At 34.8% G+C, this 64,324-nt stretch overlaps 11 protein-coding genes, 1 non-coding gene and 1 pseudogene across 15 annotated transcripts; 6 read left to right on the forward strand and 7 right to left on the reverse strand.

The window, feature by feature from the left end:
• The first annotated feature begins 3,315 nt into the window (after positions 1 to 3,315).
• On the forward strand, positions 3,316 to 4,632 carry LOC104790100 (uncharacterized). The gene has a single exon (XM_010515796.3). The coding sequence runs from the start codon at positions 3,418 to 3,420 to the stop codon at positions 4,429 to 4,431; it is 1,014 nt and encodes a 337-aa protein (XP_010514098.1). The 5' UTR covers positions 3,316 to 3,417; the 3' UTR covers positions 4,432 to 4,632.
• Positions 4,633 to 4,755: 123 nt separating this feature from the next.
• On the reverse strand, positions 4,756 to 7,640 carry LOC104790101 (putative WRKY transcription factor 3). Its single transcript, XM_087455714.1, has 4 exons — positions 6,813 to 7,640; positions 5,663 to 6,348; positions 5,396 to 5,557; positions 4,756 to 5,306 (listed from the first exon to the last, which is right to left on the reverse strand). Exons 1-4 carry the CDS (start codon positions 7,269 to 7,271, stop codon positions 5,075 to 5,077), a joined length of 1,539 nt encoding a protein of 512 aa, XP_087311840.1. The 5' UTR covers positions 7,272 to 7,640; the 3' UTR covers positions 4,756 to 5,074.
• A 3,206-nt stretch (positions 7,641 to 10,846) lies between these two features.
• Positions 10,847 to 12,470, reverse strand: LOC104790102 (uncharacterized protein At5g01610). Its single transcript, XM_010515800.3, has 3 exons — positions 12,198 to 12,470; positions 11,492 to 11,546; positions 10,847 to 11,388 (listed from the first exon to the last, which is right to left on the reverse strand). Exons 1-3 carry the CDS (start codon positions 12,405 to 12,407, stop codon positions 11,006 to 11,008), a joined length of 648 nt encoding a protein of 215 aa, XP_010514102.1. The 5' UTR covers positions 12,408 to 12,470; the 3' UTR covers positions 10,847 to 11,005.
• Positions 12,471 to 17,182: 4,712 nt separating this feature from the next.
• LOC104790103 (xylan glycosyltransferase MUCI21-like) lies at positions 17,183 to 20,231 on the reverse strand. Of its 2 annotated transcripts, none has more exons than XM_010515803.3 (2): positions 19,941 to 20,231; positions 17,183 to 18,472 (listed from the first exon to the last, which is right to left on the reverse strand). In XM_010515803.3, exons 1-2 carry the CDS (start codon positions 20,068 to 20,070, stop codon positions 17,229 to 17,231), a joined length of 1,374 nt encoding a protein of 457 aa, XP_010514105.1. In that variant the 5' UTR covers positions 20,071 to 20,231; the 3' UTR covers positions 17,183 to 17,228. The 2 variants fall into 2 exon arrangements, with proteins under 2 accessions (XP_010514105.1, XP_010514103.1); XM_010515801.3 differs by having other exon boundaries at positions 17,183 to 18,484; positions 19,941 to 20,179.
• Positions 20,232 to 22,357: 2,126 nt separating this feature from the next.
• Positions 22,358 to 25,394, forward strand: LOC104790104 (pentatricopeptide repeat-containing protein At2g03380, mitochondrial). The gene has a single exon (XM_010515805.3). It carries the CDS (start codon positions 22,441 to 22,443, stop codon positions 24,547 to 24,549), a length of 2,109 nt encoding a protein of 702 aa, XP_010514107.2. The 5' UTR covers positions 22,358 to 22,440; the 3' UTR covers positions 24,550 to 25,394.
• Positions 24,597 to 28,171, reverse strand: LOC104790105 (clp protease adapter protein ClpF, chloroplastic). Of its 2 annotated transcripts, none has more exons than XM_010515806.3 (9): positions 26,735 to 28,171; positions 26,213 to 26,588; positions 26,067 to 26,126; positions 25,856 to 25,950; positions 25,579 to 25,751; positions 25,370 to 25,482; positions 25,182 to 25,227; positions 25,030 to 25,070; positions 24,597 to 24,953 (listed from the first exon to the last, which is right to left on the reverse strand). In XM_010515806.3, exons 2-9 carry the CDS (start codon positions 26,534 to 26,536, stop codon positions 24,816 to 24,818), a joined length of 990 nt encoding a protein of 329 aa, XP_010514108.1. In that variant the 5' UTR covers positions 26,537 to 26,588; positions 26,735 to 28,171; the 3' UTR covers positions 24,597 to 24,815. The 2 variants fall into 2 exon arrangements, with proteins under 2 accessions (XP_010514108.1, XP_087311841.1); XM_087455715.1 differs by having other exon boundaries at positions 26,213 to 26,630; positions 26,735 to 26,868.
• Positions 28,172 to 30,228: 2,057 nt separating this feature from the next.
• On the forward strand, positions 30,229 to 31,296 carry LOC104793864 (MO25-like protein At2g03410). Its single transcript, XM_010520288.3, has one exon. The coding sequence runs from the start codon at positions 30,229 to 30,231 to the stop codon at positions 31,054 to 31,056; it is 828 nt and encodes a 275-aa protein (XP_010518590.3). The 3' UTR covers positions 31,057 to 31,296.
• On the reverse strand, positions 31,127 to 32,231 carry LOC104790107 (uncharacterized). The gene is made up of 4 exons (XM_010515808.3): positions 31,926 to 32,231; positions 31,739 to 31,828; positions 31,560 to 31,656; positions 31,127 to 31,380 (listed from the first exon to the last, which is right to left on the reverse strand). The coding sequence occupies exons 1-4, from the start codon at positions 32,122 to 32,124 to the stop codon at positions 31,242 to 31,244; spliced, it is 525 nt and encodes a 174-aa protein (XP_010514110.1). The 5' UTR covers positions 32,125 to 32,231; the 3' UTR covers positions 31,127 to 31,241.
• On the reverse strand, positions 32,181 to 34,165 carry LOC104790108 (uncharacterized). The gene is made up of 5 exons (XM_010515809.3): positions 33,833 to 34,165; positions 33,265 to 33,397; positions 32,858 to 32,982; positions 32,632 to 32,778; positions 32,181 to 32,538 (listed from the first exon to the last, which is right to left on the reverse strand). Exons 1-5 carry the CDS (start codon positions 34,025 to 34,027, stop codon positions 32,398 to 32,400), a joined length of 741 nt encoding a protein of 246 aa, XP_010514111.1. The 5' UTR covers positions 34,028 to 34,165; the 3' UTR covers positions 32,181 to 32,397.
• Positions 34,166 to 38,133: 3,968 nt separating this feature from the next.
• On the forward strand, positions 38,134 to 39,441 carry LOC147942135 (uncharacterized). Its single transcript, XM_087455933.1, has 4 exons — positions 38,134 to 38,386; positions 38,429 to 38,576; positions 38,634 to 38,774; positions 38,889 to 39,441. The coding sequence occupies exons 1-4, from the start codon at positions 38,134 to 38,136 to the stop codon at positions 39,439 to 39,441; spliced, it is 1,095 nt and encodes a 364-aa protein (XP_087312059.1).
• Positions 39,442 to 51,062: 11,621 nt separating this feature from the next.
• LOC104790109 (uncharacterized) lies at positions 51,063 to 53,300 on the forward strand. Its single transcript, XR_002038556.2, has 6 exons — positions 51,063 to 51,191; positions 51,319 to 51,596; positions 51,687 to 51,836; positions 51,991 to 52,523; positions 52,656 to 52,908; positions 53,003 to 53,300. It is a non-coding gene; the product is annotated as an uncharacterized LOC104790109 (transcript).
• A 221-nt stretch (positions 53,301 to 53,521) lies between these two features.
• LOC104790110 (nodulin-related protein 1 pseudogene) lies at positions 53,522 to 54,514 on the reverse strand (annotated as a pseudogene). Its single transcript, XR_015560270.1, has one exon. The product of XR_015560270.1 is annotated as a nodulin-related protein 1 pseudogene (transcript).
• A 776-nt stretch (positions 54,515 to 55,290) lies between these two features.
• Positions 55,291 to 58,136, forward strand: LOC104790111 (putative inactive purple acid phosphatase 9). Its single transcript, XM_010515814.3, has 2 exons — positions 55,291 to 56,636; positions 56,715 to 58,136. The coding sequence occupies exons 1-2, from the start codon at positions 55,950 to 55,952 to the stop codon at positions 57,978 to 57,980; spliced, it is 1,953 nt and encodes a 650-aa protein (XP_010514116.2). The 5' UTR covers positions 55,291 to 55,949; the 3' UTR covers positions 57,981 to 58,136.
• The last annotated feature ends 6,188 nt before the right edge of the window (positions 58,137 to 64,324 follow it).

Consider the following 64,324-nt stretch of genomic DNA (forward strand, 5'->3'; position numbering starts at 1 on the left):
TCGGTTGAAGAATATATACATCTTGCTGAATCGACTGCTCGTAAATGTTTGGGACATTTCGTCGTCGGAATAGTTGACTTGTTTGGCACTGAATACCTACGCCGACCCACACCAGAGGATCTTCAAAGGGTACTTTTTTATGAAGAACAGCGGGTTTTTCAGGGGATGGTTGGAAGCATCAACTGTATGCATTGGAAGTGGAAAAATTGTCCAACCGCTTGGAAAGGAATGTATTCACGAGGCACCAGTAAACCAACAATTGTTTTGGAGGCGGTAGCTTCACAAGATCTCTGTATATGGCACGCATTTTTTGGAGCTCCAGGTACTTGTATCGATTTAAATGTTCTTGATCAATCACCAGTATTTAATGACATTATTTATTGTCGGGCTCCCGAAGTTACGTACTATGTCAACGGAAGGGAGTATAATTTGGCTTACTATCTAACAGATGGTATTTACCCCGAATGGGCGACATTTGTTAAATCCATCTCACAACCACAACACCCGAAACATTGTTTGTTTGCAGAACGTCAAGAAGGTGCATGAAAAGATGTTGAACGGCATTTGGAGTCCTACAATCTAGATTCACCCTGATTAAAATTCCATCTCTTTTATGGGCGAAGGGTAAAATTGCATATATTATGAGAGCATGTCTCATACTCCATAATATGATTGTCGAAGATGAACGAGATTCATACACACTCTATGACGAACAAGAATTCCAACAAGAAGATGGAACCGGATCTACTCCGGATCTTACGTTTTCAGTAAATATTGCTTCAAATCTTGAGGGTTTAGGTGATGGTCATACAAGAATTCGTAATAGAAAAGCACATCACAAATTAAAAGAGGATTTGATTGAGAATATATGTAATAAATTTGGACATTAATCTATGTATTAATTAAATAAAATGTTTGTGTGTTTTAATTAAGTAATATGTTTGTTTGTTTTTATTTATTTGATCTTTAATATTTTGTTTGTTTCATGAAAATTTGGTATTGTATTTCGAATTTAAGCATAAGTTTTTTAAGTTTGGAATTTAAATGTTATTTTTTAAAGTTTTTAAAACTTTAATATGTTTTAGATTATTATATTATTAAATTTTATGATCTTAAACATGTTCTCCCAATAACCAACTTCTTAAACAAATGATCTAAACTAACGATCTTACAATATCTTAATAATAATTTTACTCTAAGAACACCTAAAACAGTTCTCCCAATGCAGATGCCCTAAACACTTATCATGTATTTTTTCACTCTTTGTATATATCTATTATCGTATCTTATTATATAAACCTTGATGACAAAATTACTAATTAACAAGATTGTGACACGTGTCAATTGTATCATTCAGATGTTGACATGTGTCAAAAATTAACAAAAAAATAAACGTGCGTGAATATTAGACCAAATATTATCAACGTACTGAATATGTCAATTATTTAATTTTAACTGTTCTATGTGAGACTGAATATTTGTTGTAAGATTGATTTTTACTATTCTACGTGATATTGGCCACATTTTCTAGAAACAAAATATTTGTTGTAAGATTGATTTTTACTATTCTACGTGATATTGGCCACGTTTTCTAGAAACAAAAACAGTTTTAAAAATATTTACCATTTATCAAAAACAAAGAGGAATAATTTACCTATCACTACAAAAAAATTAAGCATATGTCTTATTATATAAAGATATATACTAAGTGGTATCCCATATCAAATCAAAACCTTGAATACGATAGAAAATCATGAACATCAAAGAGACAATGTGTGGATGTTAGAATTTGGATTTCCTAATTTTTTGTGGATGTTAACTGATTGTTTATTGTTAAATTTAAAATACTAACCAATATACATATTATCTCATATGATGCTCATATTAGTTTTTTTTTAATGAAAATTTGAACTCTAATACATGAAGAAGTGAATTATGGTTTTACGATTAAATAGATAGTTAAATGTGATTACTAAACTGAGAGTCTAACGATGAAATTTATTTTTGATTAAAAAAGTTTCAAATATTAATATGTATCATTTTTAAAAAATTGATTCAAGAATATTATTCATATTTTTTATGTTTGATTTTATAATTTGAACACATGTATTTTTGTAATGCATATATTAAAACATAAGATAATACGAAATATAGTCTAATTTGTAGGAATGAATCTTCACTAATTTGATGCTAATGTCTATATATCTTTATATATGTTTTTATTTTATAACTTTCACTTATTTAAAATTGATTATGAAATGAGTTAAAATTAGTACTTATGAGATAACAACATAACAAATATATCTTAAATATGTTGATTCAGTTTTATTGCGAATTATATTTTGTTAATTTTTATTTGTATTTTCAATTCTTACTAAGATATAGACTTGATATGATTTATTAATTATGTTTGATATAAAATATTTAGTTTTATACATTAAGATGAAACGTATAATTAAACTTAAAATATTGTTTATTACGATATTATAGATATTTAAATGGTACTCCATGTCTTATAAGAGTTTTTGGATAAAAACACAAAGATTAATAAACAATAAATACTGTGGAAAAAATAATAACAATAAATATTATGTCATTTATAAAACTTCAACCAATAAGAAAATATACGGAAAACGATATATTTCTCCAAGAAAATATCATATCAAGCCAGATAGAGCTCAATCTATTACTGTGTGCTATATATCTCCGAGAAAAATATTTTCTCAATCTATATCTCTCAGACTCCATAGTTAAAGATCTAGATCTCCTTTAAAACATAGTTTCCACCTAATTACCCACAAACATCGGTTTTGCTCGGTTCACTATTTACTGTACCAACTAAATAAAATAATAAAACAAATATAACCTAATTTCCGGAATTAAATTATTAAAACAAATTAAAAGAAAACTATACATACAAAATTTGAGAAAATATTATAAAATAATGTAAAAAGCCTTCAAACTCTTATATAATAGAACTGAGAGAGAATTAAAAAAAAATATGAAAAGTTCATATTCAATATTAAAATGTTACAAAATAAAATCTAAAAACATGTCTATTGCTACTTAATTATTCTCAATAATTTTTTAAAAATTTTACCCGCATTATTACGCGGACCATATCTAATATTATATAATTAGAAACGATGTAAATTAGAAACGAGTTTTTTTTTTACGGTATCAAATTTAATAACAGCACATTGAAAAGGCTAATTTTGATTGGTTAGTTAAGAGGTGTGAATAAGATGGATTCATCCCTGTTTAATTGACCTTACCCGACCCGAGTTGACCCAATTCGACCCTATCCGACCCGATTTGACCCAAGTCTACCCTACCCGTCCAACAATTATCTTGAAGCAAAGTCTTCGTCATGAACCTCTCGATTGATTCTTCTACTAACTAAACTTTGCGTCTTCAATGGCGACTCCATCTCCATCTCTATCCCCATCTCCGGTGAATCTATGGGTAGTCTTATCAGAATCAAAACGAATCATCAACGCTCACTCACGCCACTTCTTAGCTCTCTCCGTCCTCTTCCTCCTTCCTCTCTGCTTCTCCGTCACAGTTTACCCTTCCGTCTTCCGCCTCATCACCGATCAATCCTCCGCTTCTCACAACAGCGTCTCTCTCCTCCGCGGACTCCATGATTCTGATGTCGTCGTCGTCGATACCAAAACGACGGTCTTGCTTCTAATCGCTTACATCGTTGTTGTCACCGTCTTCAATCTCTTAGCTATTGGATCAATCGCTTACAGTGTTTTCCAAGGATTCTACGGTAGACCTGTGAGATTTATCTCCGCCGTTAAATCGAGCTTCGCCTCGTTTTTACCACTCCTCGCTACTTTGATTTCATCCAATTTCATCGTTTTGGGGCTTTTTCTAATTCTAGGGTTTCCAGCTTTCTTGTTGAATAAGGAATTCGATTACGCTTCTCCGTATTTCCAAGCTGTCACTATGGTAGTAACGGTTATCTCGATTCTAGCTGTGGTTAAGCTCTATGTGGATTGGATTCTTGCTTGGGTTGTTGTTGTTGTTGAGTCAGCTTGGGGGTTAGCTCCATTGAAGAGAAGTAAAAGCTTGGTTAAAGGAATGAAAAGTGTTTCTTTGTCTATTATCTTCTTCTTTGCTACAACGGAGTCGGTTCTAGTCTGGATCAGTACCGTAGCTGCCTCGGCTCAGCTCGACGATGATGGTGGGAAGTTGTGGCCGAATGCTTTCTTTGTGCTGCAGATTGTGATCACGTCTGCTGTTTTGACGCTGTTGATGCTGTATAATCTTGCTGCGACTACTGTGATGTATATGTATTGTAAAGCTGTTCATGGTGAGCTTGCTTGGGAGATAGCTGAAGAGTTTGCGCGAGAGTATGTGAGTTTGCCTTTTGATGAGGGTAAAGTTCCTCACTTGGTCTCTGTAGCTTACAACAACATCTGATGATGTATGATGATGAAGTAAAGGTTTCTGTTTGTTTTTGCGTGTTTAAGGTAGTGTTTGAAAAATCTAGTCTTTTTGTATGATAAAAGCATGTTGTGTAACTTTTTGCATATACATTTACTGTTCTTGTGACTTCAAAACTTTTGTAATGTCTCTGAATGATCCAAACTGGTTAATCCGAATCAAGATTTTTATTCTGAATTGTCAGATTTTTAGGTAAGGGTTAACTTAGATCACTCAGAATCTCTCTAGAAGCATTAATCTTCAGTGTGAGATTTCATTTGTATAGAGACATTGTTATTATAAGTACTAAGAAAACAAACATTTAATCCACAAATTTAATCTATTACAACAAGAACAAAAAAAGGATCTCTGTAATTTTTGTTTTCCCCATGTACAAAAGAATTCACATAAGACCAGAATCCTGAATCTGGTTTTTACATTACCTCCTAAAAGCTTCTACGATTACACAAAAGATTCCAACATGAAATAAAAGAACAAACCTTTAGACCTGTAATATCAGAGTTTCTGTCCATGGAGACCTGTGGTAATTTGAGTAAACATGTAACACAACAGGTTCATTATCCAAAAAAAAGATGATTCATTAAACTCACAGAAGCTCAAGCGCCTTCTTATGCTTCTTCTATATCTCTTCTTTAAGCCTTAAACGCGCAACAGGCTGTTGTTGATTATAGTTACCCGTTGAGTTGTTGTGTTGATTGTTTGGTCTTAACTGATGGCTGCTGGTTCTAGCAGCAGGAACGTCGTGGTTATGTTTCCCTTCATAGGTTGTTACAACAGCTTTCGGGTCATTTGCTGCTCTCTCTACATGTTTCCTTACTCCACAAGCCGGTGTTGTACACTTATAGTAGCTCCTGTGAATTAGATCAAAGAGCATTCATTAAGGAAAAAAGACCGATGAATATATATAACTTTAAACTAGATGACCGGTTTTTGTTGTAACCTTGGATAAGGATTTCCTTTGACTACTTTCTGACCATACTTGCGCCACCTATATCCATCATCTAAGAGATCAACTTCACTCGTTGTTTGGACAATAATCCTAGGCTCTGTCACAGTTTTGTGCGATGAAGCAACTGGTTCTGAAACCCGAACTTCTGTATTTCTGCAACATTTAAAGATTGTCTTAATCTCATCAGAAACACCAATACACTCATAAGAGATGAACGAAAGAGGAACAGTCAAATCTCTTCAAAGTTTCTTTCTTTACCTTCTCTTGGGATCAGGCTCATCCACGTGTTTTTCTCCCACACTAGTCTCTGCATTACCAACCTCCTCACCATCACTTGCTTCAGACATCTGTTCTGTTGTCGTAACTTGGCTTGTTTCTTGGTCCCTCTTAGTCTTGTTGAGACTGCTGTTACTGGTTTGAAACTGAGTTGCAACATCAGAATTTTTAGAACTCCCGTTATTGTTGCCGCGCTTTTGAGGAGGTTCATGACTGTGCTGACCCTTGTAGATGATCTCTGTCACTTGTCCATCGAGAGACCTCTCCACTTTCTTCTTGACAGGACACGCTTGATGCGTACATTTGTAGTAACTCCGAGGAAAATCACTCCCTTTCACTTGCTTCTGCCCGTATTTCCTCCAGTTGTATCCATCATCAGCTGGTTTGTCAGCATTTTGAGGCTGTGACCGATGCTCAGAGACTGATATATCCGAAGTTTCTCTCTGACCCTGCTGCGATGAATCTTGAACCGGCGGCGAGGGAATCTGGGATCGATGCTCAGTAGAAAATGTTGGAATCTCAATCAGTGAAGCTTGTTGTTGTAGTTGTTGTGTAGAGGAAGGATACTCAGATTGTTGTGATTGCTGCATATGAACATAATTATTGCCTTGAACAGCTTGTGCAGTGACTTGTGCTAAAGCTTGTTGGTGTGTCATACCAAATGCTCCCTACAATACCCCAAAGATACAAAACAAGTCAAAACAAATTTCAAGTACATACTTAAATGATTTAAAGATTCAAGATTTGGAATAGAGAAGGTCAGAGAGAATAGTTACTAATGATGTTCTTTGTCTGAAAGTTTCCTGCTTTCTAAAATATATACATATCTTTTTTTTGGTCAAACAAATATATACATATCTATTCTAAAGTTCCTTCATTCAAAGATTCAGATACCCAAAAAAAGCATCCCTAATTTCTCATAGTCAAATTTTCCCAATTTTGGCCTAAAATGAAGAACATTATCCAGTAAAATAATTTGGATTTACATCTATAAACCGAATGAAAACAAAAAACTTGAAAATAGCAACAAAAAATCCAAAAATCACATAAAGTTCTTCACTTTTATTTACCAAAAACAGAACTTTAAAAAAAAAAAAAACTTTGATTTTTGTTATTAACGAATCTCACACACCTGAAGAGGTGAAAAAAGACCAAAGAAGCTCGGAGAATCCAAAAGAGTCGCCGGACTTAATCCCGGCGGTACAGTAAACATCCCCGGCGGTTGTGTAATCATCAATCCCGTTGGTCTTTTCTGTTTAAACCTCGGGTCAACATCATCCCCACCGCCGCCTTCACCGACAGAGCTCACAGGTGTCTGATGATGAGCAGTAGCAACAACAGCAGCGGCGGCAACAGCAGCAGCAGCCGGAGAAGCCATAGCTCCAGCTAAAAGCTGAGAGAAAGACTTCAACTCATCAGGATCAGAGAACAAATTAGAGACGAGAGTCATGGGACCAGGACTAAACCCAACGCCCCCGCTAAAAAACATTTCACCAAAGGGTCGAGGAGGGAGTGAAATCGTTGGCCGTCCGGTGGATGGTTTTAGTAGCTTCGACGGTTGTTGTTCTTGGTCTTCCTTCTTCTCCGCCATCGATTCCGATTTTGAGAAACTGAACAAAAAAAACCCAACTCACAAAAAAAGATATTTCTTTTCTCTCTTTTTTTTATAACTTTTTTTAAATCTTAAATTATACAAAATTCGTGTCGTGTTTCTTCTCTCTTTCGCTTTGTTTTTTTTTTTTTATAATAATTATTTCTCTTCTGCAGTCTTTTTAATGGGAGAGATTTTTGTGATTTTCTTGTGTCTCCTCCTCAAGCAGATCTCGAAAAATATTAGTTTAAAAAAAAAAATTGGTTGCAGGATAAAGTCTGCGGTGCAGATACAAAAGAGAGTAAACTCTCTGTCTTTCTCATTTTTTTTTATCTATTACTTATTTTTTGTAATGATTTATTTATTATTGTTTCAATAATTCGAGAACAATTATAATTCAAATGTTTCGTTTATGAAAGAAGTGAAATATTATAACTTACTCGAATTTTTCCCAAAAAAAAAAAATTACTACAACAAGCAAGAGTCAAATTAAGATTTTTGATATATAAATTACAATTTACATTACACGAAATTGATTTTTTTTGGTTGACTAATACATTTGGTTAATCAGCTAGATTGATAAAATATGGAGATCTATTTATAAAATAACACGGTGACACAATCTGAAATAAATGATCTATTGAATTTTTGTACATTTTTAACAAATAACACAGTATAATTTTTTACGTGATTATCACATTATTTGTAAAAATTTCTACCAAAAAAAAATTATTTGTAAAAATAAAAGATGAATTTTTTTTTGATTTTTTAATATAGAAAGTCTTTACCACTTCATTTTACAAAACTTCTTTAACCAATATATATATGCACAAGCTGTTTAATACTGTGGATGTATATAAACAAAAACAAAAAACAAAAGTTACAGATTTGTTTATTGAAGACAAGGATCTAAACAGATTTTCCCTTTTTATAATTTACGTATTTATCTATTCATTATGTGTGAAATTATTATATTCTTTTGTTTATTTTTGTAGTAATCGTTGAGATATGATTGGCTAATAAGAGAAAAGGGAGTTTATTTAGAAAAAGGGTGTCGGTCCATGTATAAAAAATAAAACAACTGTTCTGTCCCTTTAAAGACAACGAGTGTGTATGTGTCTCGCAAGTCAACCAGCAGCTCTTAAGCACGACTCGACGGGTTTTATTAACCAGCTTTGAATTAATTGTCTTCACCACGTTCTACTAATCCGATTACGCCACGTGTACACACTTTATGAGCCCGGAAGTTATGGTGGAATCGATTAAGCCGCCTAATCCTAGCTGCTACCGAACAAGCGTATGTTCATAATTTAAGTTAAGCTTATATCATAAACAGATACATTAATGATTTATGAGTTTTGTCGTTATGGTTTTATGCAGCTCATTGTTTGATGAAATCGATTTGGTAAATAATAATTATTCTTCTTGGGTAAAATGGTGAAAGAAGAGGAAACGTGAGGGTTAAGAGATAAAGTGAAAAGCGGATTTGTAAAAAACAAAAAAAGGAAAACCGGTGAAGGTTTTGGTTTCTAAAAGGACTGAAAATTAAAAACGTTTAAAATAGAGAGAGAGAGTCGTCGCCGGTTTGCTAGCTCTGCTTCTCCGGTTGCCCTTCTGGCGCCGGAGAGGGCTCCGTCCTTTGGTTTTCATTCTTGTAGTCTCTTAGTTGTCTTCTCCCGTTCCTTGTCTTCCTTTCGCCAGCGGTTTGGTGACTCTCGATGGTGGTGGTTCCGGTGATATCTCGGCGCGTGAAGCGAAGTCTCCGTCAGGTAGTGGTTGCTGGTGAAGGCTCTGGTGCGACATTGAAGGACAGAGTCGATTCTATGGCCAGATCTGGCGAATCTGGGTTGGCGACTACGATTGTTTCCGGCGGATTTGTCTCCGGCGGTTTGTTGGCTTCGGTGAGCAATGAGAGATGAAGCTTCTCTTCGGCAAGCTTCTGCGGTCGGGTTTGGGTTCTTATTCAGATCTTACCTCTCATTCCAGCCACGGCGGTGTCTTGTAGCAAGGAGCGGTTTGTTTGGTTTCAGTCCGACCAAGGTGTGTGCCTCCGACGGAAGTGATTTAGCTCTTCAATCTTGCACTGCGAGGTGATGATCTGCTATTATGTGTTCCAATTTTTAATCTTGAGAAAATTTGGTTATTATATGGTTAGATCGGAGATGCATCTAGTTCGTCGGTTTTGTCTCACGATTCTTGGTCGGGTCAGTCGGATGTATTGTCCGTTTTTAGGTTTAGGACCGGAACAGTGAAAGCCAGAACGACGAAGCTCTTATGATGATGCGCCTTCAGGTGTTGAAGCTATTGGGAAAAGTTCTACATGTCGATCCAGAGGTTCTTATGGCTGGGATTTGTTTTTTTCAGTATTAGTTTTGGTATTCTCTGTGTTAGTATTTGTTTTCGTGTCATTAGGTTAATTTAGGTGGTTTAAGAGATGACTTCACTCTGAGTCGTGGTGTGTTGTCTATCTCGTCATGGTTAAAAAATGTAATGGTTTTTGATTATGTAGCGTTAGATCCGCTAGTGTTCCAGGATTGTACTTGATCAACCATTGCATTTGGTCCAAATCTTTAGTGGTGAATGTATTTGCCTTGATTTGGTTGTATGATCTTAGTTAATGAAAAGTTGACTGTTTAAGCCAAAAAAAAAAAAATAAATAAATAAAGTGAGAGATGGGAGTTAAATTTTAGGTGGCAGCAAACAAAAAAAAAAACAGAACAACTTGACTATTTGGAGGGCCCAAGTAGCTTTGAAAACGGGCCAAAGAGACAACACATCCTTAATATCTGTAGGACCCGACCGTGGAGCCCTTTTCATTCATTGCCCCAACGAGTCGCGTCTTCCACTTATCACATCGACTTGGAGATGTAACATTTCTAATTACAACAAACATGGAAACGGAAACAAATAAGAATCGAATATAAACGAAGAGACTGATGATATACGTAAGAAGTAAATCGTGTAAAAGTGCCAAAACATATTGTTGGTACAAAACATATTTTGAGACTGATTTTAAGTTTCAATAGCTTATCACATTTCTACTATTGAAGGAGATATGATTTTGTGTGAGTTTTTTATATTGAGCCGACCATAAATGCTAAAAAAAGGCAATTGTAAAGTTTGAGTTTGGTAAGTAAGATCACTTAAAGGACATTTTTTGTTTTTAAGACTCGGATCCAAACTTTTCTTTAAAACATCATTGGTGTAAATCATATGATCCAATTTTTTTTTTTTTTTTCGGCTAATTAACAGAATTCTTGAGTAAATGAGCAACAAATTTTGTTTAGGTTTCGGTCCTCTCAATCTATCTAGGTAGGTGGCCAAAAAGAAGAAGAGGAAGACCATCACATAAATTTACTTGAAAGGTTCATAAAATAGTGACCTCCACGTATTTACTTAGGCCATGGACCATGGTGATGATATCTTGAGACCCATTGTTGTTGATACAAGCAAAATCTTTCAACAGGATCAAGCAAGAACACAAACAAATCCATCTTCAGAAATGTCAATCAGCTCATAGTCTTTACAGTTGACATGTAGAGCCTTCTTACCAATTCAAGAAACCAGAATTAGTATTCTGTGGTACTATATTTGTGATTGCTTGAATAAAGGAGGACAACGAGAGTTATATAAACACATTGCCTTTGAATATACCTCTTCCCACAATGCAAATATAATCCCAAATAAAATTCATGAATCAAATATGATAATAATAACCATTCAAGAAAATATCCTTAGAACTCTCCAACGACTTTGATAGCATCTTGAGGCGTGTCGTAGACGTTCTTGGATCGAGATTTCTTAACACCAGCAGTAAACCAGAGCTTGTCAGACTTGGAGCTCTCAACTGAGATTGTTGTGACTTTAACCCAAACCAACACTTTTGTCTTCATTCCTTCCACACCCATCAGTTTCCCTCTAAGCAGAATACCTTTCACGCGTGTTGCGTACCTTATCGCTGATCCGTCTTTGAATGTGACTTCACACGGTGAAGAGAAAAAGACAGTGAGCTTGTTCTTGGTCTCATCGAATTCGTAGCAGATTATGTTTTCTGGGAATAGTCCTGGTGGTAAGTTGTATTCTTTGAGAAGATCTGGTAAGCTTTTCAGTGGTTTTCCTGTTTTAAAGAGAGAAACACAGAAAACAGATTAGCAAGTTAGGAACTTTAGCATCTTTGATTTTGAAACTATGGTAGCTAAATTGGTGTATGCTAATAATACCTTTAAGCTTGTTGAAAACCCATTTTGCCTTCTCTTCAACAGTAGTGGAGAAAGTCTGGAAAAGAAAATGAACATTATATTACCATTTGAAGCAAAGCAATGTAAATCCTATCAAGTATCAACACAATGATTGAACAAATAGCAAAAGCCTATGAAAACAATCATTGTACTGAATCAATGAGACAAAAGGAAAGACAAAGTGTTTGAAGAATGGTCCTAGAATTCATATCTTAGCACAACTAAAACAAACTCAATAGATAACACAAAATCGAGTAGAATTTGGGTTTCTTGCCTTGTCGGTGTAGAGCTCTTAGCTCAAAAGGCAAGCACATGTAACACATTATTACCAAAACAAGAATCCTCTTTCTAGTCAACAATGACTTAAAAAGTCAGAATTACAAAACCCATCTAAGATCTTCCTAGATGGGTTTCAACAATTCTAATGATCTTGAGTAATTTCCATCTTCAATTGGCAAAACCCATCTAAGATCTTCCTAGATCTATGATTCTTCTTGTACAATTTTAGAAACATCAACGACACCAGATTTAACTAAAAGAATCGCCTTTTTAATCAAACAACATTACACTAAAACAATCTAAATTCAAACAAGAATCGCATGCAAGAACCCAGAAAGGAAACGAAAAGAAACAAAATCAACATCACGCACAAAGAAAGAAGAAGATTCCCTATTGAAGGAGCACTCACAGTGAGGTCACTGGTGATGTTTGCGAGCTCTTCTTTAGCTTTCTTGGAGATCCATGAACCTCCCACTTTAAAGCTCGTCACTTTCGTTAACGCCTTCTCCATTTCCTTACTCTCTCTCTCTCTCTCTCTCTCTGAGTATCTCTGAGAGGTAAAAAGACAAAGTGACAGAGCAGAGTGATAGCTGCGGCGACTCTCAAATTCTTTCTCCATTGGCCAAAAATAGCTCAAAGAAAATACATATTGAACCGAGGGTGTTTCAGTAATTTAACACATCTACTTTTTGTATTTTCCGCATTGATGGCTAAAGTTCAAATTAATAAAATTGTTTAAACAATGATGAAGACTCTCTAACCGTCTAATTAATTTTGAAATTACTAAAATAAAATTATTTTATGGTTTTTTCTTTGAAATCTTCATTATTTGAAAAAAATGGAATGTATTATAAATGGAATGTATTATAAGATCCTAATTTTGATTAATGATATTATGGTTCAAACTTCGAAGGTACAAAAAAAAAAAAGTGCAAAAGCTTAGTTTCAACGCGACTAATCCGATTGAATAATGAAATAGAGATGCCTTGGGGGTCCAATAGAAGATGACACTGATGTTACTGAGAAAAATAAATGTGTTAGATAATTAAGATTAGTTTACTATTATTCTTCCTTATTTTTTTTTTTCATTTTTCTCTCTTTATTCAATTTGATGACTATTTTTTATTTTTGTAATTATAATTATAAATCATTTTTCTATTTTTTAAGATCCATTTTCTATCTTTTAAGATCTATTTTCTAATTTGTTTTTTACATTGAATTATAATTTATGTTCTAACTTGTTTTTTAATATTATTCAAAATTAATATTTATCATTTACTCATGTGTATGTATACGGTAATAATTTTTGTGTTTGCGTGTACGTAAATAGTTAAGTAATTTGTATATTTACCTTTTAAAATATGTTTGCACCAATGTATCTTTATAAAAATACAATCCAAAAATCCAAAAAATTTAGGTACAATTTAGAAGCGAATTTATTTTTTATCCTAGTTTACCTAGGGATGGGCATTCAAGATTTGAGTCGGATTTGATTCGAATTTTTTCTTAGATTCATGTAATTTAGATAGGATAATTTATTATATGTTTTGTTTTTATGACTATCCTGTATTGTTTTGTTCAGGTAATGTTTATAGAAAAATACTTAGGTACGCTTGTATTCACCTCCTCCCCTATCAACCAATCAAAATCTTCTATCTAATATTTCATTAAAAATAAATCAAAATTAAATTAAAAAACAAAACAAATTAAGGAAACAAATTATGTCACTACCATAGAACAGGCCATTTGCGACTCCTATAATAGTCGCTCATTAGTAGCAAATAAGGGTTATGCGACTACTTCGCGACTATTTCCGATGGTCACAAAAAAAAAACGGTCGCAAAATATGTAGGTCGCAACAAGGTTGCTGATTTGCGACGGATTGCAGACTCCATGATATAGTCGTATATTAGGGGGGTGTATTGAACTTGACATTTTAAGTGATTTGTGTAAAAGTTACAAATCATATGTTATTCAATCATGAATTTTAAAAAGTCTCATGAAATCCAATGTTATTCAACTGATGATTTAAAAAACTACTTTGAAATCCACTGTTATTCAAAACAGTTTGTGGATTTGGATTTTAATAAGTTTTAGGGATTCTGGAGGATTTTGGAGGATTTATTTAGTTAAAAATACAGAAATACAAATCTCATGGTTTTAGGTGGGATTTGAAAGAATTTTACCATAAATCATATCAACTCCCCTAAAATCTATCAAAATTCAAAATTTTCAAAATCCCATCAAATCCTCCAAAATCATTGTTTCAATACACCCCCCCCCCCCCCCCCCTTAGAGTTAAATATGTGACAAGAATTGGTAGTTGTACATTTTTGACTAAACCGCAACGAAATCTACATAAGGACAATTTTGTGACTATATATAACAGTTGTATCCTTGCGACGGTTTTGGGAGTGTATGGGTTTAGCGACTGATTACGGACAACTTATTAGTCCCAAAAGGGTTGTGAAGTCTGTTTTATTGTAGTGGTAGTTGAGTCGCAAATTACTCTTTTATTATTGCGACTAAGTTAAGACTCGTTATGTCGTCGCTAAGGAGTTCGTTTTTAGTAACTATTGTGCCACTAGGATTAAAGCTTTTGTAATTTGGATTAGTCGCAAAGTGGTTACATTTTACGTTTAGGGTTCACATATTAGCTACTTGCCAATTTTTGGATAATTATATCCTTTAAACAAAGAAACAAACCTTATCTAGTTACATTTCTTCCCCTTGAGTAACCGATGTACTTACATCACGTACATCAATTATCACTTAGTATTTAATAAATACTTTAAGTTTCTGATGTACGTACATCACGTATATCAAAAAAAATAAAATATACGTACACACCAATAATAAAATAAATAGATGTACATAACATCAAATTTACTTATAGTGTACGTCCACAACAACAATGACACAAATAATTCGGTGTACCAAATTTCTCTTTTCCAATATATGTACACAACACCAGTGAAACAAATAAATGTACGTTTGATTACCGCCATGAGCAGTTCCACTTTGAGGAATACTCAGAACCACAAATGGCCAAAGGGGTCAGAGCAGCTCATGATCGCCTCAACAAGCTTTAGCGATGGGGGAAGGCAAGAGACAAGGCGCTCAGCAGTTTCACCAAGACCTTCACTAACTTCATGAGGAAGTTCAGCTGCTCGACATCCACTACCGCCATCCCTAGGTCTGTCCCCGAGGACACCAGACCCATGCAAGGTCGTGCTTCAGCGAGCCTCGAGCGAACTCACCAACGAACACCTTCTCCGATCCATTTTCCAGCTCGCCAATCTTCATATGTTCCCCGGAAACGACGCCAAATTGATACTAGGGTTTTTGTGTGTCTATCCTAGCAGGTTCAATTAACCTTATGTAGTTATAGTATTTAAGGTGTCAATCCAAATGGGATGATGTTAGTCACTCAAGATGCAATCAAGATTTCACAAGGCAAGCCAATTTAAAGAGAGTATTTTTGTCTAACAACCTAAAGTGATGAAAATGCAAAACGGAAATGAGCTAAGGGACTAGAAACGAGAATGTATGACAGGAAGCAAAAATGAATGAAACTATATTACGAGTCTAAGCAAGAATTAGATAGCAAGATCAGAAACAGTTCATGATGTAATAAAAATCAGAAAGAAAGAAGTCTTAAGGATGGGAGTAATTTATGTGGAGTATCCTAGTCTACAGAGTGTTTAACATGTCACAAGCAATCTATCCCTACACAATGAACATCACAACTTAGCTAATCCAATCTCTTGGCAAAAGCTACTCAGACTCAACCACTTCCATACCCAGCTCTCGCTAGAGAAACATGGTTAAGCAGGCATGACAAACAAGTTCATTCACGTCAACAAACATCCTAGACAACTAATCTCTTAGGCTAGGAACGTAAGTCTCTGGCACTAGTTGGTCAGACATTTCATCAAACACCTTTTGGCTGTGGAAATGTCTCAAACCTAGTTCCAATTGATCAGAGAGAAACTAGCATTTCTAACACTAGTCCAGAAGGGAATCATACAAATCAAAGCTTAAACATTCTACATCATATGATCTTCCACCTAGTCTATCCCATCCCCAAGAACTATAGCACTACTCAGATCCGGAAATCATCACCAAAAATGCAAACCCAGAAAACATAGTAAGATTAATAGAAATGAGAAGAACAACTTTGTAGAAGAAATCCAATGCAAAAACTCAATAAAATCAAAGCTATCTGGAATACAAGATCGGAGTGCGTTTTTGGTGGCTAGGTAAAACCTTAAGAAAAAGCGAGATAAAAGATGTCATGTCTCGGCAAAGACTTAACAAAATGTATATATAGTAGTCCAACATGGAAAACCCTACAACTTAAAACGACAAGGTAAGGAGTCGGTTTTGGGAATTCCCTCAAGCGTGTGAGACCAAACGTCTTTCTTCGTGGCATGTGTGATCGAGTCTGTGTGCGTCGAGTGGAATGCAATGTCATCGTAGCTCGACCTAGGTGACTCAAACAGCGATGGTTTTGGCTCGAACGACGTCGACTCGAACGGATCCAGTGGTGGCTCGAGTGGGTGACTCGAACGTTGGGACTCCGACGTCTCCTAAACACCTGAAATACTCCAAAATGCACGATGTATGCAAAGATGATGCAAGAACTACCTAAATATGCAAAATGTACAAAAGAGACTAGAAATTTATGCAAAACAACTAGTTATCCTAACTAAATGCATGACAAATACATGCTTAGCAGAGACAAAATATAGACATCAACGTTGCATCGAAGATATCATAATCTACGTACACAACAATAATGAAGAAAGTTTTCTGAATCCTTTGAATTTTTTTAATAAAGTTTAGTCTGAAATAATGTATAATCTATAAAACTTGAAATGGCAGTTTTACAGTTTGTAAATAAACCAACTTAGAGGACTTTTTATTATTATTGTAATTCACATAAAAAGATATAATAAATAAATATTGATCATTACGAGATATATGTATATGTGTTTTACTAAAGAGTTAGTATGTTTGTGTGACAAAATTTAATTAACTAATCATCTCACTCTAATTTTATTCACATTTATTTGATTAACAAAAATAAAATAAAATTAATATAAATATATTTTCTTTTCTTTTTTACCTTTTCTCTTCTTTTTTTTTACCTTTTAAATTAATTGAACAGTGCATCAGATGATTATTAGATGAATATTTTGTACAAGTGTATCAGTTGGGTTACAAAACAGAACTAGAATTGGCTAGTTACAACTTACAAGGATATAGTTGTCTATTTTTAAGAGGTGGCTAATATGTGGAAGCTATCTTTCACTTTGTCAAACTGTGAGAGAAAATTTTTATTGGGAGTGTTTGGTGAAATTTTCTTAATAATTTAACATCATACCCAAATAAAATAAAAATTCACAAATCATTATAGGATGGAAATAAACGTCAATCAACCGTTTATGCCCATAAAAAGTTTAGCTTTTTCGTATGCTTCATTCATATGTCTCCTAAACCTATTCACATCTAATCTAACATCTTGTTCTTTTAAATAAACGTTCATTTTAGTCACATTCCAATTCTTTCCTCTATAAGCAATCGGATCTTTCAAAACCAAATCACCTTTGTTATACTTCTCTATCAAACTGCTCTCTCCCACGTTTACCCCATACTCCGTATACTCCAACTTCATTGCCTTAGCCGGTGATTCAAAGCATGTTTTAGCCACCCAACCTAGGCCAACTGGAATAACTTGAACAAATACTGAACCGGGTCGAAGAAACAAGAAATGGGTTAATGCCGCGCCATGTACGCCAACCATTCCGTGGCTCGACTTTATAAGTTTATAAGCTTCTCGCAAACTCGTCGTTTTCGATGGTCTGAATAGTATAACCTCGAATCCGACTTCTTCAAGCATCTCTTTGATCTCTCTCTCGTTTAATATCACTCGACCAACGTTGCCATATCTACTGACCAATATTAGACGAGGCTTGGAAGTTTTGAGAATAGATAGGTTTGGGTTCAAGGCTTTGTCTAGGAGATTATGGAAATCCACTAACGATTTGGAGTTGGGTATTCGGGTCGGGTCTACTGTCATAGGCCCATGTGAAATTAGGCCTACAGTGGCTGAAGTGAAGCAATGTGTAGTAGCAACGTTTTCTTTGTCTAGTAATATGGTTTTGTGTTTGGTAAACGCACCTAGAATATCGATGTACCTCGACATCCACCATTCCTTCGGATTCACTACCACGACGACGAAATCGCGGCCAGGGTATACCGTATTGGCCGTGATGAAAAGCGGGATGAAACCGTCGATGAAATCGTGATAAATGTTTCCGGTGTAACCTCCAGCACTGAACACAATCGCCGGTGAATCATTTGTTATGTCACATGATCGGGTAAGGTCCATTGTGCGTGATGAAGTGAGTGTTAGCTCTCTGATCCTACGCATGATCCATTTTTCAGCTTTTCTTGGGTATGGCCTGATCTTTTGGACAAGTGGTTGTGTTGATGTGGCGAATATTGAGTCTATGAGGAGAGTTAACGTTCCGGTCTTGGGGTCGAGACTACATGAGCCGTTGATTGAGCAGAGATCGTAACTAGTGTGGGATCGGTCACATATGATTGTTGTTGCTGAAGTCATCTCTTGTGGGGTTTGCTTGATTCTTGTGGATTCCCATGTTTGTTGTATTGTACCTACAAAGGAAACTTATCTTATTTTTTGTTAAAAGGATTAAGAATGGACATTTGTAGTATGCTAAAATTGTACTTTGTTTTATATTTGTCAACCGTGAAAATTATGACAAATGGACGAAGAAAAAGTGAGAAGAGATGTGTTACCATTTCTGGTAAACTAGTAACAAGAGAGAAGATAAATATGTAGTAGTGCAAATTGGAAGGATAACATGTCACTATAATACCGATAAATATATAAGAAAATATCAATTTGGATTTGCATTATGGATTGAATAAAATGTAACCAGTTGTTTTTATCAACCAAAAAACTACTCATATTCAACAACAAAATATCCCATAAACACTTCACATGTCCGAGGCTGGCAGGAAATTTAATTCCCATTAATTTATACCTAACAAGTTTGTAGATCTCTATGTGATTCTTCTATATTTTATTTTGTAGATCACTGCGTATTAACTAGAGATCATATTGTTTGTTAAAAGAATCATTTTTTAACTCATCAAAACAATGACCAAAAAAAAAAAAAAATCATCTCATAGAGAAAAAGAAAGAAAAAATGATTCTTTTAACAAACAAGAAAACAAACATTTTATTCGACTAAAAAATCATATTACTTTTTAGTTGCTTCTTTTGACCGGAACTTAATAAAAGTCAGAATTATGCTTTACAACTTCTAGTAGAGCAGTATGCTGCATAAGCTATATGTTATTATATAGTATTAACATAGTGATATGTGATTGGTACAGCTGTTACCATTTAGACATAAAATTAAAAAATTAGACATTGTTAAATATATAAATATAGCATTTACTATAAATAAATTGAAACATTTTATAAACATAATATCAACTGAAATAATAACTTACAAATATTAAAATAAATGAAAAATATAGGTTTTTTCTAATGTAGGTTTTTCTTTAAGGTTAGGTCAAAAAAATTATTGAGAATTTATAGTAAACTATTGGTGATTAATAAAGGTAAAATTGTATTTTAATAACTTTAAAATCATTATGCTTGGGAAATGCTTTGTTTAGGAGCATTGAGCTATGAAGCATTTAAAAGCCTTTTATACTCCTTTTTGCTCTTTCAGATGCTTTTTAAACAAAACGTGATTGGGTTTCTAAAACCTATATGCTCACTTATATACAATACCAATCAAGGTCTTAGTGTTGTTTCGTTAGATTTAAAATCCAGTATAAAGTATGTGCGAGTTATTGATTAAATTGTCAAAAAGTGTTTTATCACAGCCTCTAAAGAAAAATCCCGTAAAATAACCTTTGTTTTTGGCTGAGGAATAATTTTGTTGGTGCTTGTTCATATTTTGTTTTTGTTCTTGTCCCAAACTAGTTTTGGTTTTTATCAGATGACAAAAGAAAAACAACCTTTTTTTTTTTTTGTAGTGGAAGAAGATGTTTAAGATTTTTATTTGCTTAAATCAAAAAAGTAATTTGATATATATTTACATACCTTGAGATAAACTTGACGAACGAAACAGTTGATGATCAAAGACGGAGGACAAAGCAACATACATAACCACAACGATCACCAACGCAACTGCTGCCATCGAATAACTCTTCGACGTGGTCTTCTTAACCATGGTTATATATATAACAATCAATTAATATATATTGACCTTTAGAGCTTCAAGAATCCTTCAATGGAAGATAAAAGAAAGAAAGAAAGAAAAAAGATCAGAAGAAGATAGAATGCAAAAAAAAAGAAAAATCAGTGATTCAGTATATATATACTTTTTATATCAAGAAGACTTTTGTCTTTTACAAAATATTTTGTACTGCCTTTTTTTATGTTATGACAAAGACAGTATAATTAATATAGAAATAATACTATATTGAAGTAGAAATGCTGATGCGTGGGAAAATACTATAATAGAACATTTACTTAATAATAGATCTCAATTAGAGAGTATGTGTTTACATCTATTAATTTACTTTTTTTTTTGCTATACCATAAAACTTTTTGTTTTTTTTGACATGTTTTAAATTATATACTTTAAATTGTTAAATAGACATATGAGTTTTTATATAATTAAATATATTTTCTTATCAGATGATTTTATTTCTATTGGAATGAAGCAATTATGATTGTTTTTTCTCTCTCTTTCATGCATGATGTCTTGTCTCTCTTCTTCATGCAAACCATCTTTGTAACAGTTAGTTTTATAAAATATTTGGCTAAATGATAGATTTTTCAAACATAATTAGAAAAAATATACAATCACTATTTACAATTGAAAAAAACACATTCACCACTGTTTAACTATTTCCACAGCATTGTTTTTGCCATTTAGGACTCTACTTAATTACATGTCATGCAATTGTATAGTCACTCCCATTTTTCCATTTTTTTTTATTTTTCAAATAATTGTTAATATAAATTTTTTTTAGAAAACTTTTGAAATTCTTTACAATTTAATATAAATTTTGTTTAATAATTTTAAAATATATTATATAAATCTTTGTATTCGTATATATTTTTTAAGTGTACAGATACACCTCATGCACTATTGTAATGGCTTGGCGTATCCCACCAATCAAAGTGTTTAAGATTTTAGCAATATGTTAAATTGGTGAGATCTTCTTGTCTAAGATCCACTCTCACTCGTATGCAGTGAAAACCTGTTGTTTCGTGACTTCGTCCTTTTGTCCCACATCGCATTATGTTAGAAATAAGGAAAAAAGATGGTTAACTACACGAAGTATAGAAGAATACATGGTCACATATACCAAGTATACTATTGTATTCTCAACTATACGAAGTATATGTATTACATGGCCACATGCATGAACTATATGACGTTATGTGGTCAACACCATAAACATACAATCCGGTACACTGGTCGACTGACTCCGGCAAAGACCGACGTTGACTCCGACGAAGACCGACGTTGACTTCGGTGTTGACCAAAAAAATGTATTAATTTTTTTTTCTATTAAAAATCAAAAATAAGAAATATTATATGTAAACATTTTTGTTTTTCATGATTAAAAAATATATTCAGTTCAATATCTAAATATTTTTATATATCTCTAACTTATTCATTCTTATAATTAGTTAATTTTTATTTTTAAAGCTAAAATAATGATTAATTATAAATCTTTGATAATAAGATTATTTAAATGCTACAAAATCATAAAATCAAATTCAACTACTTTCATTATAAAAATAATATGCAAAAGATTGAGTATATGACTCTTTACTTTATAGTTTGCATAGTAAATGTTGTATAAAATTTTAGATACTTTTACTATAAAATTTGCATACTCTTAATAACATGTATACAACAACAAAATAAATTCACAATATTTACTTCTAATATATAAAAGATAAACATACAAAAAAATTATTTTAGCTAAACAATATAGAGGGTATGTTTGCAAAAGGGTATAAAATAAGAATATTTTTGCATATACCTTTATATTACATCTTGAAAATAATTATCAATGATTTTTATTTAACTATTAGTTTATGTTTTAAAAATAAAAATTAACTAATTATAAGAATGAATACATTAGAGATATATAAAAATATTAATATTGAATTGAATATGTTTTTAATCATGAAAAACTATTATTGATTTAATATAAATTTTTTAAAAAAATTTAGAATACAATTTTTTTAGTCAACGCTGGAGTCAACGTCGGTATTCGCCGGAGTCAATCGACCGGTGTACCGGATTGTATATCTATGGTGTTGACCACATAACGTCATATAGTTTATGCATATGGCCATGTAATACATATATTTCATTTAGTTGAGGATACAATAGTATTCTATTATACTTTCGAGCCATCTTTTTTCTTACAAATAATCGTTGTAGAAAGTAAATAAATAGTCATGGGCTCATTGTCTCCAAGCCCAATGGGCTAACCTAACCCTTTTTAAAAGACCAAATATATTGGCGGGAAGAGCATCACCGCCGGTCACAACTTACCGGCGAAGATCATCAATGCTACGCTCAATCTATCTCCTACCAGAGAGGGTTTCTCCGATTAGAAGATTCTTATTTCAACAGAGATTCGTCTCATTTGCAACAATCAAGGGATTGATATTGCCTGAAGACAATGATGAGTCTTCTTCTACGCATTACGCCGCTCCGAGCCCGTGTTTTCTCCTTCTAAGTAAGTGCACCAACATTGATTCTCTAAGGCAAGCTCACGGAAATTTCACGGGGAATGGACTCATTGGTGATATCTTGATCGCCACCAAGCTCGTTAGTCTGTATGGTTCTTTTGGGTATACTAAAGATGCACGCTTGGTGTTCGATCAAATTCCTGACCCAGATTTTTATTTATGGAAAGTCATGCTCAGATGCTATTACTTGAACAACGAGAGTCTAGAAGTCATAAAGTGTTATGATTTATTGATGAAGCACGGATTTAGATTTGATAACATTGTTCTCTCGAAAGCTTTGAAAGCTTGTACTGAGCTGCAAGATTTAGACAATGGGAAGAAGATACATTGCCAGATCGTTAAGGTGCCAAGTTTTGATAATGTTGTGTTGACAGGTCTTTTAGATATGTATGCTAAGTGTGGAGAAAGCAAGAGTGCTTATAAAGTGTTTGAAGGTATTACTTTGAGAAATGTGGTTTGTTGGACTTCGATGATTGCTGGGTATGTTAAGAACGACTTGCATGAAGAAGCGTTTGTTTTGTTTAATCGGATGAGGGAAAACTCTGTTTTGGGTAATGAATATACTTACGGTACTCTACTGATGGCGTGCACAAAGCTTACTGCTTTACATCAAGGAAAGTGGTTTCATGGTTGTTTGATTAAGAGTGGTATAGAGCTCAGCTCATGCTTGGTGACATCTCTTCTTGATATGTATGTCAAGTGTGGTGACATAAGCAATGCACGTAGGGTGTTTGATGAGCATGCTCATGTGGATCTTGTCATGTGGACAGCTATGATTGTGGGATACACACACAACAATGATGCCCACGAGGCACTGAGCTTGTTTCAGAAAATGAAGGGGGTTGGAATCAAGCCTAATTGTGTTACCATTGCAAGTGTCTTATCAGGTTGCGGTCTTATTGGGAATCTTGAACTGGGAAGATCAGTGCATGGCTTATCCAATAAAGTTGGTCTTTGGGATACAAATGTTGCAAATGCTCTGGTTCACATGTACGCCAAGTGTTACCAGAATAGAGATGCTAAGTATGTGTTTGAAATGGAGTCGGAGAAAGATATAGTTGCTTGGAATTCTATAATTTCTGGGTTTTCACAAAACGGCTCTATCCATGAAGCTTTGTTTCTTTTCCATCGCATGAATACAGAATCCGTGACGCCTAATGGTGTAACAGTTGCAAGTCTCTTCTCAGCCTGTGCTTCCCTTGGGTCTCGAGCCGTAGGTTCCTCGCTTCATGCTTATTCCATGAAATTGGGTTTCTTGGCATCATCCAGTGTTCATGTTGGTACTGCACTCCTTGACTTCTATGCCAAATGTGGGGATGCCAAATCTGCCCGTCTCATTTTCGATACTATAGAGGAGAAAAACACAATCACATGGAGTGCTATGATCGGAGGCTATGGAAAGCAAGGGGATACAAAAGGGTCCCTTGCGCTATTCGAGGAGATGCTGAAAAAGCAACAAAAGCCAAACGAATCAACCTTCACATCGATTTTATCGGCTTGTAGTCACACAGGGATGATTAATGAAGGGAAGAGGTACTTTAACTCAATGTACAAAGATTATAACTTCACGCCTTCCACAAAACATTACACATGTATGATCGATATGCTAGCCCGAGCAGGTGAACTTGAGCAAGCCTTAGACATCATCGAGAAGATGCCGATTCAACCAGACGTGAGATGTTACGGAGCATTTCTCCATGGATGTGGAATGCATTCAAGATTTGATCTTGGGGAGATTGTGATTAAGAAGATGCTTGAGTTACATCCTGATGATGCCTCTTATTATGTTCTCGTATCTAATTTGTATGCATCGGATGGACAATGGAGTCAGGCTAAAGAAGTGAGAAATCTGATGAAGCAAAGAGGTTTGAGCAAGATTCCAGGCCATAGCACGATGGAATCTGAGTTCTTAGCAGTTGGATAGTTGTCTTCGCTAATCTGGATAAAATCAGTAGGATGAAGAGAGGAGCATTTATACACAAAAGCATTCTTGAATAAAGTTGATATGTTTCAGTGTATATAGCAAGAACAGTCGTGCTAAGTGCTAACTACATCTACATGGTTATATATAACCAACAGAACATCTCTGAATTGGTGGCCAAACGCTTTGACCTATGCTAGAGTTCTTGTTTTGTTGTGGTTTGTGCTCGAGTCTACGGTTGGAATCTTAGGTTACATGCCGCTTTCATCCTACTCTTCTTGTGAATCAAAAGGAACTTCATGCCGGGGTCTGTTGTACTTCTCACGCAATTGTTTGACAGGGATGAAATCTCCAGCTGTGTCGGCTCCATAGTAGAGAAAAGAAATGTAAGGATGATCAAACCTTTCCTGTAGAAACCACACGCAAACAAGAGTCAAACAGTTGCAATGGGATTCAATTGTCTACACTGAGTCTACTACTCACCTTGTCGGGTTTTTCTGGAGCTAACAGATTGTCTTCAGCAACTGCGATATAAGATCTATTGTCAAGTAATAGCAGAATTTCATGGCAGACAAACTGAGATACAAGAGGTACATAAACAGTTGAAATATTGGACTTGAAAACTCAGAACTTACCGTATGCCACTAGTAGATCTGGGTGCGTGCGAACATCGACTAGAACCTGCTAGACACAAGCAAGACATTTAGATGTATTCATGTTTTTCTGTAGATGTGAAATAGAAGAGTCTTGTTCATATGTGTTAGAATAGTTTCAGCTTCTATATCCTTCAATGCAAGTCTTTATGAACATTTGTAACCAGAACCTGATAAAATGGCTGATTGGATCCACGAGGCAACTTTTCAACCTCTGCAGCTTCCACCCAGGAGCTTGATTCACAGCAAATTGGATCCATACCACAAACTACAGCCCGGTAACCTAAAGCCAAATGAAAAGAAATTTATTTAAGTTCTCCAATATGAATGTAAAACCAAAGTGAGACAAGCATAGATAATACGTATGATGATGATATACCAAAAGTTTTGTGTCTAAGTTTCTGTCCCAAACGAAATGCATACTCGGCTTTCTCAAACGCCAAGGCTTTTGCAGACACAGCTAATGATTCAGCCTCAAGCTTTGAGATTTCATCTCGTAACTTAGCTGCCAAACCATAATCCTCGCTGTCAATGGCATTCTGGAGATCTGCACTGCAATTATATCAAATAAACAATGAAGATGACATACTCAGATGTTTACACATACACACACAAACACACAGAAGGTATCTTACAAACCGAATAAAGCTGCTCACCGTAGCCTTATAACGCTAATGCCCTTGTCTTGAGCTTCACTCTTTGATGATGACCCTCTCTTTCCTTCTTGCAGCCTTATCGCTTCCTCTTCCACCTATCAACCACTGACCGTATGTTATTCACCCATATGTTGCAATTTCGACATACAAGAACACAAAAAGTTCAAAACTTATCCTCACTTAAAAGATGATAACATATCATTTCATATACCTCAGTTAGCTTCTCTCTTAGTTGTTGCGCAATGTCGTACTGTTCCAGATTCAACGCATACTGCCAATTCAAAATACAAAGATTACTTAATGTTGTAACACCTCAAAACCGTAAGCAATCATATTGAAAGCGATAAATCAGCTGACCTGTACACGAGTAGCCAAATCCAGCTGAAAGAAAAAGATCAAAATATCTTCATTCGCACTCTCGCTTCGCTCAGAGCTCGGGTCTAAACCTTGTTCACCACTCCCTTGAAACGGCCATCTAGCTTCAACCCTCAACAAATTCTTTTGCTTTATTGACTTCCAATGGCTTCGAAAGGGCTTTGATTTACGCAAAAACTGACACGAAACACATCGATCACCGAACAAGCTTGAAGCTTTCCCTGAATTTAAACGATTCCTCCACGAACTTGAAACTTCTACACTTCCACAGAGTGTTAATGTGCTTAACGACTGACTTTGCACCATTCTTTTTCTATATCAAGACCAAAGTTTCAAGCTTTCTTATCCGATAATCTTCCTACAAAACCCAAACAAGAACCAGAGTACACAGCAAACGTGTCTGAGATTTCAAAATTGAAATCGAAGAACGAGACGAGACGAGTCAAAAACTTCCGAGTACACAGAAAAAAATAGTTTGTAAAATTGAAACTTGAAGAAACTTACAAATCGGTTAAGTGAAAATTTCAATAGATGCCGGAAAGACTTTGCCGATCACTCGCCGGAACGAAGGAGAGTTTTCGTCCTCACAGATTTATTTCTTTCTTTTTCGTTGAAACATTTAATGCCATTGGTTAGATTATATATGGTTTTTAACTCTCCTTGGGCTTCTAAGGCCCAATTTGGCCCAATAAAAGTGTCCGCATATATTAGTTCAATAACGATAGACTTAACTAAGATTTGGCTAACTTTATGGCTAACTTTATGATTTGGCTAATTTAAGGATGTGAATAACAACATAGTGTAATCCTGGAAATATTCCAATAGCATCTTCCTATACCTTTAACAGTGGTCGAAGGACAAAAGAAAACATATGTTTTGGAAGAATTTTTAGTTATATCCATCAATTTCTTGTATCTAAGGCATATATTTTGGTTTTAAAATTTTTAGTGACATTTTATGTAATATAACACATGAATTTTGGTTATAATCTTTCCAACATTGCTCAAATAATAGTGTAGAAATAGAGAATTATCCAATATATTTTGGTTCATGTCAATTAGTTGTTCATCTTCATATCTAGAACATAATTAATCCACAACTTTTATCATATACTTGATATACTTACATGTCTCAAAAATAAGAATGATCTAGCCAAAGTGATGACATATATCCCAACCAAAAATATTATATAGGTGACATTCCTGAGTTGATTCTTAAGTAATGCACAATTTTGCTTTTTAAATCCAATATATTTAAAAGATGAATTTTTAAATATTTAAATTTGATATACCTACTAAAAATCTAGCACATATCATGTACAAATTAAGTGAATATTATTTGAGAAACTAAAATGTCCAGGTGACCCTTTTTTCATCCACCCATGCTTTTCTTTTTATTCTTTGTAGAAGAATGATTCCCTTTCCATTTTTATTTGATTTTGATTTCATCAAAAAAATTGATTCAAAACATGTGGTACTACATTAAAAATATAGATTTTTACATACTCATACATTCTTTGCTTTTTTTATAAAATAAGGGGGGTGTATTCAACTTGACATTTTAAGTGATTTGTGTGAAATTTACAAATTCTATGTTATTCAATCATGAATTTTAAAAAGTCTATTAAAATTCATTGTTATTGAACTGATGATTTAAAAATGTACTTTAAAATCCATTAAAATCTACTGTTATTGAACTGATGATTTAAAAATCTACTTTAAAATCCACTGTTTTTCAAAACAGTTTTGTGGATTAGGATTTTAATAATTTTTAGGATTCTGAAGGATTTTGGATGATTTGTTAAGTTAAAAATACAATAATCTAGGGGGTGTATTCAAACCATGATTTTGGAGAATTTGATGGGATTTAGGAAATTTAGAATTTTGATAGATTTTAGGGAAGTTCATATGATTTTCTGTAAAATTCTTTCAAATCCCACCTAAAACCATGAGATTTGGATTTCTGTATTTTTAACTAAACAAATCCTCCAGAATCCTCCAGAATCCTAAAAATTATTAAAATCCTAATCCACAAAACTGTTTTGAATAACAGTGGATTTTAAAGTAGATTTTTAAATCATCAGTTTAATAACAGTGGATTTTAATGGATTTTAAAGTAGATTTTTAAATCATGAGTTTAATAACAATAGATTTTAATAGACTTTTTAAAATCCATGATTGAATAACATAGAATTCGTAAATTTTACACAAATCAGTTAAAATGTCAAGTTGAATACACCCCTCATGGTTTTAGGTGAGATTTGAAAGAATTTTACAGAAAATCATATGAACTTCCCTAAAATCTATCAAAATTCTAAATTTCCTAAATCCCATCAAATTCTTTAAAATCATGGTTTGAATACACACCCCCCCTAAAATTATTGGAAGATGGAGAACCAGAGATCAAACCAAAAAATCGACGATTGAAATTATTGTCCAAAAATATGGAAATCATGAAAACCTAGAAAATATAGTTTATAAATATTTACATTTATCTTTTATGTATTATTTACATTTATATATATCGTAGATTAGGAAAATATATATCTATATAAGAAAATGTTTATTGTGACAATATGATGATGAGAGTCGAATAATAATTATTTCTAAACACATTTGTGTTCTTATTCCCATCAATTTATCATGGTATATATCAAAGCTGGAAACAAATATCTCTATCGTGAATCTCACCACATAAGAGTCCACGTCATTTTCATTATTTACCATGGACTATGATAGAATAGAACTTCGTGATTCCTCTGTTGTTCCTTCCAATAATCCGTAAAACTCTATTAGGTCTAGATATAGAACCGGAGTATGTGTTCCTCTATAGATTCATCATTGTTCCTAGGGATATAGCTGATTTTAGGATTATTCATGATATTGGATTTGTGGATAAATTATCATTTGGCAAGAGATACTAGGAGACTTTTGGTTTAAATGGCACATGATGAGGTTACCTTTGTATTCTTACTCTCATCAATTTATCAAAAAATATTTTAAAAATAGTTGACTTTAATTGAGAACGTTTTTTACTATTGAGAATAAATAAATGAAATAATATGATATAATTATCCAACAATGTCATGAGACAACTTTTCTTGATTAATTCCTTAACGTTCATCTTGGTATAATAATTGTGCTAGATTGTGTATGTATATTATTTTGTTGTTGTCAAATTATGATACATCTGACCAAATCCTTTATATATCTTCTTCACACATAAATATTAAGTATGCAGATTTGTGATTACTAATAGTAGTAATCCACTTGAAATATAATTTTTAAAAGTCTAATTATATGTTTAGACATCAAAGATTATTCAAACTAACAAACAACGAAAATTCAGCGCGGCAAAATTAGCCAATCAAAGACCCCATTTTTAGCATTGTGTTTGTCTCTTTCTTCTTCCTTTGTCCAAAGAAGAAGAAGATATCAACATTTTTTTGGATTTCACAGCGAAACCCCTTGAAAAAAAAGCTTTGAACAAACCCTATAGACAAAGACATAGATTTGTTTCTGTCTGAATCTGATTTGGTGTGTTTTGAGGTTAAAAAAAAAAACCAAAAAAAAAAAGGAGACAAAATAGGTGCGTGTGTCTCCATAATCGGTGGTGCTAAACGACACGGAGGCTACGATTTAGCTCCGTTGCCAAAGCACCACCGTACACGGAGCCATCTACGCGTCGGATCCACCGATGAAGAATGTATCAACATCACATTCAGCGGGAAGCTTAGCAGTTTAAGCGGGAACCTAGGACACCATGGAGGAAGCACGAGGATAAAAGGTCTCTTCAAGAACAAACCTCGTCTCCCTAATGAAATCGTTCGTCAGACTCGAGATCTCATCGCGTTATCCGAATCCGAAGAAGAAGAAAAAATCGATACGAGAGACTCGAAACGGTTAGGGATCTGTGCGGAGTTGTCTCGGAACATTAGAGATTTGAAATCGATTCTTTATGGTAATAGTGAAGCTGAGCCTGTTCCCGAAGCTTGTCTTATGTTAACACAAGAGTTTTTCCGAGAAGACACGCTTCGTCCTCTGATCAAATCTATTCCTAAACTTGATCTTGAAACGAGGAAAGACGCGACTCAGATCGTTGCGAATCTGCAGAAACAACAAGTCGAGTCACGGCTCGTTGCTTCTGAATATCTTGAATCGAATCTAGACGTTATCGATTCGTTAGTTCAAGGTATCGATCGCGATCACGAGTTGGCGTTGCATTACACGGGGATGCTTAAAGAATGTGTGAGGCATCAGGTTGTTGCAAAGTACATTCTCGAATCCAAGAACTTGGAGAAGTTTTTCGATTACGTTCAGCTTCCTTATTTCGATGTAGCTACCGATGCTAGCAAGATCTTTAGAGAGCTTTTGACGAGGCATAAATCGACTGTAGCTGAGTACCTCGCCAAGAACTACGAATGGTTTTTCTCGGAGTACAACACGAGGTTGTTGGAGAGAGGAAGCTATTTCACGAAGAGGCAAGCTTCAAAACTGCTTGGAGATGTGTTGATGGATCGTTCGAATTCAGGTGTGATGATTAAGTACGTGAGCAGTTTGGACAATTTGAGAATCATGATGAATCTTTTGAGGGAGCCAACAAAAAACATTCAGCTAGAAGCTTTTCATATATTTAAGCTCTTTGTAGCGAACGAGAACAAACCAGAGGACATTGTGGCGATTCTTGTGGCGAATAGGAACAAGATTCTTCGTTTGTTTGCTGATTTGAAACCTGAGAAAGAAGATGAAGGTTTTGAAACTGACAAAGCTTTGGTTATGAATGAGATTGCTACACTTTCTCTTCTTGATATCAAAACCGCTGATTGATTATAAAAAAAAAAAAAAAAACCCGTTTTGTAAAAGATGGTTACACGTATTTTTTTGTTGTTTCCTCTGCTTTTGTTCTTGTATCATTTGGATTCGGATTTGATAACTTTAACAACAATTAGCATAGGTTCTCTCTAAAGCCATTCTTGCAAAAAAAAAATACGATTATGTGATTCGACATTTTTTTATTCAACACCAGTCTTCTTTTTCAACATTGTAATGAATTGCTCCTTCTCTTCATCTGTCATTCCTGTGGTTGAACAATCTCCTACTCCCCATTCTGCTCCTCTTAGACAATACTTGTCTTGAATCGCTCTTTCATTCCTAAACAAAACAGAACACATGTGTTTCAAGATTTTTTGTAAACAGAGTTTCAAAGTTTTGAGCTTTTATACATATTTGGCTATGTAAATGTAACACAAATATTTTGAAAACAGCTTTCACACAATTTTGGCTCTGTTACATCTTAAAAAGACCAAATGGGTATGTGTAAAGTAACTTACTTTTCTTTGTTTAGTTTGGAGTTCTCAAGTAGTTTCTTGAGAAGTGGAGATTCCTTGAATCTGGCATCATTCTCAGCGTAGAACTTCTGGTTTTTTTCTGCAATTAAGAAGCATTGTCTTAAAGCAGACAAACACTTTTTTGTTGTAGTTGTAGAATCAAGAAGTTGAAAGAGTGGTACCATTGAAACGGTCAAGGAATTCGATTTTTGGTAATTCTGGACCTGGAACTGATTCTATACCGGGAGATCCTGACATGAGTCCTGCTTCAGCTGAGGAAGATCCATACATATGCATTCGATGATCATTAAGATGATGATGATAATATATACATTGGATGATAAGAAAATTGAGTAATAGGGTTGTTACCGGTACAAGGAGAGAGGAGAAGGGTGAGAGAGGCAGCGAGAGGGAAGGTAGACTTGCAGAGAAGATTGTGAAACGGTGATGGTGCTAATGATGATGATGATGAGCATACAGCCATGGAGATACGAGCACGATGAACTACTCTTGGTTCATGGAGAGTGAAGCTTGGTCGAGAGAAAGAAGAGATTTTGGTTTGCATCATTTTTGCCTTCAGATTATTTTGTGAGGAGGGTAAGTGACTTCTTAAGAGATAAGAAGGATATTTATAATTTTTTTAATTTAAAAAAAAAAAAAAAAACCTTTTCTCTGAGTTCTCACTTGTTTTCAAGTTTCCAAATTTTATCAATACAAGCATTATTTGGAAGATTCTTAGAGAAAACTTGAAAAAGTAAAGAATAATCCTTTGATTATTTCCTGATATTGAAAGAACAAAGAGTTTAACAACTAATGAGTTTTAAAGTAATCCAGAGTCATTTTATCCTTCAGCTTCAATCATGGCTTTTGCAGCATCGATAAGAGCTGGTCTGAATTCGGCGGTAGCTCGGCCTAAAACAGTGTAACCTTCCTTGTCTTCTGCATCTACATCTGCACCATGTCTTATAAGCAGGAACGCAACCTGATCCATGGAAACACAAAGAGAAGCTCAAAATTGTTAGGAAACTTTCAACTTGAGAGACTGCTTTTTAAGGTAGATTAGCTCGAAAATTACCTGTTTGTCATCGCAGATGACTGAATGCATGAGTGCAGTTTGGCCCATTTTGTCCGTGGCGTCGATCTCTGCTCCTTCTTCAATAAGAAACTCACAAATTTCTAACTTCCCCACGCTTGCTGCCCTGTGAAGCGGAGTGCAACCAACCTGAAAGTCACAAAAAGAGTTTCTGTGTTAACACAAGTAAATGATCCACAAACAGCAAGGCATTAAGAAGCTACAAAACCTTGTCTGTGATGTTAATCTTTGCACCGTGTGTTAATAAAAGCTGAGCAATCTCCAACCAGCCTTTGCTAGCAGCATAGTGAAGGGCAGTGCGACCACCATTGTTTTTGGCATTAACATCAGCACCTAAACAACACATAAGAGATCGTCATCCAATGTATCCATCTTCTCATAACGGAATCTTAATTTCTAATACATGTAATGAATTCAAACAAGAGCTAATCACTGTAAGAACTAACTAACACACAAAAAGTCCACTTCACAACAGGAACTTATATGCTCAATCCCATGGAGAATTCTTAGATAAAATTATTCAGGAACTTTAGAATATACTGAGAAAGATGACAGCTTTATGATACCAAATCAATTTTTACCCCTTTAAACAACAGTAAGGCTTATGTTACATACCTCTGGCCAAAAGCACCTCAACGAGCTCAGCATTACCGATGCTAGCAGCGGAATGCAAAGGAGCCCACCCTTCATCATCCTTGCTATTGATTACAGTCTTTGCGTCATCTGAACTTGATAGCAACTTAACTATCTGCAAATCCCACATCCATAAAACATTTTAACATCTATACGGTTCCTAGAACCCACTGATCTGAAGAACCCAATTAGCTAACAAACAACACAGATTCATGTGGTTTTCAAAGCCAGACTCAAAAGAGGTTTCTCATCAGTTAAACAAAACCAGATTATGCAGCTAATATAACATAACTTAACTACTTACAGACTCCACATTCATAAGCATTCAAAGACAAAACCCAATCTTTACAAGAAAACTCACAACAAGGCAAAAATTCTTGCGAATTACAGAGCCAGATATGAAAACAAGAGCCAAAGTTTCCTCATCAGTTAAACAACCTAAACGATGCAGCTATAGTAATTTAAGAAGCTAAGCTTCTATCTATCCATAGATTAGTACTTAAAGACTACTCGGATTCTATAAACTTAGAGGGAGGAGAAAGGAACAAACTTGAGAATGGCCAAAGGAAGATGCGACATGAAGGAGAGAGCGACCGTCTTCGTTTCTGAAATTGAGAGAGTTGGCGAGCTGTTGTGGAGATAAAGACATGAACAAGGATGAATCACCCCATTCGGCTGCTTTGAATAGCTCTTCGTCTCTGATCTTCTGCTTCGACTCTGGTTGCTTCGGAGCATCGATTTCCATTGTCGTTCAAACTTTTTTTCCAAGTTAGAAATTATACACAGCGACCGGACCTAAAGGATGATTATAAATTTAACAACTGAATAAGTAATAATTATTGCTCATAAGTTCTCGTAGTGGGGTCGTTATTGGCCCTTTTACACATTTTTTTTTTTTCGTCAAGTAGAATAATTATTGCTTTAACAAACAACTAGGAGAGTTACCCGCATGAACTGAATAAAAAAAAAAAACTAATTTATTTCTTTAAAATGTTGAATCAAATTTATTTTTATATTTTAAAATTAATTTTTTTAATTTTTATTATATTTTAAAAACCCGGTCCGATCCGGATTGCGAACCGGACTAGCTCTCGGCTCATCGGGTCAACCGGATTCGACTACGGGTCAACTGAGTAAAATATGTTTAATGCATTTATATAAAATAAACATTTTAAAAAAATATTAGAAAAAGAATATCATGTTTAACAAAGTATGAAGTTTAATAATAATAATAAATGATTAAAACTTTTAAATTCAAATAAAAAAATAAAAAAACACTAATAAAGCATCTCCAAAATCAATCAACTGTTCTTACGCAAAGCATGAGAGATGACAAAGAAGTTGAAAAAAACATGTGTGTCGTGAGTCATGTGTGTTGCCGTCTAAGTTATAAAAAAATAAAAAGTTTTTTAAATAATTAAAATTGTGAATTCTTATATTTTTTTCAAAAATCAAGTAGATTTTTTTGAACCGCTAACCAGCCGGTTCAACCGGTTCACCGGGTCGCGGGTTAATAGCGGGTTTTTTGGGTTTTACCGGTTTTATTACTACCGGTTATTAGCACTATACCTAAACCGGTAAAGTCTCCGTGTCACGGGTTAACCGGTTGGACTGGCCGGTCCGGGCCGGGCGTGAAAACATTGATTCAAACATAAATTCTTTTTTGTAAGTTTCGTATTAAATAATTTTTTTTCACTTTTTAAAATAAGAAAATGAATAGTTAATAAAATGTTTATAGTATTACTCTACATATGCAAAATATAAATTGAAAATTTAAAGTCCATTTTTAAAGTTTAATTGAAATTTAAAGTCCATTTTCAAAGTTTAAGCCCAAATTGACTGTAACAAAATTTTAAATGAGCCAAATACAATTGTTACGGTCAATTTTAATTACCGTAAAATAATTTGTGATAATATAATATGTAATTTGGTTTAGACCATTAAAATAATATTTTAAGCAACCCATAAATGTACTTTCGTTTAGACCATTGTATTTGGTATTACAAACATTCAAAATTATACTAAAGTTTTTGCATATACAAAAAAGTTCATTAAGTCACCGTATCTTCATTTCTGAGTCCATTCTTTATGACTGATTCCAGCAAACTCATACCTGTAAATATAGAAAGTGTATGAAACAAAAGTATTTTAACATCATACATAATCATATATAAAGTGTATAAAGTTGTTTTTACATAATCAAATCTTACATAGCCTGGTATATACAAGTGTACTACATTCAACATGATCGAAAGAAAACGTCGACGGCTAGGGTTTTGGGAGAGGGGGCGCAAGAGGCGACTATGATGGATGTCAGAGAGAGGGAGCGACCGCTGGGGGACCCTCCAAATGGAAGGGGTTCGTGGGTGCAGAAGGTGGTTGGCTCGAGTGCTGGTGAGATGTTGAGACCGGAGTCAGTTTTGGCGGACGATTTTGTTGCTGCTCGTATGGGGCTGGAGTTCCCCAATGGGGAAGAAAGGGAGCCGGTGGTTACTATAGGGGCAGAGGTGCTACAAGCGATGAATGGTCTGTGGAAAAGCATATCGCGGGAGATTCACAAATCGTGTTTGGAGCGAACTTGAATAACTCAAAAGGGGGGCCATCTTCTAATCGGGCCGAGATTGTTAAGCCCAAAGAGAAGAAGGGTGATAAGACTAAAACCGGGCCTAATAATAGGCCCACTAGAGTGATGTTCATATATTTTGCCATGTTTTCCATTAATATATTCACATCTTTTGCATCTTTTGCTATCCATTTTGACCATTATTGCATAGCTTTAGGACTGTTCTTGCATTAGAGTTTAGTTGCATTGCATTTGCATCTTTTCATGCATAAACAGGTGATTTTGGAGCTTAAGGAGCATGGAGGCAATGCTGAGGAGAAGTGAAGCAATCATGAGGAGAAAGCAAGAGAGCTAAAGCTGAAGAACCAAGGTCCGGAGTCCAACTCGACTGCCCACTCGACCAGACACTCGACCGTGTGCTGAGAGGGACTCGACCGAGTGGGAGGAGCACAAGAGGAGCAAACTCGACCGGTCACTCGACCGAGCACCATGTCGAGTTGGTCGAGCCGCCTGGCTATTTTGTCTTTTAGCGTTTTTAGGGCTTCCACTACTTTTTCTATATAAGGACTTGTACCTGCAACCACCAAAGAAGCCAGCTTTTTAGAGAGTCAAAAACCTAGTTTTTACCTTTTTGAGAATTATTCCTTTTGCACTTTTATTTTCTTAAGATCTTGTACTGAAAAAAGACTAAATTCTTCAATATTGTTGGTTTCATAACTTTTAGAATATTGAGAATTTGAATTTGATTCTTTCTTCAATATTGTAGATCTTTGCTTTATCTATCTAATCATGCAAGTTTCATCATTTTGTGGGTTTATGACTTTGATGTTCATCATGTATGCTTGTGAGTAGTTGCTTAGGATCTTGAGGATGGGTTAGGCTGGGTTGTGTTTGAGGTTTGTTTGATTTGGTCAAGCTTGATTGTTGTAGATCTCTTCTAGGCTAGATGTTCTTAATGCTGATCCTATATCTGAGAGGGTAGGATCTGATTTCAAGTCTCTTAGCATCACACTAATGTCTAAGGAACATAGATAAGGCTAGATCTAGAGACTATCATTAGGCTTGCTAAGAGATTAGAAGTCTTGTTTGATTTTTGACATATTGCTTAATGTCTGCTTGTGTAGATTCTTTACTTTGTGAGAACAAGTCTAGAGATGCATGAGTTTGATTGGTTTTTTGCCATGAGAGTGGATTAAACATGTCTTAGAAATATATGTCTAGAGATTAGCTCAAGTTGTTTGAGATTTGTTGACCAAGTTAGATGAACTCAATCATAGTCCATCCCATGAATCCCTCCTCAAGACCTTTCTTGTTTATTGATTTCCTAGCTTAAATCCTGTTGTTTGATTCGTTTTGGTATTGCTCTGTTTTTCTTGTGTTGCTCTGTTTTGCGTATTTGTCCAGCTCGACCCTGCACTCGATCTACACTCGATCGAGTGCTTGCTCGAGTTCCAACTCATAACTTGTGTTTATGATTTATGTTTGTCCTGTTTCACTCTAGTTGAATTTCTGTTGCATTCATTTAGTATCATGTTCATTACTTACCTTGCATTAGTTCAATACTTGCATTATCATAGTTTCTATTTCTGTTTTAGCTTCATAATTGTCATAATCATTCTGTTCCATTTGCATTTAGCTCCTAGTTCTTGTAGTTTTACTTTCTGCACTTTACATTTCATCATAGGATTGTTAGTGACAAACAACATTTACATCTGGCTTGACTTAGACTCATATGCACATCTTGATTGTTCACAAACACTCAGATTGGATTGACACCTCTTATACTACAACTGCATAAGGGGAATTAAAACACCCTGTCATCCATTCATTCATAAGTCATCATTCCATACATCATTCATCATCACACCCACAAAAAATATAAGTTTCATAGCGGATTAGTTTTTGGCCCAGTTAGCGAGACAGGAGGTTTGTCGGCTTCGGCAAAATGTTTACGGGTGGAGATTTCCGTTGTCGGTAGGCGCGGTGGTGCTATGGTGACGGAGATGCATGGTCCTACTGCGGGTGTGAACTTGGGGTTGGTTCGTGGGGTGGAGGAGACTGCGAATCTCGGGATCATGGTGGAAGTTTCAGATTCACAAGGTGATGGTGTGCGGGATGGGTCGCGGGTTATCCCGGATACTGTGATGGGATAATGGTTGTCCCCGGCTTTTCTCAGATGCTTTCAATTATTGATCATGAATTATATTTTTTGGAATTGTTGGGGGGCAAATAAACCTCAATTCCGACGATCTATGCGGTATATGTTGAAGAAATTTCCAATGGATGTTATGGCGATATTTGAAATTCATGCTGGCGGCGAAAGAGAAGGCCGTTTATGTCAAGGGTTAGGTTTTGACCAATCTTTTCGAGTGGACGCATCGGGTCAGAGCGGGGGGCTATGGCTTTTGTGGCGGTCTTGTGTTGGCGAGGAGGAGGTGGTGCAGGCATCAGACCAATTTATTTTTGCGAACGTGTCTCACGGGGAGGATGTTCTGAATTTAATTCTGGTGTATGCGGCTCCTTCAGTTAGTAGGAGGAGTGGTCTATAGAATAAGCTTGGAGAGGTGAGTACTGGTGTATTAGGACCATTGTTGATCGAAGGTGACTTTAACACCATCGTTAGATTGGATGAGAGGACAGGTGGTAACGGTCAACTATCTCCGAATTCACTTGCTTTTGGTAACTGGATTAACGAGAATTCATTAATCGACATGGGATTCCGGGGGAATAAGTATACTTAGCGGCGAGGGAGGAGTGAACATTTCTGTGTGGCAAAGAGATTGGACAGGGTTATGTGTTGTGCACATGATCGTTTGGCTTGGCAGGAGGTTAGAGTAACACATCTTCCTTTTCTGAGTTTGGATCATGCCCCGATTTATGTCCAGCTTTCGCCGGAGATCGGAGGCGATCCACGCAGACGACCGTTCCGGTTTGAAGCAGCCTGGTTGTCTCATCCGGGCTTCAAGGAGCTGCTTCGGTCGTCGTGGCGGTCTGAGCTAACTACACCAGAAGCTCTAACTCAATTGCAATGAACTTTGAAAAGGTGGAATAAGGAGGTATTCAGTGATGTACAACAGCGAAAGGACAAGTTGGTCCGCGAGATTCAACTGGTGCAAGACGCATTGGATCATAATCTTACTGATGACTTGTTACGGAAGGAAGAAAGGTTATTGCAGGAATTTGAGGTCGTATTGGAACAAGAAGAGATGATTTGGTTCCAGAAATCTCGCAAGAAGTGGGCGGAGCTGGGGTATCATAATACATCCTTTTTTCATACCTCAACAGTTGTTCGCAGAAGAAGGAATATGATTGAAATGTTGAAAAATGATGTGGGAGTTTGGGTAACAAATGCTTCGGAGTTGGAACAGTTAGCGGTTACTTATTATAAGCGTCTGTATTCGTTGGAGGATGTTGATCCTGTTGTGGGGAAGTTGTCACCGATGGGGTTCCCTTGTTTGAGTCAGGAGGATGTGAGGTGTTTGAATTTACCGTTTGTTATGTCGGAGATTGTGGTGGCTCTGAAGAGTATGGGTAAATTCAAGTCTCCAGGACCCGACGGTTACCAACCGTGTTCTATCAGGAAAGGTGGGAGATAGTTAGAAGCTCGGTGATTGCGTTTATTTTAACATTTTTTGAGACCGAGATTCTGCCTAAGGAAACGAATGATGCGCTCCTAGTCTTGATACCGAAGGTAGCTAAACCTGAAATGATTATTCAATTTCGTCCGATAAGTCTCTATAATGTTTTATTTAAGATTATCACAAATACGATGGTAGGGAGGCTCAAACGGGTTGTGACTGAGTTGACTGGCCCTGCACAAGCAAGTTTTATATTTGGTCGTTTGAGTGTGGATAATATAGTTGTTGAACAAGCGGTTCATTCTATGAGGCGAAAGAAGGGACGGAAAGGGTGGATGTTGATTAAACTCGATCTGGAGAAAGGTTACGATCGGATTCATTGGGACTTTTTGGAGGATACGCTGGTTGTTGCAGGTTTCTCAACGCAATGGGTAAGTTGGATTATGCAGTGCATTTCAGGACCATCGATGAGCCTTTTGTGGTATGGGGAGAGAACAGACTTGTTTCAACCAAATCAGGGGCTTCGCCAAGGTGATCCCTTGTCATCGTACCTGTTCGTGTTATGCATGGAGCGCTTATGCCACATGATTGACCAGTCTATTCTTGAGAAGAAGTGGAAACCGATTACTCTGTCTCGTGGGGGTCCAAAGTTATCTCACATTTGTTTTTCCGATGATCTCATTCTGTTTGCGTAGGCTTCTGTAGCTCAGATACGGATCATTCGTCGTGTGTTGGAGTCTTTTTGTCATTCATCTGGGAAGAAGGTCAATCTTGAGAAGTCCAAATTTTTCTTTTCTAGCAATGTCTCGAGAGATTTGGAGTTATGGATTACAGAGGAGAGTGGGATTCGAGCTACCCGGGACTTGGGGAAGTATTTAGGAATGCCAGTACTTCAGAAACAAATAAATAAATACACATTTGGAGAGGTGCTTGAGAAGATGACATCGAGACTCTCGGGTTGGAAAGGTCGTTTTTAAGTTTAGCAGGGCGTGTGACATTGACTAAGGCAGTGTTGTCATCAATACCGGTTCATGCCATGAGTACCATTTGTTTACCAAAGTCGATCTTGGATAAGTTGGATCAAGTGTCACGCTCATTCATATGGGGGAGTACTGCAGATCATAGAAAGCAGCATTTAGTTGCTTGGAATAGAATCACGAAGCCGAAGTTAGAGGGAGGGCTAGGTATATGTGTTGCACAAGACATGAACAAGGTGCTCGTTGCAAATTTGGGGTGGGGACTTCTTCACAATTAAGAGAGTCTGTGGGCTCGGCTAGTGAGGAAGAAATACAAAGTCAATGATGTTCACGAGCCAGCGTGGATGGTGAAGAAGAACACTTGGTCTTCGACGTGGCGAAGTGTGATGATAGGGATTCGAGATGTTATTTTTCCGGGGAAGAGTTGGGTCCTCGGGGATGGTTGTCGCATAAGGTTTTGGATAGACTGATGGCTGTTTAATATACCGCTGGTTGAGCGAGTGATTGCGGAGCTTCCGGTGGGTTATGCGGATATGTTGGTTCGCGATCTCTGAATGATTGGTGTGGGGTGGGATATGAGCAGGATATCACCGTATGTGGACGAGTGTACACAGTTGGAATTAATGGCAGTCGTAGTTGATAGTACGACTGGTGTAAATGATCGATTATCATGGGGGGGGGGAGGGTGGTGATGGCGAGTTCACAGTCAAATCAGCATATGCGATGCTTACCCGAGAGGTTGTTCCACGACCTAATTGGGGGACCTTCTATGATCAAATTTGGCAGGTGATAGGGCCAGAGCGTGTACGGTTGTTTCTATGGCTCCTAGGGCAACAAGCTATTATGACAAATGTGGAGAGATTCAGACGTCATCTCTGCCAGTCGGATGTGTGTCAGGTTTATAAAGGTGGGATTGAGACTATACTGCATATCCTACGTGATTGTCCTGCTATGTCTGGAATTTGGCATAGCATTCTCCCTACGCGGAGGCGAGGTAACTTCTTTACCCAATCGCTCCTTGAATGGGTGTTTAGTAATCTTTATGATGATAGTGTGGTGTAGGAGAGTTGTTGGGCTACGACTTTTGCAATAGTAGCTTGGTGGGGATGGAAGTGGAGATGTGCTAATGTGTTTGGTAGTAATGCAAAATGTCGTGATAGAGTACGCTTCATTAAAGACTCAACAAAGGAAATCACTGCAACGCACTTGAAGTATAAGTCGAATAGGGCCTTGCCGGTTAGGGTGGAAAGGATGGTAGGTTGGGAGAAGCCTCAAGACGGCTAGGTTAAGTTGAACACGGACGGAGATTCGCGGGGTAATCCTTGGCTGGCAGCAGAAGGAGGGGTGTTATGTAATAGTGTGGGAGATTGCAAAGGAGGCTTTGTGTTCAATATTGGACGGTGTACGACATTTTTCCCTGAATTGTGGGGGGGGGGGGGGGGGGGGGTATTACGGTTTTTGTATTGCGTGGGAGCGTGGAGTGGCTCGTTTGGAGTTGGAGGTAGACTCGCAGCTTGTAGTGGGTTTTCTTAAGACAGTGATAAGCGACGCTCATCCGTTGTCCTTCCTAGTACGTTTGTGCCATGACTTCTTATCAAAGGACTGGCTAGTCCGTATTTCTCACGTGTATAGAGAGGCTAACCGTCTTGCGGACGGGTTAACTAACTATGCGTTCACGTTACCCGTTGGTTTCTATCATTTTGACATTGTTCCATCTGTTGTGAGTTCTATTTTGAGTGATGACGCTGTCGGGTCTGTCCGATCGCGTCAAGTCAGTTTGTAATCTTTTATTTCTTTAGTTCAATAAATGGGAGACTAGTTCTCCCGTCTTCTAGCAAAAAAAAAAAAAAATCTTACATAGCCTGGTGATGCTTTAGTCCTTCGAACTGTGGTTTTATAAAGATCTTCGAAGAGGCCAATGTGTATTCGATACATGGTGCACCTTTAAACATTTGCAGTTTAAAGTGAATATATTGGTTACCTTATGATGATATATCAAAACTATTTTATGTTATATACCTTCATATTCTCCGACCTTCACAAACCGCATTACACAAAACACAGGTTCAGATTTGTATATGAGATGGCACCCATTTGATTGCCATTTAAACATGAATTCAGAAGCGTAATTGTCTTTGACACAGACACTTCACAGTTTCATTCCTACATGTTTATCAAATTAATAAAAAATCTTAACAGAGACAACTTTAAAACGTAACTATCCTAAAGGTAGAGTAAATTTCTTTTACCTGCCATTCAACAACGTGAGAACAACAACTTCATTAATATCATTGGCACTCTCATGTCTTCTTTTATCTTCCATATCTACTATACACCCACAAACATCTAATTTGGGAAAAAGACAAAATTTAGCTTTCCAAAGTGTTGCAAAACTGTATTTGGTAAAAGTTTAATTCATACTTTTCAAAGGGAGGGACCAATACACAAAGTTACAACAAATCCTATAAAGATTCTAGATTCCCGAACACAAAATTACAATTAACTATACTCACGGATTGTACCATATCAATATTAAATTAATTAACGAAATACTTACCGAAAGAGATGGGATGATTTATTCTTCCACGATATATATCATCAAAATCCTCGAATCAAAAGTAATTCTTTGGACTCAATTGTTGGATCATCGTCATAGTGGTATCGTCCGTGAATTTAATTTGATAAGGATGATGAGTATTCCTCTCATTCAGGGTTGGATTGATTACTTTGAAAGTTCTAATATCATACCATTCACCATCATCGATATATTTCCGGAGTTTAGCGAGTGTATTTGGTAAAAAAGTAGCTTTGATTGTGTTACCATTCACAGTTTAATAAAATTGTGTAATAAGTCGTATATATAAGAATTGTTAAAAATTGAAATTTTAGTAAGAATGATGTTCAATTAAAGACGTTAACCTCTACATCCACAAGAAGCAGTACTCTTTTTGTGAAGAACTCGCTGATACTCCAAGAATGTAAGACATTGGCGTGTATACGTCAATTAGTTCTTCTGGGAAGAAGATCAGAAATTTTATCGAATCTCATGATTTTCTCAAATTAGGGGTTTTCCTGTTTCTTCTCTGTTATCGAAAACGAAAAGGAGATTCCGGATTTTTAAGAATACAAACAGTCACGATTAAACGTTGCGTCTTAATCGTTTTAGTGTCTCACCTTTTCTTTGACTATTAAATATTTTTAATATTTATTATTATATATATAATTACACATTAAAGGTAAAGTTTGTAGTTAATAGATATGATGTAAAATTATATATACACTTTATGATACAACTAACAATTATATGTTTTCAAACAACATTGTTGAAACCAAATAAAATATAATCATGTGAAAATTTTAAATAATATGTCCTTAGACCATCTACAATGTATTTATCTATTATTTTATAATATAGAATAAGTTTAAATTAGAAAATAGTTTTCTCCAATGTGAAAGTCTATATCTGACTATAAAATAGAAGTAGTGTTAAAGATATTAAAAATCACTTTAAAAATCACTTTATCCAAAATAATTATCCAACTACAAACCATAATTATACAGTCTCAAATACCTCTTTGAAAACAACATTGAGTGTTTTATTCTGGCATTTTCCATCTTTGTCTGTAATTAACACATTTAAGCTTTTTCTTGTTATGACTCGAGAGAAAGCATCATAAAGCTGTCCATGCGTGAAAACTGGTTTCGATAGAAACAATCCAACATGTTCTAGCGTCTGACCTTGACTTTTTGTTTGTAGTAATTGCAAACGCCACGGTAACAGGAAACCGGCGAGAGCACCTGCATCCATACTATTATGTGCCTTGTGAAGTCTCAAATTTTCGGTAAGTTTAAGAACCTTACAACTACTCCGAAGAACATATGAGTTGATAGATGCTAAAATTGTCGCTACTTTTCCTCCTTCTGTAATAACAGGTAGAATCTGTCTAAAATCACCTCCTAACACAACAAATTTACCTCCAAAAATATGGTCACACCTCATGATATCTCGCAAACTCCTATCCAAAGTTTCGTAATAAAGCTTGTTCATCATTGGAGCCTCGTCCCATATTATGAGCTTTGCTTCTCTAATTAAGTCAGCAAGATAAGATTCGGCATCGATCGTACACACAAAATATTCATTAAGATTGTTTGGAATACCAAATTTTGAATGAGCCGTTTTACCACCTTCCAAAAGCAAATCAGCTATACCACTTTAAGCAACATTCAGAACAATATTACCTTTAGACCTTAAATCAGCACCAAGAATAATCCAAAAGAAAGTTTTCCCAGTACCACCAAGTCCATGAACAAAAAACATACCACCTTTGTCGTGGTTCACAGAGTGAATGATTTCTTCATAAACACGTCTTTGCTCCTCAGTTAGCATAGGTAACAACTCACTGTACAATTTATGTTGTTATGAGGCTTATATATTCATTCATCTGTGATAAGCCTATTTACACCTGTGTTCATCATACTATTATCTGGTTTAGGCATTTTCTCAAAGGTCGTAAGAGATGTCCCATTCGATCACAACATCAGTTCTATTTCAGTTAAACATATATATTCTATATGAGCTCTTGTCAACATTAGACCTACAACAGTAAAGTTAAACACTTATTTATAATTATGTTTTGCGAAAAAATAAATTAAATTCAATTAACAAAATAACAATTTGACTTGTGCAGGCAAAAACTTTTTTAAAAACAATTATTGTCTAAACTTTTTTGTGGTCAAATATATCACTAATTTAATTCTTTTATAAGTTTGTGTGGGCAAATATATTTTTAAATAATAGTTCAAATAATTTAACAAACCAAAAAGTAAATTAATTATAAGGCTAAAAAGGATTCCAACAAAAATGTAAATGGAAAAGAATTAACTAAAAGAGAGGCTATAATTTAATCTTCAACAATAGTATTTATTTTCCATTTTTTAATAATTTAAAATGGGATACGATTATTTTATTTCTGAGATTTTCTAATTTTCTGTTTAAATCTATTTGTAAACAGAAAGAAATCCAAGTTTTTAGAAAATTACCATAAATTTGTTATGAACAGAATCCACCATAATTTTTCTGCAACTATAATCATTACAAAAAAAACATTAGCAACAATATTATTTACAAAAATTAAGGATTCAGATTAGCAAAAATTAATACCTGAATTTTATTATATTCAGCTTTGTAGATCCACAATTATGATCAATGATCATCCATGAATTCAACTGAAACAAAAAAAAAATATGTATTAGGTTTCATATAAAAGTTTATTTCAAATTACTATACTACAAGACAAAATATAGAGAATAATACAACATGTATGTTTTAAAAGATGGAAACCCATAGACAAAGTCTTGCTTGATCTTGCTTTCCAAACAACCTCTACAAAAAAAAAACATAAAAATTAGAATCGGATGAATCATATAAAATTGTCAAAAGTTGTCTTTGCTCATTTGCTTGTAGAATAAAAAATCATCGAATAAAAATATGATCATGTTTAACCAAGAGAATAAAATTGAATAACAATCACCACTAAAAAAAACAAATAAACACAATTATTAATAATACTTAACCGATTTGATTTTTTTGCTTGCTTCATCAAATTGTTCGCCCAATCTTGTTTTTGATATACAAAAAAACATCCATGGTTCATCGCATGTACACCTAAAACACAATCAAACAGTACCAAATGAGTAAATTTTTTTTTGATTCAAAATAATAATTAAAAATTATAACAGCATAAAAATTAATCATGCAAAGCACCAAAGCATATGGATAGTACATCAACATGAAAAAAAAAAATCAAAATCATACAACAATAAAGTTGATTCATTAGAACCAAAATAATACAAAAGAAAAATTATACTCTCAAAACTATATGTTTAGCATAATGAATCCAACTTCTACTGTTTTGGCTGAGCCTCTATATATATATAGCTTAGAAAGAAAATCGTCATAATTATCTTTACTATTTTAATATTTTTTAAAATAGATATTTTCTTTAAATGAATATTCGTAATATATTCTAATTTTTATCTTCCATTTTTTAATCAGAGATATTGCGTATATATATTAGATTTCCGATTTTGTAAAACAAATTTTGTTTTTCTTTTTAATTTTCGTTTTTTATTTTTTTAAAAAAAATCTTAAAACTTTGAAAAAGGGTAAAAATGTCCAAATTTGAATCTCATTAATTTCCAATTTTGTAAAACAAATTTCGTTTTTTAAAAATTTTTGTTTTTAAACTTTTTTTAAAAAAAATAAAACTTAGAAAAAGGGTAAAAAGGTCTAGATTTGAATCTCATTAATGGCAAATTAGTAATCTTGAGCCTGAGGATGAATGTGGTGCGTTTCTGCAACCTAAATAGAAAAAAAAACTTGTCCGAAATTTTTTAAAGGACAATTTTCATTAAGGGCAAAGGAGGTCAATTTTTGTGAGATTGGCTGTGAGCTCTTTCGACTACTCCTATAATAATATAGATCATTGAAAATTTTCTTAAATTCCTTTTTTTTTTTAATAACTTAGGGTAAATCCTCATACCTATAGAAGGGTTCGAGACTAATTCCTGGGGAGAAGGTATCCTAATGGTAGGGTCCCCCAAACTTGCAAATGGACAAAAAGGATAAAACTAGCTATTCTGTAAGCAATATTTTCTATGACTAGAGTAGTTACTGAATGAAATAAAGTTTTTAAAAGTTTTTTTTGGTTTTACTCTCCAATTTCTTTTAAACATATCCAAACTCCAAAGCATACATGGATTTTGCAGAAGAAAACACATGTCAACGTTGTCAAAAAAAAAAACAAAAAAACAAATGTCAACAACAAAATACAAACGTGATACTAACACGTTCGCCCAGGTGAGCACACAAATTTTAAAACTGAAACTCGTAACTTTGGCAGAAAGAAAAGAACCAAAAAAAGAAAAAAGAACAAAAACAAAACCGATGTCACGGAGAAAATATTTTACAAAAAAGTAAATAAATTTTACATTTCAAATTATCTATATATATAAAGTTAACTTTTCTCTCTTCTCCTACCTCCATATTATCATCCACCTAATCAATATTTTTTTTGTTTATATTAAAAAATACTATTTTAAATAATCACTAATTGTTTACTTATTATTTATAATTAATAATACTTAAAAATAAATAAAAACGAAGTAAATAAAATTAATTAAATTTTAAAATACTATAAAAATAATATAAACTTTTTTAGTAAATAATAAAAATAAGAAATATATAAAAATGAATTAAGTAAAATAAAAAAAAAATTTAAAATAATAATACTATGAATTTGTTATAGTACTAGTGTTATTATTCAAATTATAACCAAAAATTATCATATTCCAAAAATTATAATGGTTTAATGAGTTTTAGAATATAAGTAAGATTTTAATGCATGGTGGAGTAAAAACTTTTTTATGTAATTGTATTTAGAAAAATCTAAATAGAAAAAAAAATTTTAATGGAATATTAGTTTCTAAGAAACATATACTACAAAGATTTATTATTAAATTTCACTTATAAAAAAAAATTAGGGAAATATCTTTAGTCATGTGGTTACAGCACTACTTCTACTACTGAACCCACCATAGTTTGACTCCACTAAGTTGTGTTACCCTGCGTAGTAGAGATTGATCTTGTCGATTCAATGATGACAAAAAAAAAATTAATTACTTAACTCAATATAAAAGTTTTAATCTAAAACAAAGATATTGTAAGGGTCACATTTTTTTTTGGAAAAACTATGAAAAATAATTTGGAAAAGATAATCCATCTAAAAAACAAAATCAATGGTTAGAAAATATAGAAAAAAAGAACATCTTCAAAAAATCAATTTAGTGTGAACATGTTTTTTAGTGAACGGATATTCATTGTAAGGTTTAAACGTTTCTCCATTTAGATATTCTTGACTTGGTCGAAATTCTATTATGGCATATGATGCACTTGGACAACCACATTGTAGCGATATAACACTAAAATTGTTCATCAAACTTTGTATATTTGCATTTAATGTGGGATATCAATATGTTTAAATGGTCTATATAATTAGGTCAACAATCGACATTCGACGTTAGAACTTTTAAAAAGATGTTTTCATGGGATATGATTATAGAATGAACTCTTCTAAGGATAAAAAGTCAGAAAATTGTCGACAATATTGTTTACTTTTCCAGTGAGGTTCTTAAGTCATTTTTTGTTATCATGTGATATAATGTTGATTTGTCAGAAAAATATTATTTCAACACTAGACAATATATGACATATATATAGATTAGTAAAATAAGTAGTCTTTATACAGATTTATCTTTTAATCTTGAAATAATTGTATTTATATTCAATGATTCTTATTGATAAAAAATTTAAATAAAATCTCACGCAAATAGATATAACAAATAAATATTATCTTCAACAATATATCACTTAGTAAAGTAAGTTTAGTGTTTATATAGATTTATACTCAAAAGTTTGAATAATTATATTTGAGCTCAATACTTATATTGATTATAAAAAAATAAAATCCCGCGCATGCGCGGATCTAAATTCTAGTATACTATAAAATCATTTAAATGTAATAAAATAGTTTGAAAACATAAACATTAAACATAAACTGTTACTAAAAACACAACCATCAATATAAAAACTTCTAACAAAAAATATTATATAGAATAGACGCAACTTTGCAAAAATAATTGTTAAAAGTATTAGAAATATATAATATTTTATGAAGAATTATGGTAAAGATATACAATTAAAAAAACATTATGACAAAGTGATCCTAACTGAGAACATTGAACTAATGGTTATAATGAGTAAATATAATTTTCTATTAAATATTAGTTATTAATATCCAAATTATTTAGATTCAACATAAAACGGAAAATTTGTTTCAACGAACAATGATTTGTTAGTTATTGATAAAGAGACAAATATATAGAAAGTTCAAAAGACATGACTATTTAAATAGACACACCTATTAGAACGAAAATTGTGATGAAAAAATATGAATAAAATATAGTGAAAAGACACAACTCTACAATGAACAGATACAACTGTTTGAGTTTTTTTTAAAACAATAAAAACAATTTTTTTAGAAAAAATACTACGAAAGATCGCAACTGTTGTTCGCATTTATTCAAATTGTTATTATTATATTTAAATATTAAACTATTTTTTAAAGAAAACTTACGATAAATAGACGCAAATGTAAATTTTTTATTAAGTTATATTAAATTTCTCTATTGTTATAACCATTTCTAAAATTTTAGTTAGATTATAGAATAACGTTGAATATTAGATATTAATATTCAATTATTTAGATCCAACATAAAATGAAAAATTTGTTTAAATGAACTTGTTAGTTACTAATGAAGAGACAAATATAAAGAGAGTTCAAAATACATGACTATTTAAATAGACACACCTATTAGAACGAAAATTTATGATGAAAAAATATCAATAAAATATAGTAAAAGACACAACTCTACAATGAATTGATACAACCGTTTTAGTTTTTTTTTTCAAAAAAACAAATAAAAACAAAAAAATTACGAAAAGGTACTACGAAAATTTACAACTGTTGTGTCTGCAGTTGATTATATTTATACCTAATAACTCATATAAACTACTTTTAAATAGAAGGCATCTTTATTACCATATTGAAAAGTCAAATTCAAAAACTCACTATATAATCCATTTAACTCTTGGAAAAAAAAACTTCAGGTATTTTCATTAATTTTTATATTTAAAATTAACTAAGAGTTGTAAATTAGATTCATCATTCCAAAAATCTTTTGTTAAATAAAAAATTGGAGGAATTTCTTTACTTTTAAAAGAATGAATGCTAGAAATAATTTAGAAAGCTGTAAAAATCGTTGAGATTGAAAGTTTTAATTATTTTGTATCATGGCACAAAAATGAAAACAGTTCAAACAGACAAATATATATAAATTTTAAAAGATATGAATATTCGAATAAACACAACTCTACAATGAACAGTTGCAACTTTTGAAAAAACACAACTTTTGGTGGCATTTATTCGGATTGCTATTATATTCATCATTCCAAAAATCTTTTGTTAAATCAAGAATTGGAGGAATTTCTTTACTTTTAAAAGAATGAATGCTAGAAAATAATTTAGAAAAATGTATAAACCGTTGAGATCGAAATTTCAGTTGATTTTGTGTCATTGCAAAAAAAATGAAAACAGTTCAAACTGACAAATATATATAGATTTCGAAAGATATGAATGTTCCAATAATCACACCTCTACAGTTGTAGTGAACAGTTGTAACTTTTCATAAATAACCGTCTTAATGATCTATCACGACTTTTCGAAAAATATTCAAAATGTACAATTGAAAAAACACAACTGTTTGTCACATTTTTTTGGAATTATTATTATATATAGATTAATAAGGTATATCTTTTCCAATTGGCAGGTACATGCTGCTGATCATATTTTATTGATAAACAAAAAAAAACAAATAGAATCCCAAATTCCTAAAACAAAATCTTCTACTAGCACGTACCAACCCTTCTAAATGTGACGCGAGCCGTACGTAACACAACCCACGTACAATCGATTTTGGGTACACACCTTAATTGACTTTTTTCCCCCTCTTTATAAAAGCATCAATTCAATTCATCATCACATTCACTCTATTAATCATTTTTTAATCTTGGGAGTGAGTGGGGAAGTAGGAACCATCGAGAGAGAGAGAGGAAAAAAAAAATGGTGGAACTGGATCTGGGAAAGAAAGGGCGCGTCAGACGCGAGCCACCATGTAAGTTTTCTTCTTTCTCATTACAAATCCCAAGGCCGTGTCGTGTCGGTGATCTTTCTCATACTCGATCATATCTGCTTTTTTTTTTTTTTTTTTTTTAAATTCTGTTTGGAGTGGTGTAAGGCAGCACGGAATATCGAATTGAAAGAAGCTGTGTACAAGTTCGATCGAAAGGAGTACAGGTCTGTGAAAAAGAGGACTAGCTCTGGCTCATGGAGACTTACTAAAGGTGCTGATGGGGTCATCGAAACTGTTTGGCTTACCGATTCTGAGTGGCTAACCGATTCTGAGAGAGTTAGCAATGGGATCGTGGCTGTGAGGACGCGTAAGTATTATCAAGGTGATAATAGGGTTTTGACTCCTTGGATTATGTACGAGCTCCATGTCGCTTTCTTGAATGATCAGGTAACCAACAATTTTCAAATGCTTACCTTTCTTTCCGTTTCATTTGAATTTTGTGCCAAATTGTTACAGAGTTTTATTTTGCTGTAAAAGGCGGACTTTGTTAGGAGTTCCTATGTTATCTGTCACGTAAGTTATACGGGTGAACAAGAAGGTGGTCTTGATGAAGAACTCTCCCCGTGTGAGGAGGTATTGGCCCCAAACACGGTGATCAGTGACAACAACTGTCCTCCTAATGCGCAGGTTTGATTTCCGACCAGAATTTCATGTTGACATCTCTGCAAGAGAACTGTGCTCTGCTCTGTTATATGTTTCATTTTGTGGATACCTTGAATCTTATATAAGCTCTAACATGTGTTGTTGGACTTATTAAAGATGATCTTGATTTCCTTTTCAGGGATTATTTATTACAGAGGAAGCAATAGATACGAACCGCAAGAAACCACCGCATACCTATCTCAAGAACATGATCGTAGGCATCATCCTCTTTCTGGCTCTCACTGGCAAAATCATATCATCATCAGTCTCTTTAGAAAACTCAAAGGTAACAAATACCAGTGCCAGTGGCCTCTGTGAGTCCTGTCGCTGCTTCAACAACGTTCAGACGAACTCGAGTTTGTCCTCCTCCGTTTCCGGTGAGACGCAAACAAACAAGGCCACATTTCTAATTCGTCGTCATTTCACAACTTTCCATTCCTTGTTCGTTTCATATCTGACGGTCTCTCCTCCGGCTAAGAAGGTCCATCAAGTGTTCTTGAATTTCCGGGGAGGGGAACTGCGCTACAATTTTGTCAGTCACCTAGGTGATGCCTTGGAGAGGCACAACATCAAGTTGTTCGTAGACACATACGAACAGCGAGGCAAAGACCTTAAAAATCTATTTGTAAGAATCGAAGAGTCGAGCATTGCACTCGCAATCTTCTCTACTAGGTTTGTATACTATTTCTTTCACCTTCTCAATCTCTAGGTGTGTATTGTGGTATACTAGATTATCAACGACAACAAAATATAAGACATCAGACTCAAGAATCATAATAATCATAGTCATTTTCTGAAATATAGATATCCAGAATCTAGGTGGTGTATGGATGAGTTGGTTAAGATGAAGAAACTTGCGGATCTACGAAAGCTAAGTGTCATTCCAATATTCTACAAGGTGGAGGCAGGGGGACGTTAAAACACCAACAGGTGGCAGTGAGTTTGGTAAAAATTTCTGGAAGCTCGCCGAAGCTTCTAGTGGAGATCAGATCATGAAATGGAAAGATGCCTTGGTGGGTATAGGCAATAAGATGGGTTGTTCTGTAAAGAACTACAGGTATTGTCCACTCTGAACTAGTATATATACTTTTTTATGTGCTCAAATGTATGAAAGGATGTTTGATGGATTGAAGTGTACAATTTTTTGGCAGCGTTGAATCCGATTCTATCAAGGAAATTGTTAAGGAGGTGCAGAGAGTTATAGAATTAATTGGACTTGAGGAAGAAGTTAGGTCGCCATATGATTATATTTTCCGATTCAAGAGAAGCAAATCAGCAAAACCAAATGTTGTGACGTAATCAAGGGAAGTGTATTAGTAGAATATGAGCCCTCTTCTACTTCTTTTTTGTTTATATATTTTTGATGCGGTTTCTTGTGAGAAATCATCAGAACTGACTGTATGTAAGCCTCGAAGGTCTTGATAAAAAGATTCATTAATTTTCCTTGAACCCTTAAAACTTATTTAAGAAAGAGTACTGAGACATGATTACAAAAACTAAACCAAGCTTTGATTAAAATGTTCATCACATTTACGCGTTCTGTTCAAGCCACTTGTAAGTTAGCCCTCTTGGTTTGGTTAATTCCATGCATTACTCTACCTCTCTAACTAAACTAAGATCTTTGAACATTTTCTTGCTATTTGAAGTCCTGTTTCATTAATTTATAAAAATGCATTAAAAAGTTTTTGAAATTATATTTTTAAAGAACAAGAAAAAATACCTAGAAAATACTTTTTCTAGAAATTGAGAAAGTACCTAACATCATCATAATGTTCCTCAACTCAACCATACACAAATCCAAGTATCCAACAGTGACTAATTCATAAAACAACTGCTTACTAAAAGTAATTATAGAAGATAATCACTGACATCATTATTGTTACTCTACTAATTAAAACGTTAATCGATCATTTCATGAAACCTTGAGCCATCTTAGCATAATCTCCAAACCCATGGCCACCTCCGGACTTCTCATCTTCTTTCTTAGACGCCGGTGCTCCAGCTCCACCACCGTGGCTTCCCCCGGTTCCAACACCGCCGTGGCTTCCCCCGGTTGCAACACCACCGTGGCTTCCACCGGTGCCAGCAGTACCGTGGCTTCCACCGCCGGAGGAGTGAGAGTGGGAAGTTTCGTACTTGTGGAGATATTGTTCAGCTTTCTCGAGGTACTGACCGACACCGCTCTTTTCATCGAGCTTGCCATATCTAGAAGCGGCGTCAAGGATATCAGCGGTGGCTCCGGCGACTTTTGCTTTGTCCAGCTTGTCTGACTCGTTACGAGCAGCGGCTTGAGCAGCTTCGGCTACGATCTTGGCACTAGCCATGAGCTCAGCGTTGGAAGCTGGCCTATGTGCTGTTGGATCGGTGTTGGAAACCGGTTTATGTGTCGTTGGCTCGGTGTGATCTGGTGTGTTCTTGTTGTGGTTGGGCTCCGGGTCCGAGCTCTCCGGTTTCTTGTCGGAGAACTTCTTCTTTACTTGATCGGTGAAGAAATCCATGTTCGATGTTTCTTTTGTCTTTCTTTGTCTTAAAGAAAAAAGTTTTTTCTTGTCTTGAATTTGGAAAATGTAACAATAACAAAGTTATGCGTAGGGTATTTATTGAAAATTCAGAAATTAGTGTTTTTCTTTATTTCTTTGTCCACTAGTTTTATGTTTGTTCCCTTCATCTTTATCCACTAGATAATGGGATATTTATAGTCACGCTTCTTACGCCATTGATCTACTTTTAATGGTGTGAATTTATTATATACGGCTCTTTTTTTTTCTTGGTGTATTTTGTTACATGAATGCTTAGTTACATTTTGACCATTTCTTACAAGCTCGACCGTCAGAACCGGTCTTGGTAAAGTTTAATCATTTCACCTACATTTTGACCATTGGTGAGTATTCTTTGTTTCTTGATCATAAGTTCATAACATATACCTATACCTACATAAATGCTAGTATAATCTTGGATTCTTGATCATAAATGTAGAGTACGTAGAGCGAACACTACACTTAAATTATCGATTGGTTGAAGCTTTGATGAGTGGCACGGATAAAAGGGTCCTCATGCCACCTAACCTCAAGGTCCTCAACTCTTCACCATTTTATGATTTTGTCGGCGGAGTAATTAAACTATTTAAATAGTAGCGTACGTTAGATGAATTTTGGATAGGCTTTATCAGTGGAGAAGCAAGCCCTTAAGGGCACATCAATAGCCCACTTATAGATATAATTTTTGGGCCCAGCTTTGTATGAAATCATTTCTATTGAAACGATGTCGTGGGTAATCAGAAAAGGATGTGGTGAAGATGACCACACTTTGTTAATGATTTTTTTTTGTCAACAAGATGACCACATTATTATGACAGAACACAAGTGAACAAAAAAATCTAAGACCAATAAGAAGAAACTGAAACCGTATAAATTTGTATATGGTGAAACTAATTATTTATGTGAAAAAAAGAGTGGAACTTAAAAGTAAGTATGGAGAAGATAAGAGAAATCAACAGGAGGTGAAATATCAAAGACGTGTCATGAGAACACAGATCCTCTGGTTTCTTTACATTGTCATTTGAAATCATTGAGTTTGTGTTCTCAGGTCACCCCTTTGAATCTCCCCTGTTACATTATTTCACCCTTACTAACTCTTTGATTCATACTCTAATTTTGTGCTTTCGATTGTGTTATACCATAAGATTTGTGTCTGATACAGACACAAAGCATTCCATTAAGCATATTCTACATATATTAACAACTTAGTTATTGCTAAAAACACTTGCAAAAAAATATATATAAATCATGTTTTGATTTAACAATGATTGCCAAAATATACCTTAACAACTTAATTATTGCTAAAACCTTAAATTTAGAAATTAACTAATGGTTTCATACCATAATGTTTTTATTTTATTATTGAAAAATAGCATAGATATTTTGAAGGTGAAAAGTCATAAATCAAGTTCGGTTCCAAAGTCTTTGAAAACAATGACTTCATAATAACTCAAAACTCTTCTAAACCCCAAACAAAACCAAACCAAACTCAAACTCATAAATAAAAAAAGTTGACTTTTTTGACTAACGACCATCCTCCGCCGTGTCAGCCACCGTCATCATGATCGCCGTTTACTCTCTCTTCATCTTCATCTTCATCACCTCCTCTGTTTATTCCAAACCCACGATCTCATTCTCTCCCCAAACATTAAACCGATCCGGCGATACAGTCGTAATCAAATGGTCCGGCGTCGAGTCACCGTCCGATCTCGATTGGTTAGGAATCTACTCACCGCCGGAATCACGTCACGATCACTTCATCGGCTACAAATTCTTATCCGATTCGCCCGATTGGCAATCCGGGTCGGGTTCGATTTCACTTCCCTTAACCAATCTCCGCTCAAATTACTCTTTCCGGATCTTTCATTGGACCCAATCCGAGATCAACCCGAAACACCTAGACCATGATCACAACCCGTTACCCGGAACCCGCCATCTTTTAACCGAATCAAACCAGTTAAATTTCCGGTTTGCTGCTAACCGACCGGAGCAGATTCATTTGGGTTACACAGACAATACCAACGAGATGAGAGTGATGTTTGTAACCGGAGATGGAGAGGAACGAGAAGCTCGATACGGCGAGGTTAAGGAGAAGCTCGATAACGTCGCGGTGGCGCGTGGAGTTAGGTACGAGAGGGAACATATGTGTCACGCGCCGGCGAATACGACAATCGGATGGAGAGATCCAGGTTGGACCTTTGACGCTGTGATGAAGGATCTGAAACAAGGGATTAACTACTTTTATCAGGTAAAAAATCGAATCTTTAAGGGTTGTTTCGAATCAAAAGGTTGAGTTTTTGAAACAAATTTGAATTGGTTTAATCAGGTTGGGAGTGATTTGAAAGGATGGAGTGAAGTCCATAGCTTTGTTTCAAGAAACGAGAGCTCAGAAGAAACGTTAGCTTTCATGTTTGGAGATATGGGTTGTTCTACACCTTACAGAACATTCATACGTGGTGAAGATGAGAGTTTATCAACTGTGAAGTGGATTCTAAGAGACATTGAAGCTTTAGGTGAGGATAAGGCAGCTATAGTATCTCACATTGGAGATATAAGTTATGCGAAAGGTTACTCGTGGATTTGGGATGAGTTCTTTGCTCAGATTGAGCCAATTGCATCTAGAGTACCATACCATGTGTGTATTGGTAACCATGAGTATGATTGGCCTAACCAGCCGTGGAAACCAGATTGGTCTGCTTATATTTATGGTAAAGATAGTGGTGGTGAATGTGGTGTACCGTATAGTGTTAAGTTTAATATGCCTGGTAATTCATCTGAAGCCACGGGTATGGTTCAGGGACCTCAAACTCGGAACCTTTACTATTCTTATGATATGGGTTCGGTTCATTTCGTTTATATTTCGACAGAGACTGAGTTTCTTAAAGGAGGGAAGCAGTATAGCTTTTTGAAGAGTGATCTAGAGTCTGTGAATAGGAGCAAGACACCGTTTGTTGTGTTACAAGGTCATAGACCGATGTACACTACGAGTAGGAAGATTAGAGATGCTGAGATAAGGCAGAGGATGATCGAGCATTTGGAACCATTGTTAGTGAAGAACAATGTTACGGTTGCTTTATGGGGACATGTTCATAATTACGAAAGGTTTTGTCCCATTAGTAACAACACTTGTGGTGAACGTTGGCAAGGAAGCCCTGTTCATCTTGTGATTGGTATGGCTGGTAAAGATACGCAACCTATATGGGAACCGAGACCTAATCACCAGGATGTCCCGATATTTCCTCAGCCTGCAAACTCAATGTACCGAGGAGGCGAGTTTGGGTACACTCGTTTGGTTGCTAATAAGGAAAGACTCACTCTTTCGTTTGTTGGAAACCACGACGGGGAACTTCATGATGTGGTTGAGATTTTGGCTTCTGGGGAAGTCATTAGCGGTAGTGATGATGATGGTAAAGACGACAAATTTGGATCTGAATCTGATATTGCAGTCTTGTGGTACATTGAAGGAGCAAGTGTGATGGTTTTGGGAGTGATTTTGGGGTATTTTGTTGGTTTCTTTAGTCGTAAAAAGAGAGAATATGGAGTTGGATCATCTAATGGTAGTTGGATCCAAATGAAAACCGAGGAGACGTGATTCAACTAATGATTTGTCTCTTGTTTTTGTTTGTTTGTTTGCCACACACAGGTTTGTATAGCATTCTTATATATTACGAGGTCAGGTACCATATAAAAAGCTTAGCAACATTATTATTTTTTTTTTTTGCTTCAAAGACATTTTTTGGTCACAAAAGAGAGAACTCATTCCTCAATAGTTGCATACACTCAAAAGAACACAAAGTATATATTTTTTAAAAATATGATATAACCAAAAGAAAACACGTTTCAATTAGTCTTGTGACGCCATTTATCAAAGAGTATCAGAAAGAACCTTCTCCAAAAAATACCTTCGAGAGACTGTAAGCACATCACCAAAGCACTCAACAATCCTCCAAATTTCACAATTTTTGCGCCTTTCAAGCGTAATCTCTGCACATCGAATCATATTCTTATAGCCACTATCATGTTCATGATAAGAAGGCAAAGCCTCCACCTCCCACATAACCGCTATCTTTCCACCATAATCAGCCAATTTACCGGATCAGAACTTGGGTAGTCCTACCAAACCTTTCAAATCTCTCCACATCCTTGCCTTGGTGTCATATTGAGTTGATGTGGGTTACCCATTTTGACACCTTAAATGTAAACATACAGATATTCATTCTTAGTACTTAATAAATTATATGTTTTTTAATTGTATAATAGCTAATCTTATATAAAAAATTTATATTTTATTTTAAATGAATGCAATTTTACATTTATAAAAATAGAATAGATTAACCCATCAATTTAATCTATTGTGTACCAAATATTTTTAATTTACAAATTTTGACGGAGTAACCCGTAAAAAGCCTGAATATTTTTGAAATTTTTTAATGTTTACAAAGTTACAAATGTTTTTTCCTTTCTATTTATCTGTTTTGTTAAATAATTATATTTAAATTAAATGTAAAATAAAAAGTGTAGCCCATAAATATCTAATTATGATTTTCCCAACAAATAAATATATTAGTATAATAGAAAATCTAAAATACAACACGCTATTTAACAAAAAAAATATACATCACACTGACTTGGCCTTGGCAAAATACCCAAACCCAAAAATCCGAACCGAACCCGACTCAAAATACCCGAACCAAATCCAAACCAAACTCAAAGAAATACCTGAACGGCTTAACCGATATCTAATTTCAGTTGAACAAAAATGATTTCATACATAACATATTTTCCATTTTTTCTCAAAACAATTCTCCAAATTGATTTCTCAAAACCTAAAAACTTATTCTTTGAGGATCTTAATCGTCAATTCTGCCTTCGACGATGACTTCACCTCGGTTCTTGAATCTTGTGGCACAGGTGGGTCTCAATATCATCATCTTCTCAATTCTTTTTGTAAAACCTTTACTTTGGCAAGTCTCAAGATATCAAACCGCACTCACAAGTTTTCTATTTCTGCTAGGTACAAGTATGATTTGTCTCTAGAGAGATGTTTTCCCTTCTATTAAATCATTTAGAAAATTTGTTGAAACTTAGTTCTTTTAATGATTTTCAGGGACATGAGTGGAAGTAGTGGTGATTTCATAGCTGGATTTCTTCTAGGTGGTGCTTTCTTTGGCGATGTTGAATATATCTTTGATCCAAAAGTATATAAGTTAACTATTTAAGTGTTACTTATTTTAATTGTTAATTGTAAAGTGTTACCTATTTTTAAGTGTTAAGTGTTATCTATTTTTGTTGTTGGAAGTATGAACATCTCCGTCCTTTAAGGTTGTAGCTAACTTTTGGTAATGCATAAACTATCTTTACGCAAAGAAGATAGAAAAGCATTCACATGTATCTCAATTAGTGTTCAGATGATGATATAGGGACTTTTTAGAGTTTGTATAACTTATGATCTTTCTAGGCTTACAAATCATTTTTTGTTTTGGTTTAACCATTTTCAATAGTTCACCTGACTTCACCACTTGATTGGTGAGACGACCGTACCCGGATTCCCAATCCTCACAAAAGATCCATGGAAATGATCTCACCGGAACCCCATAATTCTGGCGAGACAACCGACATAGAAATCGATCCTTACAAAAACTCCCAAAAATACACCAACCCCCACCTCATCTAGTTAATGAGTCACACAACTAACCACCCCTAGCGACCAAGTAACAAGAGAGGTGGGCTGGAATATTAGATTTCGTTCAGCCACGGACAACACTTCCCCACAAACACTCCAATTCAATATCAACTCCTCCAGTGTCGATCGACACCTCCACCTGGTGTTGATCGTCACCCAACGCACCAATTGCAATCCAACATACATGGTGTCGATCAAAACTCTTCTAGTGTCGGTCGACACTGACGCCCAGGACATCACTCATGTCAATCTCTCCTCATCCAAACTAACTTCAGCCGTTCTCCAACGAACAAACAAACAACAATATGTTGGTGTCGACCGATACCACCTTGGTGTTGCTCGACACCCAACATTGCCACCACACGTCCATGAAAAACGTCCATGTTAACCTTCAGTTAATTCACAAACTCACAAATCCACCATTGGATATGAAGCCTATAACACCACAAAGATCCCCACCAAATTTCAGCCAAATTGAATTCTGTTTCATCCTCCAGACATTGCCCCAAAGTAGCATCTTGGACCAGTCCGCGCTGTCCATACGTAAGTGTTGGTGTCGACCGACACCAACCCATAAACCACGACCAGAACCTCCCTTCATGCTCCTTCTCGCCACAAAACCCAAATCCTTCATAACTATTGATTCCCTAATCGAATAACCACGAAAACAACACAACTTACTTGGATAACAGCCATGAGAGAGCCTCTTTGTCTCTCTCAATCCACCACTAAGTAATCACATCCTTCATCCACACCTATGAAGAAGATGGATCTCTTTTGTCCTCCTCTTATGCCCAAGCACAAGATCTCTTCCTTCCAGCATCCTTGACGAACTACAAGAGAAGCTCCCCCTCAAGCCCACTGCTCGATATCCTCTTTTCCCTAATGTTGAGAACTCCTTCCTTTTCCCGTCCATCCCCAAACCATCCTCTTTCTCATCTATTTCCCAAGAGAGAACCCACAGCTCTCCTCTCTTCTTCTAGGGCATGAGACGACTCTCCTTAACATGGTGTCGAGATAACACTTATATACTCGAGCACTAGGGTCTCTCAAACCAAACCACATCAAACCGAAGATTAAAACTTAACCGCTGAACTCGCGAAATTGTTGGTATTGACCGACACCCCTATGGTGTCGCTCGACACCCACCCCCAAATTCCCTTTTTGGTTCACGGGTGATACAATTGGCATCAATCATCTTGTTGCTTTGGGCGATCTAATAAGACCTTATAAAAACGTTTCATTTCAAACATTGTGTTTAACTTTTGATTTATGACTCAATTTTGCTTTGCGATTTGGGATTTTATGATATTTTTATAAGGTTTGGGTTGTGAATTGCTTTTAGAGTTGTTTATAATGTAATATTAGATAAGGTTACTTACAATTTTTAACTTCAATAACTTCACTAGAGATTGCTTTGAGAATCTCATTGTTTTGAGTGTCTAAGGTTTGTTTTGCGAATAACTACCCTTTAAATTGATTTATAAGGTTTTATAAAAAGTAGTTTCTACTTGATTTATGAGGTTCTAGATATACATTTTTCTAACTGTGAAAATGAAATTGTAGGCACAATGGCTACAAGCATGATGGGGCAGAAACAAAATGTTAAAAGTTTGTGTCCTATGGCTACATTTCTTTCTTGGGATAGATTTGAATCCAAGAATCAAAAACCGTGTCGAAAATACATGTTTTAGATACTTTTTAAGTATCTCCAAGACGATACATAGACTTTACATGAAGCTTATCACCGCTTTACCAAAATTTTATGACTTAGAACATAATGCTTTTCTTTTGGGGAGAGGAATGAGAGTATGTTCTACGTAGATATCGGACTTGCCGATATCTTATATAGTACTGGATTTTCCATTGATGGGTTACATGTATTTAATTTGAATTTTCTATTTTATTAACAAAATTTGTATTGGTTATTTTTATACTCAATATGAATTCAGGTATCCGGATATGAAGATAAATATCTTAGGCATACAATTATGAAACACTTACAAGTAACAAAAGAGGAGGCTCGCAGGTTGTTTTATCAAAAGAAAGAACAAATCTCTTTAACCATCAATCTTAAGAAGCTGTAATCTAGATTTGAAAAGATGCCAGATGGAGTGGATGATTTGATGCCTTATCAAAAGGCATATCTTTTCTTTTTGGTGGGGAGTTTGCTTTTTGCGAAAACAACAGAAGGTATATCTCCTATATATCTACAGTTTCTTGTAGAATCAGACAACAAATATGCTTGTGGAGTAGCGACGTTTGCATTCATTAAGCATGAGTTGGTATCAATGAGGGAATATCTTATGAAGGGTAGGACCACAAACTTCCATAGTTTTGGGTATGCTTTGATAGTTAGGTCTGAAACACAATAAAACAAAAAATTTATCAAAACATTATTAGCCACTTTGTTACATAATACATAATAATGTTACTAACATTTTTTTCTTTAGTTTTTCATTGTAAATATTTGCAATAGAGCTATTTTTGTGCTTACACAAAACATTATCTATTGATTCTTTACCTTCCGGGTTTCCTCTGCTTTCGGGGTGGTTGAACCTATTTCCTAAAAAAATGATAAGAACATCTTTGTGAATCATTTCCAAAACAAGTTTCACAACATGATTGAAAATTAGGTAATACTTCTTTAAGACTGTATAAACTTCTTATATATATATATATATATGATTATGTATTCTTGTTATAAACTCAATATTTGACTATATATATTCACAGGTTAATAAAATTTCTGACTGTAACCTTGAATTGCCTTATGAATATAAAGATCAGACTTATACGAACTATTCATTTACAACTTGTATTTGCTTTAATGTCGTCGCATATGATTGCCCTCATAAGTTCTTCAAACAATTAGGACTAGTGGAAGTGTGCACACCTGATGAGATGCTAGATATGAAGATACATTCTAGACTATCACTTAGCCAGAACAAAAACAATGATTGGAGAACAACATGTTTATATGCTAAAGTGAATCAATGCTAGAACAAACGACATATAAACTCGTTATTATCCAATTCTTGTCTTTTTCTTGCTAAGTGATAATTTGGGATGTATCTTCATATGTGACATCTCACCAGGTGTGCACACCTTGCCAGTCCGCTTGAAGAACTTATGAGGGGAATTATATGCGATAACATTAAAGGGAATGCAAGTTGTGCATGAATAGATCATATAAATCCTAATCTTTATACTCATCATGCAATTCAAGGTTACAGTTAGAAAATTTATAAGGTTGTCATGTAACCTATGAATATATAATCAATTATTGGGTTTACAACAACAATACATAACCATATATCAGCAGTTTATATAGTCTTAAAGAAGTATTACCTGATTTCCATCATTTTGTGAGGTTTTGTTTGGAAATGATTCACAAAGATGTTCTGAACATTTTCTTTAGAATATAGATTTAACCACCCCAAAAGCATAGGAAACCCGGAAGGTAGAGAATCAATAGATAATGTTTCGTTTAAGGACGCAAATAGCTCCACTGCAAATATCTACAATGAAAAATTAAAGAACAAATGTTAGTAAACATTATTATTTATTATGTAACAAAGTGACTAATAATGTTTTGATAAAAAAATTGTTCTTTTGGGTTTCAAAACTTAACGTCAAAGCATACCCAAAATCAGGGAAGTTTGTGGTCCTACCCTTTGTAAGATCTTCCCTCATTGATACCAACACATGCTTAATGAATGCAAACGTCGTTGTTCCCCAAGCATAGTCGTTGACTGATTATGCAAGTAACTGTAGATACAGGAGAAATACCTTCTATTGTTTTCGCAAAAAGCAAACTCTTCACCAAAAAGAAAAGATATACCTTTTGATAAGACATCAAATCATCTGCTCCATCTGGCATCTTTTCAAATCTAAATTGCAGCGTCTTGAGATCAATGGTTAAAAAAGGTTGTCCTTTCTTTTGATAAAGCAAGCTGCAAGCCTCCTCTTCTATTACTTGTACGTGATCCATAATTGTATGCAATGGATATTAACCTGATAGTCGTTTACTTGAATTCAGATTGAGCATAAAATTAAAAAATAAAAAGGTGTTAATCAAATACAAAATTTAAATTAAATATATGTAACCCATCAATGGGAAGTCCAATATTATATAAAATAACTACAAGTTCTCGGTATCTACATAAAACATACTCTCATTCCTTTCCCCAAAGGCAAAAGCATTATGTTGTAAGTCATAAAAATTTGCTAGAACGGTGATGAGGTTCATA

This window comes from Camelina sativa, chromosome 6 (assembly GCF_030686135.1).
Source record: "Camelina sativa cultivar CO46 ecotype springtype chromosome 6, ASM3068613v1".
Taxonomy (NCBI): domain Eukaryota; kingdom Viridiplantae; phylum Streptophyta; class Magnoliopsida; order Brassicales; family Brassicaceae; genus Camelina; species Camelina sativa.

What these genes read in the sequence shown, in the direction of transcription:
- LOC104790100 (XM_010515796.3), top strand. Translation starts at nt 3,418, where the DNA reads ATGGCGACTCCATCTCCATCTCTATCCCCATCTCCGGTGAATCTATGG.
- LOC104790101 (XM_087455714.1), bottom strand. Translation starts at nt 7,271, where the DNA reads ATGGCGGAGAAGAAGGAAGACCAAGAACAACAACCGTCGAAGCTACTA. An exon ending in GTCTTTTTTCACCTCTTCAG is followed by an intron (nt 6,349 to 6,812) that starts GTGTGTGAGATT and finishes GGGGTATTGTAG; the next exon opens with GGAGCATTTGGTATGACACA. An exon ending in GAGCCTGATCCCAAGAGAAG is followed by an intron (nt 5,558 to 5,662) that starts GTAAAGAAAGAA and finishes TAAATGTTGCAG; the next exon opens with AAATACAGAAGTTCGGGTTT.
- LOC104790102 (XM_010515800.3), bottom strand. Translation starts at nt 12,407, where the DNA reads ATGGAGAAAGAATTTGAGAGTCGCCGCAGCTATCACTCTGCTCTGTCA. An exon ending in ACATCACCAGTGACCTCACT is followed by an intron (nt 11,547 to 12,197) that starts GTGAGTGCTCCT and finishes TTTCTTTTCCAG; the next exon opens with ACTTTCTCCACTACTGTTGA. An exon ending in GGTTTTCAACAAGCTTAAAG is followed by an intron (nt 11,389 to 11,491) that starts GTATTATTAGCA and finishes TCTTTAAAACAG; the next exon opens with GAAAACCACTGAAAAGCTTA.
- LOC104790103 (XM_010515801.3), bottom strand. Translation starts at nt 20,070, where the DNA reads ATGGTTAAGAAGACCACGTCGAAGAGTTATTCGATGGCAGCAGTTGCG. An exon ending in TTCGTCAAGTTTATCTCAAG is followed by an intron (nt 18,485 to 19,940) that starts GTATGTAAATAT and finishes AAATAAGATAAG; the next exon opens with TTTCCTTTGTAGGTACAATA.
- LOC104790104 (XM_010515805.3), top strand. Translation starts at nt 22,441, where the DNA reads ATGCTACGCTCAATCTATCTCCTACCAGAGAGGGTTTCTCCGATTAGA.
- LOC104790105 (XM_010515806.3), bottom strand. Translation starts at nt 26,536, where the DNA reads ATGGTGCAAAGTCAGTCGTTAAGCACATTAACACTCTGTGGAAGTGTA. An exon ending in ATTTGGCTACTCGTGTACAG is followed by an intron (nt 26,127 to 26,212) that starts GTCAGCTGATTT and finishes TTGAATTGGCAG; the next exon opens with TATGCGTTGAATCTGGAACA. An exon ending in TAAGAGAGAAGCTAACTGAG is followed by an intron (nt 25,951 to 26,066) that starts GTATATGAAATG and finishes AGTGGTTGATAG; the next exon opens with GTGGAAGAGGAAGCGATAAG.
- LOC104793864 (XM_010520288.3), top strand. Translation starts at nt 30,229, where the DNA reads ATGTTAACACAAGAGTTTTTCCGAGAAGACACGCTTCGTCCTCTGATC.
- LOC104790107 (XM_010515808.3), bottom strand. Translation starts at nt 32,124, where the DNA reads ATGATGCAAACCAAAATCTCTTCTTTCTCTCGACCAAGCTTCACTCTC. An exon ending in ATTCCTTGACCGTTTCAATG is followed by an intron (nt 31,657 to 31,738) that starts GTACCACTCTTT and finishes TCTTAATTGCAG; the next exon opens with AAAAAAACCAGAAGTTCTAC. An exon ending in TCCAAACTAAACAAAGAAAA is followed by an intron (nt 31,381 to 31,559) that starts GTAAGTTACTTT and finishes TGTTTTGTTTAG; the next exon opens with GAATGAAAGAGCGATTCAAG.
- LOC104790108 (XM_010515809.3), bottom strand. Translation starts at nt 34,027, where the DNA reads ATGGAAATCGATGCTCCGAAGCAACCAGAGTCGAAGCAGAAGATCAGA. An exon ending in AGATTAACATCACAGACAAG is followed by an intron (nt 32,779 to 32,857) that starts GTTTTGTAGCTT and finishes TGTGACTTTCAG; the next exon opens with GTTGGTTGCACTCCGCTTCA. An exon ending in TCATCTGCGATGACAAACAG is followed by an intron (nt 32,539 to 32,631) that starts GTAATTTTCGAG and finishes TCCATGGATCAG; the next exon opens with GTTGCGTTCCTGCTTATAAG.
- LOC147942135 (XM_087455933.1), top strand. Translation starts at nt 38,134, where the DNA reads ATGGCGATATTTGAAATTCATGCTGGCGGCGAAAGAGAAGGCCGTTTA. An exon ending in ATGGGATTCCGGGGGAATAA is followed by an intron (nt 38,577 to 38,633) that starts GTATACTTAGCG and finishes GAGATTGGACAG; the next exon opens with GGTTATGTGTTGTGCACATG. An exon ending in CCACGCAGACGACCGTTCCG is followed by an intron (nt 38,775 to 38,888) that starts GTTTGAAGCAGC and finishes AACTTTGAAAAG; the next exon opens with GTGGAATAAGGAGGTATTCA.
- LOC104790111 (XM_010515814.3), top strand. Translation starts at nt 55,950, where the DNA reads ATGATCGCCGTTTACTCTCTCTTCATCTTCATCTTCATCACCTCCTCT. An exon ending in GGATTAACTACTTTTATCAG is followed by an intron (nt 56,637 to 56,714) that starts GTAAAAAATCGA and finishes TGGTTTAATCAG; the next exon opens with GTTGGGAGTGATTTGAAAGG.